General features: G+C 45.0%; 1 protein-coding gene and 2 long non-coding RNA genes across 3 annotated transcripts; 1 reads left to right on the top strand and 2 right to left on the bottom strand.

Moving 5' to 3' along the window:
• Window positions 1–33622: 33622 nt before the first annotated feature.
• Window positions 33623–35200, bottom strand: LOC140723944 (uncharacterized). Its single transcript, XR_012098011.1, has 2 exons — window positions 34426–35200; window positions 33623–34010 (listed from the first exon to the last, which is right to left on the bottom strand). It is a non-coding gene; the product is annotated as an uncharacterized lncRNA (long non-coding RNA).
• A 5923-nt stretch (window positions 35201–41123) lies between these two features.
• LOC140723946 (uncharacterized) lies at window positions 41124–42286 on the bottom strand. The gene is made up of 2 exons (XR_012098014.1): window positions 41955–42286; window positions 41124–41224 (listed from the first exon to the last, which is right to left on the bottom strand). It is a non-coding gene; the product is annotated as an uncharacterized lncRNA (long non-coding RNA).
• Window positions 42287–43937: 1651 nt separating this feature from the next.
• Window positions 43938–71752, top strand: LOC140723959 (zinc-binding protein A33-like). The gene is made up of 6 exons (XM_073038495.1): window positions 43938–43955; window positions 45427–45522; window positions 45933–46166; window positions 47391–47413; window positions 47501–47619; window positions 70949–71752. The coding sequence occupies exons 1-6, from the start codon at window positions 43938–43940 to the stop codon at window positions 71530–71532; spliced, it is 1074 nt and encodes a 357-aa protein (XP_072894596.1). The 3' UTR covers window positions 71533–71752.
• The last annotated feature ends 337 nt before the right edge of the window (window positions 71753–72089 follow it).

The following is a 72089-nucleotide window of genomic DNA, read 5'->3' as shown; positions in this document are numbered from 1 at the left end:
TGAAGTGGGAAGTTGAAGGAAGTTGAAGTGGGAAGTAAAGGAGGTGATAATGGGAACCAGTATGGAAGAGATGACTGGGTGATTGAACCAGAACCAGGTGGGGGAGGGGTGGAAAGCCTGTGGGTGAACTGTGTGTGTAGTGTTACGTATTCAGGCAACAATAAATATATGTGAGTTAGGCAAGGGTTTTTATAACAAATAACACGTTTATTAAACACTGAAAACAAACCCCCCAAAAGTAAACAAACACTAATGTAACCGGAAAACAGCTGCTGTGCGGCAGCTTAAACAGTTCTTAAAGCGATGCAGGGGATGAGTATTCCTTTGTCCCCTTTCCCACAACCCAATCACCCACAACCCCTCACTAGGACACGGGATGGAAATGCACAGATCCTTAAGCAACACAGGTCCTGATGAAGGGTTTCAGCCCAAGCCGTCGACTGTCTACTCTTATCCATAGATGCTTCCTGGCCTGCTGAGTTCCTCCAGCATTTTGTGTGTGTTAATCTACTTTAAATATACACAATTATTTGTCCTCCGCAGCTGCCTGCTGCAGATTCACTATTCTCTGGCGAAAGGAATTCCTCCTCGTCTCCGTTCTAAATGAGCATCCTCCAGTCGGAGGCTGTGCCATCTGGTCCTCGACCCACCCACATCCTCCAGACATCAACTCTCTCCAGACAGGAGACCAGGCAAGACCTTCATCAGGACCTGTGTAGCTTGGATTACCAGCATCCGCAGATTTTCATCCTCCAGTCGGAGGCTGTGCCATCTGGTCCTCGACCCACCCACATCCTCCAGACATCAACTCTCTCCAGACAGGAGACCAGGCAAGACCTTCATCAGGACCTGTGTAGCTTGGATTACCAGCATCCGCAGATTTTCATCCTCCAGTCGGAGGCTGTGCCATCTGGTCCTCGACCCAACCACATCCTCCAGACATCAACTCTCTCCAGACAGGAGACCAGGCAAGACCCTTCATCAGGACCTGTGTAGCTTGGATTACCAGCATCCGCAGATTTTCATCCTCCAGTCGGAGGCTGTGCCATCTGGTCCTCGACCCACCCACATCCTCCAGACATCAACTCTCTCCAGACAGGAGACCAGGCAAGACCTTCATCAGGACCTGTGTAGCTTGGATTACCAGCATCCGCAGATTTTCATCCTCCAGTCGGAGGCTGTGCCATCTGGTCCTCGACCCACCCACATCCTCCAGACATCAACTCTCTCCAGACAGGAGACCAGGCAAGACCTTCATCAGGACCTGTGTAGCTTGGATTACCAGCATCCGCAGATTTTCATCCTCCAGTCGGAGGCTGTGTCATCTGGTCCTCGACCCAACCACATCCTCCAGACATCAACTCTCTCCAGACAGGAGACAGGCAAGACCCTTCATCAGGACCTGTGTAGCTTGGATTACCAGCATCCGCAGATTTTCATCCTCCAGTCGGAGGCTGTGTCATCTGGTCCTCGACCCAACCACATCCTCCAGACATCAACTCTCTCCAGACAGGAGACCAGGCAAGACCCTTCATCAGGACCTGTGTAGATTGGATTACCAGCATCCGCAGATTTTCATCCTCCAGTCGGAGGCTGTGTCATCTGGTCCACCCACATCCTCCAGACATCAACTCTCTCCAGACAGGAGACCAGGCAAGACCCTTCATCAGGACCTGTGTAGCTTGGATTACCAGCATCCGCAGATTTTCATCCTCCAGTCGGAGGCTGTGTCATCTGGTCCACCCACATCCTCCAGACATCAACTCTCTCCAGACAGGAGACCAGGCAAGACCCTTCATCAGGACCTGTGTAGCTTGGATTACCAGCATCCGCAGATTTTCATCCTCCAGTCGGAGGCTGTGTCATCTGGTCCACCCACATCCTCCAGACATCAACTCTCTCCAGACAGGAGACCAGGCAAGACCCTTCATCAGGACCTGTGTAGATTGGATTACCAGCATCCGCTGATTTTCATCCTCCAGTGTGATCTTTAAAGCACAAGTTGATAGGTAAACTTCTTGATTAGTCAGAGTCTCAAAAGTTATGGGGAGGAGGTGGGAGAATAGGGTTGAGGGGGATAATAAATTAGGCATTCTTCTAAACTCCGGTGAGTACAGGCCCAGAACCAACAAACACTCCTCATATGTTAACTCTTTCATTCCCGGAATCATTCTTGTGAACCTCCTGGACCCTTTCCAATGCCAGCACATCTTTTCCGATATAAGGGACCCAAAACTGCTCACAATACTCTAAGTGTGGTCTGACCAATGCCTTATAAAACCTCAGCATTACATCCTTGCTCTTGTATTCTAATCCTCCCAAAATGAAAGCAAACATTGAGTTTTCCGATCTTACAACTGACACAAACTGCAAGTTAACCATGAGGGAATCCCGCACAAGGTCACCCAAGTCCCTTTGCACTTATGATTTTTGAATTTTCTCCCTGTTTACAAAATTGTCTATGCCTTTATTCCTTCTACCAAAGTGCATGCATGACTTCCCTACCCGATAATCCATCTATCACGTATTTGCCCATTTCCTGATCTGTCTCTGCCCTTCCCCAGATTCCGAGCTTCTGCAGCACTACTTGCCCCTTCACCTATCTTCATATCGTCTGCAAGCTTGGCCACAAAGGCAACAATTCTGTCATCCAAATCATCCTTTGTCTATCTTGGCTTTGTGTTCCTCGAAGAATTCCAACAGATTTGTCAGACAAGATTTCCCCTTAAGGGAAGGCATGCTGTCTTTGCCCTATTTTATCATGTGCCTCCATGTACCCGAAAGCTCGTCCTTAACACTGGACTCCAACATCTTCCCAAGCACACCACATCCAGACTAACTCACCTATAATATTCTTTCCCCAGCTGCTCTGCCTTCTTAAAGAGTGAAGTGACCTTTGCAATTTCCAGTCATCTTGAATGATATAGTGATTCTTGAAAGATCATTACTAATGCCCCCATATTCTCTTCAGCTAACTCTTTCCAAACACTGGGGTGTGGTCCACCTGGTCCAGGTACCTTCAGACCTTCGATCTTCCCACGCACTCTCTCCTTAGTATTAGCAACAGCACTCATTTCTCTCCCCTGACACTCTCACATTTCTGACGTACAGCTGTTATCATTCACAGTGAGGATTGACACACAATATTAAATAAGTACCTCTGCCATGTCCTTTGTCACATTTCTCCTCTCCAGTGTCATTTTCTAGGGTAGTGGTCACCAACCTTTAAAAGCCCAACATCTACTACCTCGGCCTCAGTAAAAGGCGAGATCGACTCCAAATTGATTAGTCACACGCATGCGCACTGGGGCAGAAAAGACCGGAAGTAAAATCCCGCAACCCGGAAGTAGAAATAATGCATAAGCACCAGGGGTACCCACTCTGTTTTGTACCGTGGACCGGTTTAATATTGAGAATATTCTTGCGGACCGGCCGACGGGGGTGGGGGGTGTTAAACACGACCTTCGCAACTCTTGGCACGAAGAGTAATATTGGACACGGCCTACCCTACCACACTGAAGTCTACTGGTTGAGCAGAGGTGTTGTGCTCAAACATTTTCTTTCAATGACGTGCGGAAATTTGACTATTCATCAATGAGAAAGGGAAGCCAGTGGCAGAGTTCGATGACCCAGACTGGCTTCACGATCTTGCATTTTTGGTGGATATAACAGAGCACTTAAATGTGTTTAATGTTAACATGCAAAGGCCCAAACAAACTTGTTACGGAATATTACAACAGCATTTGTGCCTTTCAAATTAAATTAAGCCTGTGGGAGATGCAACTATCCCGGAGCAACCCAGCTCATTTCCCGTCTTTGCAGTCTGTGTGTGTCGCTCATGGTAATAATGACAACATGGACAGCTATAAGGACAAAATATCACGGCTGGAAAGTAAGTTTCAGAATCATTTTCAAGTCTTCAGTCAGCTTGAGAAGGAATTCTCACTATTTTGCTCGGCGTTTGCCGTCACCGCAGCATCAGATGTGCCGGAGGAACTCCAAAAGGAACTAATTGAAATTCAGTGTAACTCGGCTTTGAAATATAAATTTGAGACTGTGAGTCTGGACTCATTCTATCAATACCTCGGACCAATGTACCCCAAGATGACAGACTTTGCCTCAAAGATCCTTTGCATCGTCGGGACAAGATATCTCTGTGAGCAGGCGTTTTCCATAATGAACATTAACAAATCCAAACTGCACTCGCAGCTGACACACAAACATCTAAATGACATTATGAAAATCGGAACTGCCCAGAAACTGGTGCCTGATGTTGACAGGCTGGTTAAGACCAACAGATGTCAGGTGTCTGGAAGCAGCAAGTGAAAAATGAGTGATACTGTTTGATGCTCTGCGACATGTAAGCAAAATGCATTATGAAATATTGAGTGTCACAATCTCAGCCAACGTAGCATCGTTTCTTCTCTCCCTCAGCACAACTTTCTTGTACAACTGTAAGTTAATACCAATCATAAAAATAGTGCTTGCTCGGCGATCTTCTTCATAAGAAACGGAATTTGTGAAGTGAAACACTTTGTAGTTATAGCAGAGACAGAACGGAGGCAACGAAAGCTGCGTTCGCATGCGCCCGACTGATCCGGCCCGCATGAAGCTGCATTTTGCCCAATCCGGCCCGTGACCTAAAATGACACCCCTGATCTACTACATCCCCTTTATCCTACTTGTAACTCCTCAAGGAATTCCAACGGGTTTGTCAGGCAAGATTTTCCCTTGAGGAAACCATACTGACTTTGTCCTATCTTGTCCTGTGTCACGAAGTATTCCATATGGGCATACTTAACAATTGACCCCAACATCTTCGAAACCACAGAGGTGAAGCTAAGTGGTCTATAATTTCCTTTCTGCTGCCTTCCTCCTTACTAAAAGAGTGCAGCGACAGTTGAAATTTTCAGGTCCTCTGACAAGATGCCAGAGACAAATGATTTTTGAAAGATCATTTCAAATGCCTCCAGAATGCCTATTGCTACCTCTTTCAGAACACTAGGGTGCAGTTCATCTGGTCCGAGTGACGTATGTACCTTTAGGGCTTTCAGCTTTTTGAGCACCTTCTCCCTTGTAACAGTAACTGCACTCACTTCCCTTCCCTCACACCCTTCAACACTTGGCACAGTGCTAGTGTCTTCCACGGTGAAGACTGGTGCAAAATATTTAGTTCATCTGCCATCTCTTTGTCCCCCGTTAATGTATATCCAGCCTCATTTTCTTGTGATCCTATTACCACTCTCATCTCTGTTATTTACCTACTTGGAAAAAAACAACTTCTACTATCCACTTTGATACTGTTTGCTAACTTGGTTTCAAATTTCATTCTTCTCCTCCCAATGATTATTTTATTTCCTCTCTGTAGGTATTTAAAGCTTCTGAATCCTCTGTCTTCCTACTAATTTTTGATTTGTTGTAGCCCCTCTTGTTTGCCTTTACAATAGCTTGTCTTCCCTTGTCTGCCACAGTTGTACTATTTTACCATTTGAGTATTTATTTATTTTTGGAATACATCGATCCTGCACCTTCCTCATTTTCCCAGAAACTGACACCATTTCTGCTCTGTTGTCATCATTGCCAGCATCTTCTTCCAGTTTGCTTTGGCCAACTCCTCTTTCAGACCATTGTAATTTCCTTTACTCCAGTGAAATACTACAACATCAGACTTTACTTTCTCCTATCAAATTTCAAGTTGAGCTCAGTCTTGTTGTGAGCACTGTCTCCTAAGGGTTATTTTACCTAATCACCTCTGGTTCAATACATAACAGCAGCAGGAGACAGGTAGGAGACAGGTGTAGCACTTGTCCCGCTTGCAGGTGTCAGTGCCAGGAGGGAGAGGAGCGAGTGGATAAAGGAGTGACGTAGACAGCGATTCTGAGTGGGCTGGGTGTAGGGAGAGATGTGTTTGGTGGTAGAATCCGGCTGGAGATGGTGAAAGATGTCAGGATAAGTTGGATATAGAGGCTCAATTTGCGGTAGGGTCGGACTTTGGAGATTCACTTGACGATGGGGTCAGTATCGAATTCAGGTTGATTTTACCTTGTAGATTTTAACAGCTTCTTTAATCGTCATGAAGCGGTGCTCTCTGTGTTCCCGCACATCTCTACGGACCAGACAGATCAGTGTCTTGTCCGTTTAACAAAACAGCTTCAATTCTTCCTCATGTTCCTCGCAGTGACGTTTACTTTCCTTCCCTTTCAGATTCAGGTTTTGATTTGGAGCTTTTGATCTCCTCCCTTTCCCAACACCGTATGATACAAGAGCGACAGAAGTTATGTCCACACTGCAGTGACACCGGATCGGTGAAGAAATCCAGACAGACGGGACAAATTTCCTCCTTGTTCCAACTCTCGGCCTGTCCTTTTGAAGCCATGTTAACTCCAGCACTTTCCTGATTCAGAATGCTTTCACTTTCGGGGAGCTGCTGATCCCCTGCACGCTGCAGTGTCGGGCACTGACCGTGGTTTTGCTGGATGTGTTCATTGGGGAAAAACATGGCTATTTCCGTATCAGGGTGGGATCAGAAAAATGTTTAACAGGTGGGAACAGTAAAGAAAACGTAGCCCTGGACTGCCTAATCTCGGCTGTGAAAAGAGGAGGGTTGGGCTTGTGAAAAAAAATCAGTGCAACAGAAGCATCAACTGAATCTCCAAAGGCCTCACCCCTGGGATCAGAAGGACCATCCCTGGGATCAGACGGACCACCCCTGGGATCAGAAGGACCATCCCTGGGATCAGAAGGACCATCCCCGGGATCAGAAGGACCACCCCTGGGATCAGAAGGACCATCCCCGTGATCAGAAGGACCACCCCTGGGATCAGACGGACCACCCCTGGGATCAGAAGGACCACCCCTGGGATCAGAAGGACCATCCCCGGGATCAGAACGACCATCCCCGGGATCGGAAGGACCATCCCCTGGAAGACAACTGAAGTCATGTGCTGAAAAAAGAAGCCACAGGGCCGATCAACCCAGGCCCTGGATTGGGGTCTCTGGCGAGCTGCTGTTGGCGACCCGTAGGCGTGATGGGCTAAAGAAGAAGCAGAACAGAAATGAAGCCGGAGAGAAGAGCCTGGTTCAGTCTGAGGCAGGACTGAAAGGGAGAAGTTCTGAAAAGAGAGGCCCAAGAGACTGCACATGCTGGAACCTGCAGTAAGAAACATCATCCTGGAAGAATTGTGGTGAGAAATGTACAGTCGCCCTTCCTGGTCGAGATCCTTCATCTGGAATGTCTCAACCCAAAATGTCTATTGTCCACTTCCCCCCACAGATCGCTGCAGTCGCTGCCTGACCCGTTGAGTTCCTCCAGCGTTTTTTTTTATTTTTCTCGGGAAATAAATAACGAGAACATGAAATAACTGCAGCGGCTGCTGATGGATCTGAGGTGCTCTCACCGCAAAGGCAAACTTGTGCTTTAGAAAATAAGAAACAGGAGGATGCATCGCCATTCGGAACATGCCTGACCTTTCACCTCAGCGCCACTTTCATGCAAAGTTCCCAACATCGCTGAGACACCAAATTTGCCTTTTCAATTCAGAAACCTTGTGGGGAAAATTCAAAAATATTTACCGCACTCTGGGTGAGAAACTTTCTCCTCATCTCTGTCCTGCTGAGCTGACCTCTGATTTTGAGTCTGGATCCCTGGTTCCAAACCACAACCCGGAAACATCATTCTTACCGCTATCCTGTCCATATAATCTCTCCAAGGACACCTCTTCATCTTCCTCTTCCCCCAAATCAATCTGGGAAACCTTCTCTTCATTCCCTTCATCCCACAGACTGACTCTCTGGGAGAGAGACCAGACCTGTACACAGTGTTCCATGTACGCTCTCACCAGGACCCCATATACCTTCAGAGGAGATCTTTATTTGTGTATTCAACCCTTTCTTCCCATTCAATGCTCTTCATTTAATATCAAACTCAAACAGCGAACAGACACAACACAGCCTCAGCCATGAATTTAAAGGGCAGGTGTTGCAACAGTTTGAGCTTCATACCGGGGGCCACGGAGCAAGCAGGGTGTCACAAAAGGAGGAATGTGGGAGTGTTGTATGTCTGAGCCCAGCTGTGTGTGTTTGTGAATCAGAATCAGGTTTAATATCAGCAGCATATGTGTGAAATTTGTTGTTTTGTGACAGCAGTACATTGCAATACATAGTAATAAAAAGTATAAATTACAACAACTATGTACAACATTATATTTAAAAAGTAGTGCAAAAGAGAGGGAAAATACTGAGCAACTGTTCATGGGCTCATTGTCCATTCAGAAATCTTATAGTAGAGGGAAAAAATGCTGTACCTGAAACAGTGAGTGGCTCTTTAGGACCCTGTACGTCCTCCTTGATGGTAGCAATGAGACGAAGGCATGTCCTGGGTCATGGGGGTCCTTAATGATGGATGCCACCTTTTTGTGGCATCATCTTTTGAATGTGTCCTGGATGCTGTGGAGTCCAGTGCCCATGAAGGAGCTGGCTGAGTTTACAACTTTCTGCAACATTTTCCAATCCTGTGCAGTGGCCTCTCCATACCGATATATCACCTTTCTCACTTTTCATTGTTTAAGGATGAGCACATTACACATGTGCTACATTTACTGAAATTATGCAGCGTATTAATTTAAAATAAAGGACCCAGTGCTTTCCCGGCGTAGATGACGTTTAAACTCTTCTCAGGCTTCCAACCAGGTACAGGTGTCTATTTCAATCAACATGCCAATACCAAACTCTGCATCTTCGTCAGGGACGATGCCTGGGCATGTCTAATCGGGGCGGCTGACGGAAATATATATACCACTGGAATAGACATGCACAGGCATCATCCCCGATGAAGATGGCAGAGTTTGTAATGGAAACATCGGTTAAAGTTGACACCTGTACCTGGCGGGAAGCAGGAGAAGAATTTATTATCCTGTTAATCAATCGTCATCAAAGTAAGTTCCTTTATCTTATTATGGAAGGGATAGATTTTTCAGAAGCGCTGACTTTTTTGCCTTACACTTCTTGCCATCGTTCTCAGCTCTTTGTTTAGTTTGCTGAGAATTTGTATGTTTGTTTGTACTCTAAGATAAACTAAAATTTTGGAATTAAGGTCACTCGTTATTTTTAACTCCCGGGAGAACTCTAAGGATCAGAAATTAAATAGTTTCCACAGGAGAAGAAATCAGTCATGATGGGATGGCAGGCAGACTGGAAGGGCCGAATGTTCTAATTTTGCTCCTTTATCTCATGGCCCTTCGGGCTATCAACACGTGCAGCCGCATTTGAGGCTCCACGACGATGGGAGACGATAAGATACAGGAGCAGGATTCGGCCATTCGGCTTGTGACGGGCAGCGCTCGATCAACACACTCCTTACACACGCAAATATTGTCTTGTCATTCTGTTGTCATTTGGCAGAATCTGTATGTTGTTTGTATACTGGATAATTATGTTTATTTTGTAACATTATTGTAACTAAATTGTGGGGTGCCTCATAGTCTAATTTAGGTGCAGTCTAGAATAAACTTTCTAGGTCAGGGGTGTCAAACTCATTTTAGGTCACAGGCCGGATTGAGAAAAATGCAACTTCATGCGGGCCGGATCAGTTGTGCACACGCTCGTGCTCCCACAGCTTTCGTTGCCTTCGTTTTTTCAACCTGCTCTCGTGACTCAGTCTCTGCTATATCTAAAATTGTTTCACTTTACGAATTTCGTTTTTTGTGAAGCAGATTGCCTAGCAAGCATTCTTTTTATGATTGGTATTAACTTACAGTCGTAGATGACAAGAAAGTAGGCAACGAGAAAGAAACGATGCTATTTCGGCTAAGATTGTTTTGGGAGCCATACCTTTTCTATTAATAAACCGTTTGAAATCAAGCATTAGCAAACACAAATGTAGACCTAATGTTGTCCCGTGCATCGATTTAATGTTCAATATTTCCTCTGTAACGCACAAATTGGAGTCCACTCCTCGGATGAAGATAGCCAGCTGTGCAGTGTCCATCATATCAGCACTTTCATCCACAGCAAGCGAGTATGCAATAAAGTCTTTGCTTCTTTCAATCAACTGTGTTCTTAAATCAGTGGCTATCTCACAAACGCGATCAGCAACCGTATTTCTACTCAGGCTTACATTAGCCAACATCTGCTTTTTGTCTGGACACACGACGTCACACACCTTCATCATGCAGCTCTTCAGAAACTCTCCCTCGGTAAAGGGCCGGGCTGATTTAGCCATCTCTGCTGCCACAATAAAACTAGCCTTTACAGCAGCCTCACTTTGTGTTTTGGCTTTTGTGAACATAGCCTGCTGTGACGCCAGACTTCTTTTCAACTCTTCTACCTTCTGGAGCTTCTGTTTCTTGTCCAGATGCTTGTGTTTCATTTCATAGTGTCGTAAACCTGGTACCTGAATAAACTTAGCATTAGCCATATAATACGCCATAGGCGCTTCGATTACTGGGGCCAGCTTTAATAGTAATTAGATATTATCTCGCGGGCCAAAGATAATTCCATCCGGCCCGCGGTCCTTGAGTTTGACATATATGTTCTAGGTAATCAAAGATGGTCTGTCCTGCTGCCAAATAAATGGGGCTGGTCGCTCTTGCAAAAATGTGAGAGGCTATTTCAGACGTTTTTCCATTGAAGTGCCGAAGGGGAAGGTGAGGTGGGGACATTCACTCAGGGGGTGAGAGTGTGGAACGGGCTGCCAGTGCAAGTGGTGGATGCGGCTTCGGTTTCCACATTTAAGAGTGATCTGCACAGGTAATGAGGGCTGGGATTTGGGGAGCGACGCATCCGGTCGTTGGGTCGAGGCAGCACGGTAGTTTGGCGTCTGATAGGTGGGATGAATGGCCTGTTTTTGGTTCTATAATTCTATGTTCACGGTCAGTAGCGACTCTTTAACGGTGTGTCCCACATTTCTCTCCCTCATGCTGCTTTGGCCAGGGTAAAGCGGGTAGGAATCAGTGACCAACGATTCGGTGTGATACGGCTATTTTTATTTGTTTGTATAAAATTTGTGTTTTTTTCATTTAAATATGGCTCGTGGCTCCTACATCACGATGGGAGGGTGTCTGCTGATGATCAGTCCTCCCCCCTGAGTGTGGCCAGTCTCACAGGTAACAACAATCGAGCTCATCATTCCAGAAGCTTCTGTCCACTGCGTCAACATACGGACACGGGCCCGGAAGAACCCTGAGGATCAGAAATCAAACAGAATGTGCACAGAAGAAGAAATCAGTCATGGTGGGATGGTAGGCAGACTCGATGGGCCTAATGTTCCCATTGTGATCCTTTCTATCATGGCCTTTCGCACTATCAACCTGTCAGCTGCTTTGAGGGAATCCTCCAACGTCCTCACATTCAGAAGTGTTGGAATCTGCCGAGGGAGATGGAGGGTTAATGTAGAACTGGCTCGTCTACGGTGAGGGATGTTTACAGCCTTTCCCCGACCACTTCAAGTTCAAGTTCCAGTTTGCCGTGATTCAGCCATACACCCGCATACTGGCTGAAACAAAACAATCCCTGGGTAAATTTCCTAATCTCCCTCTCGAAAACCTCCACGACTTTCCTATCAGGAGGAGACCAGAACTGACACAAAACTCTCAGTGTTGTCTAACTAGATAGATAGATAGATAGATAGATAGATAGATAGATAGATAGATAGATAGATAGATAGATAGATAGATAGATAGATAGAACTCAGTAAAAATATAATATGCATCTAAAATCACCCTCTCAAAAAGCATTAATAATAGCTTTTAAAAAGTTCTTAAGTAGTTTACTTAAATACATTGAGTCCTAACCCCGGCACTTTAACCTATCTTACTCCTGGCGGTTGAATTGTAAAGCCAAATGGCATTGGGGAGGATTGATCTCTTCATCCTGTCTGAGGAGCATTGCATCGATAGCAACCTGTCGCTGAAACTGCTTCTCTGTCTCTGGATGGTGCTATGTAGAGGATGTTCAGGGTTTTCCATAATTGACCGTAGCCTACTCAGCGCCCTTCGCTCTGCTACCGATGTTATACTCTCCAGTACTTTGCCCACGACAGAGCCCGCCTTCCTTACCAGCTTATTAAGACGTGAGGCGTCCCTCTTCTTAATGCTGCCTCCCCAACACGCCACCACAAAGAAGAGGGCGCTCTCCACAACTGACCTATAGAACATCTTCAACATCTCACTACAAACATTGAATGACGCCAACCTTCTAAGGAAGTACAGTCACATGGCCCTTGAGATTAATGTCCCGACTAATGAAGTCCAAAACTCCATACACATTCTTAAACATCTGACCAGCTACATTGTAAGGATGTGATGATGTGGGCAGCGGGAAGAATATCCCTCTAGGTTTGTCAACCTCCTCGTGGATACACGTCTTCATTATCCAGGTCCCCCAAGAGTCTTCATTGGGATCTTTCTCCTCATTAATCTCATTTTAATGTTTGAAGTTACCTGTATGTTCAGCTGGTGGGGTTATTACTGATGGACTGGGAGAGACAACACAGTGCCGCCCTGTCCTGAGGCTTTCTGAAGGAAATCTGCTGTTTGATCCTCAGACGGGCTCTGTTCAATGTTGGGATTCTGCCCAACCCCCAACAGTGCTCGGCATTGTTTTACCAAACCTGTCTGTCTGCTTCGGCTGCAAGTCCTTACTGTTGCTAGGATACCGGCCTGTGTGTTTGCTTAGTCTGCTTGAGGTATGTAACATAGAAACACAGAAAACCTACAGCTCCATGCAAGCGCTTCGGCCCACAAAGCTGTTCCGAACATGTCCCTACCTTAGAACAAACTAGGCTTACCCATAGCGCTCTATTTTTCTAAGCTACATATACCCATCCAGGAGTCTCTTAAAATACCCTATTGTTTCTGCCTCCACCACTGCCGCCAGCAGCCCATTCCAAGCACTCACCACAATCTGCGTAAACAAATTTACCCCTGACATCTCCTCTGTACCAACTTCCAAGCAGCTTAAAACTGTACCCTCTCGTGCTAGCCATTTCAGCCCTGGGGAAAAAGCCTTGACTAACCCCACGATCAATGACTCTCATTATCTTGTTACCTGCCCCGTAACTGGGTGTCTAACCAGCAGAGAAAGAAGAATTCGTTGGAGTCTGGTGGTAACAAACTAAAGGTGTTTATTAATAAAAATAAGCAAAGACCATATCAATAATGCAAATATACATATAAAACAAGTTAGCAGTAACAAACCTAAAAGTGTAGGAATAATAATAATCAATAATAAACAAGCTCTATCGATGTCTAGGGGTAAATAAATTGTCATTGAAAAGTATAAAGTTCAGTTCAGTTCACGAGTGCTGATGTAATTATGGTTGTTGTATTGTAATCGTTGGAGAGAGAGAGAGAGCGAGCGAGAGAGAGCGAGCGAGCGAGATGTAACAGCTACAGTCAGGCAAACCTTCCTTTGCTTTCTTAAACCATCGTATCGGTGTGGTCATTCAGTTATGACCTCTCCGTATTTCTGCTAGACCGTTCTTCTGTGGTGGACTCGTCACTCTGGCATGAGTGGACACACACACACAAGCCCCCACCAGCCCTGCTGTAACACTGTGAGCTTTACTGACCGATCTCCTGGTTCGGTCTCCGAAGCCCCCACCTTTCTTGTGGATTCCAACTCCAGACCTGTCTTTTATCCCTACGCACGGGGACTCAGCTATCCATCATTCCTGAATGACTGTGTCCATCAAATAAGGCCACTCCTTCAGTCCGCTGAGGAATGTTTATGAGCAAACTATTGTCCTTGCAGTGAAACAGTAAATAATTCAAAAAGGAGTCACAATACGGTTAATCAGCAATTTCCCCCTCTCTCTTACCTGTCGCCGATGTTCTTGCTTGTTTTTCCATCTCTCTTTCTCATGGTCAGCATAGCAACAGTAATAGTTCGTGTTTCTCAGGGGGGGATGGTTAACTCTTCACCCCATTGTCCATCAGGTCTGTTCATCACCCATAACAATCTTGTACACCTCCATCAGGTCACCTCTCATCCTCCGTCGCTCCAAGGAGGAAAGGCCGTGTTCACTCAACCCTATTCTCATATGCAAAGCTCCCTTTGCATAAGGCATGCTCCCTTTTTAAAGGAAAACGAGAGAATCTGCAGATGCTGGAAGTCCAAGCAACACACACAAAATGCTGGAGGAACTCATCAGGCCAGGCAGCATCTATGGAAAAGAGTGCAGTCGACGTTTTGGGACTTCATTGGTGGATTAACTCCAGTAGCACATTCAGTAACAGAAAGAGAAACAAGGATTGACCCAACATTGTCGGAAGTCTATGAAATCACCATGCAAGGATGGCCAGCTCATAGGCAGCCCTATGTTTCCAGCGCTCTCAGTGAGATGAGACCAACTGTTGGTAAGTCAAAGAACGCTGATGTGCCTCGTGCCGTGTTTCCCTCTAAACTGTGCACCAGGGTGTTAGAAACTCTGCACGAAAGACAGCTGGATACAGTGAAGATGAAGAGTCTCGTCCGTAGTTACGTGTGTTGGCCAGGAATAGGAGATAGATTGCAGACTTGGGCAAAAGCTGTTTGGGATGCCACGAAGTTCAAAATGCACCCCTACAGGCACGTTACGCCTGTGGGAATGGCCGTCTTCATTGTGGATAGATGTGCATATTGACTTTGCTGGGCTTTTCATGGATTCCATGTTTCTGGCTGCTGTGGATGCTTATTCAAAGTGGCAGAAGGTCATACCAGTGAACTCGATCACTCTGCTCTTTCTCCACTCTGACAACTTCCTTCTCCACAAGTTGCTGATGGTGAACAAATTATGTGTGACAATGGACCAGAATAGACGTCAGGGGAGTTTAGACTATTCATGCAGGAAAATGGCATCAGATATTTCAAATCAGCTCTCTACCACACAGAAATGAATGGGTTAGTTGAAAGTTTTATCCAAACCTTCAAGCATTCGAACAAAACTATGGACAAGGAGGACATTTCTCTGAAACACAAGGTGAACAGCTTTTTTCTTTTTGGTGCATTGGAACTCAGTCCATGCGACGACAAATCAAACACCTGCAATGATGTTCATGAACAGGAGTCTGAGATCTTGCCGAGACATCCTGAAACCGGATCTATGGAGGAAGAGCAGTTGAGCCGGTTTCCAGCAGATCGGCACGGAACTTCGAGATTGGAGAAAAAGTCCTGGCAGTTGATCACCGAGAGGACCAGTGGATGCTGGAGACCCTGTATGGAGACGGCACGAGGACCAGATATTGGATGCTCAGCTGAAGAACAAATCTGGGTCAATTGCATCCAACAAGACGGACACACTACAGACACTAGACTTACCTCACAATGACGATCCTGTCACTAACAGTAATTTGACACCGGCAACCGAGAGTGTCGGTGATTACAGAAAGACTTAACGAAGTAACAGACTAGGTCCTGTTGGCTGAATAAAATACTGATGCCCAGGTCTAACAGCAAAGCCAGTTCTCTATGACAACAAGTGATACACACTATAATATCATCAATGAAGTTCCTGAAACATGGGTGTCGTCACTGCTCCAATCCATGTCTCTACTTCTAGAACTTGCCAGCAGTTTCCCTTCACGTTAGCATTTTTTCTTTAAACACTCCAGCACAGACCAGGGCATTTAGCCGGTCTAGACCTTGCCGAGCTATTACTCTGCCTGCTCCCACCGATCTGTACTGAACTCTCCCACACATGTAGTCATCCAAAACTCTAGTCAATGTTGAACTTCTGCTGGCAGCTCGTTCCACACACCCACCACACTCTCAGTGAGAATGTTCCCTTAAAATTTTCACCTTTCGCCCTTAACCGATCATCTCCGCATGTAGTTCGCCCAAGCTAACTGGAAAATTTTATCCACCCTATCTATACCCTCGTAAACTATACACACCTATCAAATCACCTCTCCTTCTTCGAACTGAAATTAACCCATTCAATTTTTCCCTATAACCAAGAGCTTCTGGTGTCAGTAACATCTTTGTAAACATCGTATTGAATTCCTTGAGGGTGTGACAAAGTGTACTGATGAAGTTAGAGCAGTGGATGTGGTGTATATGGATATTAACAAGGCATCAGTTCCTCATGGTAAGCTCATTCAGAGTCAGGAGGCACGGGATGTGTGGATACGGAATTGTCTTCTCCATAGAAGGTAGAGGGTGGTTCAGATAGAGGGGATTCTGCCTGGAGGTCAGTGACATGTGGTGTTCTGCAGGGATCCGCGCTGGGATGTGTGGATACCGAATTGTCTTCTCTATAGAAGGTAGAGGGTGGGTGCAGATAGAGGGTATTCTGCCTGGAGGTCAGTGACATGTGGTGTTCTGCAGGGATCTGCGCTAGACTGTGCAGATACAGAATTGTCTTCTCCATTGAAGGTAGAGTGTGGTTGCAGATAGAGAGTATTCTGCCTGGAGGTGGTGCTCTGCAGGGATTTTCTCTTTCCTATTTATATAACAGTGTAATACACACAAAATGCTAGAGGAACTCATCAGATCAGGCAGCATGTCTGGAGATGAATAATGAGTTACTGGTTCAGGTCGGGACCCTTCTTGCAGAGTAGAAAGGAAAGGGGCAGAAGGGAGAATAAGGGCGGTGTGGGAGTGGAAGGAGTTCAAGGGGGCAGGTGATAGATGAGGGGAAAGGTGAGTGGTTGGGGGAAAGGATGTGAAGTTGGAAACTGGGAGGTGATACGGAGAAGAGATAAACAGCTGAAGAAGGAACCTGATGGAAGAGGAGTGTGGACCATGGGAAAATGATAAGGAGGAGAGGTACCAGATAAAGTTGCTGGAGATGTGGTGAGATGAGAGGGGAGCCAACATGGAGAATGGGGGGGGGGGGTGAGAAATTCTTGGAAGTTGGGAAATCAATGTTCATGCTGTAAGGTCGGTAGGCAGCCAGGGTATGATGTTACTCCTCCAACCTGAGAGTAATCTCATTGTGGCGGTAGGAAAGGCTATGGACAGGCATGTTGGAATGGGAATGGAAGAGGAATTACAATGAGCAGCCAACAGGAGATGCTTTTCATAAGATCATAAGACGTAGGAGAAGAATTAGGCCATTCAACCCATCGAGTCTGTTCCACTATCACTGCATGGCTGACTCCAGATCCCAAACAACTCCATATCTTTTCGCCATATGCTTTGACGTCCAGAGCAGACAGGAAACTGTCAACTTCCACTTTAAATCTACCCACGGACTTGACCTCCAGCACATTCCACAGATCCATTATTCTCTGGCTAAAAAATCCCCTCAGTTTTGAGGCTCTGTCATGTAGTTCAACACAGGAAAAATTCTTTCAACATCGACCTTATTTAGTTTTTCAAACACTCGGTAGTTTTCAATGACCGCCCCCCCCCCCTCCCCCCGCATTCACCTAAATTCCAGGGAGTACAGGCCCAAATGCCAAACGCTCCTCATACGTGTAACTTCTTTGTTCCCGGAATTATCCTCGTGAACACGGAATCACCCGGAAAGAAGAAAAGTAGTTCCTTCTAGTGGTCAGATCTGGTCACTGCAGAGGGGACGGAGAACAGTTGGTCAAACTCACAAGCGAAGTGTTACCTCATCTGGGGGCATTGTTTAGGACCTAGAATATTGGTATGTGAGGAGGTGAATGGGCAGGTGTAGCAATTGTTGAGACGCAACGTAGATTATAAGCAGACACTGGACAAACTTGTATTCTCTGGAGCTGTGGAGGTTGAAGGAAGATTTAACAAATGTTTGTAAGATTACAGAGTCACAGACAGAATAGACAATTGGTTTTGTTGTCCCAAGATTGAAATATCACAGACTGGGCGGCAAGCATTTAGCTGAGATGGTTTAAGTTGAAAGGAGGTGTGCGGGGCAATTTTTTGTTGACACACTGTGGTGGGTGCACGAAATGTCCTTCCAGGAGTGATACTGGAGGCAAATATGGCAGGCGGGATCAAGAGGCTCTTAAATAGGTAGATGAATGTGCAGGGAATGGACAATTGGGGACATTATATAGGCAGATAGCAAAGTTGGCTGATTGCATCTGTTCTTTTGAAACCGTGATCATGATTCAAACGCTTTTAGCAATAAATCAAGCCAAAAATCCTTTCTTAGCAGTTCTAGGTAAATTTATTATCAAATCACATACTTCATGGAGAATCAATTTCTTGTTGCTGCTTATACTGTATGAAAAAAACACAACCAAATTTATTAAAACTACACAAGACGAAGATAGAGAAACAACTGATGTGCAGTGAAACTAAAGGGTGCAAATAAAACAAAAATGACGATAACATTGAGTTGTAGAGGCTGTCATTTGAGGAATCAGTTGAGATTTGATGGTGATGTGCAAAGGGAGTTAGGATTAAATGTCTGAAAGTCTAAAATTGTAAATGTCACTCCATGCTTCAAGAAGGGAAGGAGTGAGTAGCTGAGCTCAGAGGTTGGGAAGATGTCGGAGTCGATTAGGAAGGATGAGGGTTCGGGGTACTTGGAGCCAAATAAGAAAATAGGCCGGAGTCTGCAGAGTTCCCTGAAGAGAAACCCTTGCCTGACGAATCAGTTTGACTTCGTTGAGGACTTTAAAAAGCATGACAGGAAAAGTGGTCGGTATTGTGCACTTGGATTCTCAGAACCTTTGACAAGGTGAGGCTGCTAAAGAAAATAAGAGTGAAGGGTATTTCAGGAATGATAGTAGCATGGATAAAGCATTGGCTGATTGGCAGCAGACAGAGAGTGGGAATAACAGAAACTTTTCTGACGCTGACTGGGGTAATACTCATAGTCTGGTAGCACCAGCTGGACTGCTTCCTGATCTCACACGGCTAATCCACTCCCGAGGACACACTCGAGTGCAAAAGGTAATTGACAGATTTTTCCAGTGGAGGTGAAATCCATAGTTCATGATGCAAGTCCGACTGACAGCCGAGAGATGTATGAAACAGTAAACAGACCTGGATCACCGGGGAAGCTACCTCAACCAAACTCTGCTGCCCACCTGATGCATTTTTACATCTGCAAGTGGATGACGTCACTTCACCAACGAGCCAAGGATATTTATATCTATCAGCAGTGGACACATTTACAGGATGGGTAGAAGCCATCCCAGCAAGGAAACCTACTGTCACACACACAATCAGAACCCCCATTCAGGAATATATTCCTCGATGGGATGGCCGTGGTCCATTGACTTTAAACCAAAGACACATCTCACTGGAAATGTTTGTCAATAATTATGTTGAATGATGAATATTGACTGGCTTTTCACTGTCCACATCCGCCAACGTGATCAAGACAAGTTGATGGAATAAATGGGCATCATCAAACAACGGCTGACCAACTCTCACAAGGAAGACGTACCATGGCCCCCGTTTGATGAAATGGAGCATCAGGGCAGCCCCAACAATGAGAACGAAATGTAGGCAATTAGAAGTGGTGACGGGACGACCTCTGTCACTACAGGAAGCTCTCGATCTCAGAGAGGCTGATTGACATGTTATGTCAGATAGTTTAGTAGACAATTTTGCAAAACTGACAGATCTGTTCAGTCTGATTCTCAGCCGGTTTCTGCTGCTTGAAGTGGTCCAATAGCAGGAGGACATACCTTGATTCATGGCGACTGGGTCCTGGTCAGGAAACCGCATAAGGAATCCCTGGAAGCTCGGTGGGAAGGTCCTTACCAAGTACGGTTGATTAGCCATTCAGCAGTTCAGGTAGAAGTTAAAAGTATGTGGATAGACGCCAGCCACTGCAAGCGAGCTGAAATGACTCCGGATGATGATGCCTGGGCATGTCCATTGGACCAGATTTGCCCCTGCATCATCCCCGATGAAGCCGGCAGAGTTCTCATCGAATACCGGTTAAAATCGATATCTGTACTTGGCTGGCAGCCCGGGAAGAGTTCATTAGCCTATTTATAAATTAATTCATTAGTATATTTTAAATAGTCTTTTTATCTTATTATCAAAATAATAGACTTAAGAAGCACCATCTTTTATGTCTTTGCCTTACAGGTCTTAGAAATAGCATTGTTTCTCAGCTCTGTATATGGTTTCCTTAGTATTTCTGAGCTCGTCATCTAAGACAAGCTAATATCTTTGAATTAAGGTCACACATTATGTCTGACTCCCTATAGGACAGTGGGATGAGAAATTGAAGAGAGATCCAACAGGAGAAGAAATCAATCTTGACGGAACGGCAGGACAGATTCGATGGGCCAAACGGCCTAATGCTTTGTAACATGGTCTTTTGTCTAACAACTTCACCAGCTACTTTGAGGGATCTCTGACCATAGACCATAATATATAGGAGCAGGATTTGGCCACTCGGTTTGTGACCAGCGCAAGATTAATCTGGATAGGTACATGGATAAGAGGGGTACCGGGTCCATGGGTCTAGGCAGCATGATAGTTCGGCACCAGTTAGATGGGCCGAATGGTCTGTTTCAGTTCTATGATTCTATGTTCACCAGGGTCAGCAGCGGCTCTCTGACAGTGGATCCCGCATTTCTGCCCTCTCACGGTGATTTTCCCCAGGTAAAGCGGATATGAACCAGTAACCGACAGGCAGCAGCCATTCAGATATATTTTTTATTTGTTTTTTACTTTGTGTTTTTATCTTTTAAACATGTTGAGTGGCTCCTACATCACGATGGTAGGATGTCTGCGGATGATCAGCCTTCCACCCTGAGTGTGGCCAGTCTCACAGGTAACAACAATCCAGCTCATCATTCCAGAAGATTTTATCCACAGCGTAACCATCGGGGCCCGGTTTTGTACAGAATCCTCAAATGTCTTCACATTCAGGAGTGTAGGAATCTGCCGCGGGAGAAGGAGGGTTAATGTAGAGCTGGCTGGTTTACAGTGAGGGATGTTTAAATTCCAGCAGCCTTTCCCCAACCGTTTCAAGTTCAAGTTCCAGCTTGTCGTGATTCAGCCGTACACCAGCACACAGCGAAAACTAAACATGCCCTGGTAAATTTCCTATGCCTCTCGAAAGACATCCAGGTCTTTCCTATCAGGAGGAGTCGAGACCCGACACAAAATTCTCAGTGATGTCTAACTAGAATTTTGGAGAGCTGCAACGTGGTTCTTGAGATAAATGCCACGACTGATGGCCAACACACCATACGCATTCTGAAACACACCACCAGCTTCATGGTAAGGATGTGACGATGCAGCAGCGGGGAAATATCCCCCTTGTTTGTGACCTCCTGGTGGATAAACCGTATCCCTTCACCCTGCCGCTTTGAATAGGCTCACGTCTTCATTGTCCAGGCACCGCACATGTCTTTATTGGAATCTTCCACCTCGTTAAACCCGTTTTAATGTTTAAAGTTACGTGTATGTTCAGTATGGGGTTATTACTCGCGGACTGGGAGAGCCCCCACGGTTACACACTGTCAGGGAAATCTGCTTTTCGCCCCTCAGACGGGCTCTGTGTAAGCATGATTCTGTGCCTCCCCTCCCCCCCGGAGTGTTCTGCCCCACCTCCCCCTCCCGGAGTGTTCTGCCCAACCCCCAACAGTCCTCGGCATTGTTTTACCAAACCTGTTTGTCTGCTTCGGCTGCAAGTCCTGACTGTTGCTGGGATACCGGTCTGTGTGTTTGTTTATTCCGCTCAAGGTATGTAAAGGGTTCGGGTTTAGAAATACAATTGGATCAGGTGTTGGTGAGGCGGAATCTTAATATTGATTTTGTTTCAGGACCCCCTGTGTCAGAAAGTGAACGGTGCATTAAACACGCTCCAACAGAGATTCATTCTTTACAAAGAAAAAAAAGTAAAACAATCTGCTCCAGATTCGTTGGACGTTTAGAAGAATGTTTTCCGATTTTACCGAGCGGTACAAAATCCCACTGGGACGTGAGTGTGAGTAGATTCAGGGGCAGAATAGACACAGTGTGGTGAACTACATATACCTGTCTGGACACGCCCCCCTGCTGACTGCTCCTGTGGCTCCTCCCACAGACCCCGGTAATAAGGCGATTGAGGCCTGAGCCCGGCCCTCAGTCTCCTGGATGTAGTATGGTGGTCAATTACTGCTTGTTCTTTCTTCCAGTCAATAAAAGCCAATATCTCGCTTCATGTCTTGGAGAGTTATTGATGGTGCATCACACAATGGAAGACAAATAAAGACTTCTCCTTATCTCTTCCCCTGAGGTCAATCTCACATGACGGTATCTGTGGTTTTCATAGCATGGTCCTGTTATGGCCCAATGGCAGCATCCTGGGCTGACTCCCAGAAGCTTACAGAGTTCCCAAGACTGTAATCCCTGTTTCCAAGTCTGCCTCTGACATTCCCAGGTTTTTGACCTATGATGATCCCGGGAAATTTCCCAGGACTATTCCAACGATCGTCACAAAACTGAACCTGAGGAACTCTTCTGACTGAATTCGCATTCATAAAGGGGATGAGTGGAAGACAGCTTTTAATACCCCGGCAGGTCAGAATGAATATTTATGACTAACTATTGCAGATGTGAGGTGTTGTAGTCCTGGACGACATCATGTCATGTTTACTAAAGCAATCTAGTGAAGAGAAAGTGTAGAGAAAGGGGTGGATACAGCCCAGTCCATCACAGACAAACCCGTCCACACCATTCTATACATTCCCATGGAACACTGACAAAAGACGCCCACTATTCAGGACATGCCCTCTTCTCGTCACTACATCTGGGAGAGGGATACTGGACCCTTATGGTCCGACGCCACCAGGCTCAGGATCAGTTGTTCCCCTACAACCATCAGGCTCCTGAACCACTGTGGCAAACTTAAATCACCAACAAATAACTCGTTCCACAACCTACAGACTCACATTCAAGGAGTTTACAACTCAATTTCATCGTCATATTTATTTTTATTTGCAAATTTATTTCTATGTATGTTGGTTGTTTCTTCATCTTTGACTCTCACTGCATAGAGTTTATTAAATTCTGTTGTGCTTATTTTCTTCTCAGCAGCTACAAGAAATGGAATCTGCCCATGAGGTATGTGGTAATGTATGTGGGTTTTGATAATAACTTTGCTTGGAACTGTCAAGAAAGTATCGTAGGTTTGATTTATTGCTATGAGGGTGTGGATGGTGATGAAGATTTCACAAGAACTGATATAATCAGCTGGATTTGCTGTATCCAGTCCCAGGGTGGAACAACATTCCGATCAACATCGAACACTGAACAATGAAGTCCAGAAACATATCAATAAAGTATCATTTAATGCCCCACTAAACTAATGCCATCGGCTGATATAATATCCTCACTTGTCCATTCCCTGCTCATTCAAACACCTATTTAAAAGGGACTTTATCGCCTCTGTCATACTTGCCTCGAGTATCAGCCCTGGAAGGGCATTTCATGTACCCACCAAAATATGTGAACAAAAACTTGCCCGGCATATTTCCATTCAGATTAACTCCCCTCAGTGTAAATGCATGCCTGCTAGTCTGTGATATTTCAGTCCTGGGACAACTACGCCAGTTGTCTATTCTATAACTCTGTGATCGTACAAAGATTTGTTAAATCTCCCTTCAGCCTCCACAACTCCAGAGAAAACAACATGTTTGGCCAAACTCTGCTTATAATCAACGTCAGATCTCAGCAAGTGCTACAAATGCCTATTCACCTACTCACATACCAATATTCAAGGTCAGAAACAGTACCCCCCAGGAGAGGCGACCCTTCACCTGTGAGATTGATGGGGACAGGGACTCTTTCCAGTCTCCTCTGCAGTGACCAGACCTGATACCTACTGGGGGAAATTTTGTTCAGTAACTTTGCTATATTCACCATGGCCTATGATTCCGGGTTCACGGGGATGATTAAGGGATATACATATGAGGAGTGTTTGGCAGCTGGAATTTAGAAGAATTCAGGGTATCTCACTGAAACGTACCGAATGTTGAAACGTGGTGGATGCGGAGAGATGTTTCCTGTGGTGGGGGTATCCCGAACTAAAGGGCTGAGCTTCAAAATTGAGGGGAGACCGTTTAGAACAGAGGGAAGGAAGATTTGTTTCTTTTTAGTCAAAGTAACATCTGTGGAATGTGGTGGAGATCAAGTCCATGGGTACATTTCAAGCGGAAATTGATATTTCCAGACTAGTCAGGACCTCGAAGGATATGACAAGCAAGCAGGCGTATTTTAGTTGATTGGGATTTGGGATCAGCCATGAAGGACTGGCGGAGCAGCCTCGATGGACTGAATGGCCTAACGCTGCTCCTATGTCATGCGGTCTGATGGACAGCATCTCCTGTTGGCTACCCATTGTAATTCCACACCCCATTCCCATTACAACATGCCTGTCCATGGCCGACCCTTCTGCCACGATGACCCTACTCCCCGGTTGGAGGAGTAACATCATACTCCGGCTGCCTACATTACAGCATGAATATTGATTTCCCCAACTTACAGAAAATTCTCCCCTCCTCCAGTTTGGCTTTCCTTTTGCCTCCTGTCTTCTCCTCACATCTTCAGCACCTTCCTCAGATACCTCTCCTCCTTACGGTTCTGCAATTGTCTGCACTCCTCTCCTCTCAGATTCCTTCTTCAGATGTTTATCTCTTCTCCCTATCACCTCCCATCTTCTTACTTCATTTCTCTTCCTTCACCCACTTATCTATTACCTGTCTGCTTGTATTCCTTCCCCTCCCAAACCATTCTCATTCTCCCTTCTGCCTCCTTCCTTTCCAGTCCGCAAGAAGGGTCTCGACCTGAACCGTAGATTTATTATTCATCTCCATAGATGCTGCCTGATCTGATGAGTTCCTTCAGCATTTTGTGTGCATTTGACTGTTATAAAATCGCAAAGAACAATTGTTCTGCTCAGATCCCTGCAGAACACCACATGACCCTGACCTCTAGGCAAAATACCCTCTATATGCACCTACCATCTGCCTTCTATAAGTTAATTCTGGGAGACAAGCTAATTCTGTATCCACACAGCCTTGTCTCTCTGTATCCCATGCCTCCTGACTCTCTGAATACACCCATCCACTGCTCTAACTTCAATACACTTTGTCACATCCTCAAAAAATTCAATATTAGAGATGATAGATTAAGGGTGAAATGTGAAAAATTTAAAGGAACTTTTTCAGTGGGAGTGTGGTGTGTGTGGAATGTGCTGCCAGCAGAAGATCAATTTCATCATTGATGAGAGGTTTGGATGACTACATGTATAGCAAGGGTATGGGCCAGTACAGGTCCGTGGCCCCCAGTATGAAGCTCAAACTGTTGCAACACCTGCCCTTTAAATTCATGGCTGAGGCTGTGTTGTGTCTGTTCACTGTTTGAGTTCGATATTAAATGAAGAGCATTGAATGGGAAGGAAGGTTTGAATAGAAGAATAAAGATCTCCTCTGAAGGTATATGGGGTCCTGGTGAGAGCGTACATGGAACACTGTGCGCAGGTCTGGTCTCCCACCCGGAGTCAGCCTGTGGGATGAAGGGAATGAAGAGATTTCCCAGATTGATTTAGGAGGTGAGGTACTGTCCTCGGAGAGATTATACTGACCGGGCCTGTCTCAAAATTAGAGAAATAAAAGGTCGTCTAACTGAGACAGACACAGTTTCACAGCATATTGACAGGGTAGAGGCAGGAATGATGTTTCCTTTGGCTGTGGTGAGGAATGGGGGTCACAGAATCCGAGTTCACCTCAGCAGAACTGAGATGAGGAGAAATTTCCTCACCCAGAGGGCAGCGAATCTTTGGAATTTTCTCTACAAGGTTTCTAAATTCGAAGGACAAATTTTGGGGCTCTGCGATGCTGGGAACGTTGCGCGAAAGTGGCGCTGAGGTCAAAGATCAGGCATGTTCTGAGTGAAAGGCAGAACAGACGCAAAGGGACGAATGGCCTGCTCCTGTTTCCTTTTTCTAAAGTCCGAGTTTACCTTTGCGCCTGGTTCTCCCTTGACCTTCAGCCTGTCCTTTTGCACAGGGGAGCGCTCACAGCACCGGAGTTCCATCGGCAGCCGCTGCGGGCCAGCTCCCGTATCCCAGCAGCAGGAGACAGGACTGGGAGGAAACTCCGGACAATAGGCCCCGATCCACGGCGGGGAAAGACCGGGCTCCCTCTGTGTGGCTGAAACATCTCACGGAATCTCCGCCCGTCTCTTCACCTCCACCATCGGAAGGATTCAAAACTCCGGCCGCTGTTGCAGCCTTTACCCGGGGAGCTGCTCCCAATCTCGGGTCTCTCACCGGGTCCACTCGTTCCCGATTCCAAACTTCGGTCCGCCCAGCGTCCCGCCCACTGACACTCCTCAGCCAATGGAGGCAAGATTCTCCCAGCGGTGGTCTCTGATTGGCTGTGGGTGTGTCTGAGGACGGGCTGCTACCGGGAGTTGGAGCTGTCAGTCACAGTTTGCTCTCAGAATCAAAGCAAGTTCCCCGAGGCTCAAAGTTCAAAGTAAATTTTATTATCAGAGTACATATAAGTCACCACATACAACTCCTACAAACATACAGAGCAAAGCTACAGAACGGTAACTATATCTGGATCACTGAAAGATCAACCAGAGTGCAGAAGACAACAAACTTCGCCAATGCAAATAAACAACGAGAACATGAAATAACCGCAGCGGCTGCCGATAGATGTCCGGTGCACTCAGCGCTCCCTGTTCAATCTGACAGGACAAGAAACAGTGAGGCGCAAAGGTAAACTCGTGTTTCAGAAAATCAGAAATAGAGAAGGCGTGGCCATTCGGCCCCTTGCGCCTCTTCTGCCCTTCACTCAGAACATGCTTGACTTTTGACCTCAGCACCACTTCCCTGCAACTTTCCATCAACGCTGAGCCCCAGGATATGTCTGTTCAATTTAGAAACCTTGTGGAGATAATTGCAATGATTCACTGCACTCTGGGTGAGGAAATTTCTCCTCATCTCAGTCCTGCTCAGTTGTCCTCGGATTTAGAGTCTGTGAGCGCTGGTTCCACACCTTATGTGAAACATCATTCCAGCCTTTCCGCTGTAAATATCCTGTGAGATTGTATTTCTCTAATTCTGACACAGGAATGTGATCTGTCTCAGTCAAACCACCTCTTATTTCACTCATTTTGAGACAGTCCCAGTACGATGATTTGTTGTGGGAGCATCTCTATGGACAGCAGGTGAGTGCAGTTATCCTGTGTTGTTCCACAGCCTGATGGCTGAGGGGTAGTAATTGTTCCTGACCCTGGAGGGGCGAGTCCAGAGGCTCTCGTACCTTCTACCTGATTACAGCAGTGAGAAAAGAGCCTGCCTGTGTGGTGAGCCTGATCACAGCCGCCTGTATCACCGTCCCCTCTGGCCTGCCCTATCCGGGACCAAAGGGATTGTGGAGCGTAAATGTGGTACTCTGTCGAGTATCACTGTGATCCGTCCCCTCTGGCCTGCCCTATCCGGGACCAAAGGGATTGTTGAGAGTAAATGTGGTACTCTGTCGAGTATCACTGTGATCTGTCCCCTCTGGCCTGCCCTATCCGGGACCAAAGGGATTGTGGAGAGTAAATGTTGTACTCTATCGAGTATCACTGTGATCCGTCCCCTCTGGCCAGCCCTATCCGGGACCAAAGGGATTGTGGAGAGTAAATGTGGTACTCTGTCCAGTATCACTGTGATCCGTCCCCTCTGGCCTGTCCTATCCGGGACCAAAGTGATTGTGGAGAGTAAATGTGGTACTCTATCGAGTATCACTGTGATCCGTCCACTCTGGCCTGCCCTATCCTGGACCAAAGGGATTGTGGAGAGTAAATGTGGTACTCTTGTCGATTATTAGTGTGATCTGTCCCCTCTGGCCTGCCCTACCCGGGACCAAAGGGATTGTGGAGAGTAAATGTGGTACTCTGTCGAGTATCACTGTGATCCGACCCCTCTGCCCTGCCCTATCCGGGACCAAAGGGATTGTGGAGAGTAAATGTGGTACTCTGTCGAGTATCACTGTGATCCGTCCCCTCTGGCATGCCCTATCCGGGACCAAAGTGATTGTGGAGAGTAAATGTGGTACTCTGTCGAGTATCACTGTGATCCGTCCCCTCTGTCCTGACCTATCCTGGACCAAAGGGATTGTGGAGAGTAAATGCGGTACTCTTGTCGATTATTACTGTGATCCGTCCCCTCTGGCCTGCCCTATCTATGACCAAAGGGACTGTGGAGAGTAAATGTTTTACTCTGTCGATTATCACCGTGATCGGTCCCCTCTGGCCTGCCCTATCCGGGACCAAAGGGATTGTGGAGAGTAAATGTGGTACTCTGTCGATTATCACCGTGATCCGTCCCCTTTGGCCTGCCCTATCCAGGACCAAAGGGATTGTGGACAGTAAATGTGGTACTCTGTCGGGTATCACTGTGATCCGTCCCCTCTGGCCTGCCCTATCCGGGACCAAAGGGATTGTGGAGATTAAATGTGGTACTCTGTCGAGTATCACTGTGATCCGTCCCCTCTGGCCTGCCCTATCCGGGAACAAAGGGATTGTGGAGAGTAAATGTGGTACTCTGTCGAGTATCACTGTGATTCGTCCCCTCTGGCCTGCCCTATGCGGGACCAATGGGATTGTGGAGAGTAAATTTGTTACTCTGTCGAGTATTACTGTGATCTGGGCTCTCTTCCTGCCTCTTATTATTCTTGTCTGTGATTGCAGTGCGAATCTCTGGCCCAATGTACCCTCTTTCTACAAACCCCGTTTCTGTCTTTAGCCAAGTGTCCTCTTCATCTGCACCGTCCGCACGATCTTGCCACCCGTTTTGGGTTCTTCGTCGGGACCCGAACTCCATCTCCTCACTACCGGTTCTCTGTGCACACTCCCGCTTTTCCGCAGTCCTTTTAAAGAGTCAATAGCGCTCCATATTCATCAGAATTTATTTCACCCGGGGCCAGGTCTGACACAGCGAATTGAGATTAGTTAACTTAAAGGAGTGGGCAGGCTTGGGTCTGAGACAGTTTAGAAAAGTCTGCGCTGCCAGCTGGACATACTGATCTGTCCAGGGGTTTGCCGGCATTGGACTCTCACGTATCCTTAAAATGGATAAAGTACGCAAGGGATTCTCCTTTTTTCTGTAGTTATCGGGTAAATTCACCAAAATCCGCATGCAGTCGGGCTGTCATTCAAATGGGTTCCCTTACCTCAGCGACCCACCGTGCCATGGCTTGTATTACATCAGCCCCTCTGGTGGCTCCCGGTCACCTTCGGGTATCTGCCTGGGAAAGGGGAACCCACTCCCTGTCCCTGCCCGAGAGGTTCCATATATAACCCTGAGGAGTGGCACAAGTCCCTGGGCAAGGTCTGGAATGGGAAACCCACTCCCTGTCCCTGTCCGAGAGGTTCCATGTATAACCCTGAGGAGTGGCACAAGTCCCCGGGCAGGGTCTGGAAAGGGGAACCCACTCCATGTCCCTGTCCGAGAGGTTCCATATATAACCCTGAGGAGTGGCACAAGTCCCCGGGCAGGGTCTGGAAAGGGGAACCCACTCCATGTCCCTGTCCGAGAGGTTCCATATATAACCCTGAGGAGTGGCACAAGTCCCCAGTCAGGGTCTGGAAAGGGGAACCCACTCCCTGTCCCTGCCCGAGGGGTTCCATGTATAACCCTGAGGAGTGGCACAAGTCCCCGGGCAGGGTCTGGAAAGGGGAACCCACTCCCTGTCCCTGTCCGAGAGGTTCCATATATAACCCTGAGGAGTGGCACGTCCCCAGTCAGGGTCTGGAAAGGGGAACCTACCCCGTCCCGGTCCGAGAGGTTCCATATATAACCCTGAGGAGTGGCACGTCCCCGGGCAGGGTCTGGAAAGGGGAACCCACTCACTGTCCCTGCCTGAGAGGTTCCATATATAGCCCTGAGGAGTAGAACAAGTCCCCCGGCAGGGTCTGGAAAGGGGAACCCACTCCCTGTCCCTGTCCGAGAGGTTCCATATATAACCCTGAGGAGTGGCACAAGTCCCCGGGCAGGGTCTGGAAAGGGGAACGCACTCCCTCTCCCTGTCCGAGAGGTTCCGTATATAACCCTGAGGAGTGGCACAAGTCCCCGGGCAGGGTCTGGAAAGGGGAACCCACTCCCTGTCCCTGTCTGAGAGGTTCCATATATAACCCTGAGGAGTGGCACAAGTCCCCGGGCAGGGTCTGGAAAGGGGAACCCACTCCCTGTCCGTGTCCGAGAGGTTCCATATATAACCCTGAGGAGTGGCACAAGTCCCTGGGCAGGGTCTGGAAAGGGGAACGCACTCCCTCTCCCTGTCCGAGAGGTTCCGTATATAACCCTGAGGAGTGGCACAAGTCCCCGGGCAGTGTCTGGAAAGGGGAACCCACTCCCTGTCCCTGTCTGAGAGGTTCCATATATAACCCTGAGGTGTGGCACAAGTCCCCGGGCAGTGTCTGGAAAGGGGAACCCACTCCCTGTCCCTGTCTGAGAGGTTCCATATATAACCCTGAGGAGTGGCACAAGACTTCGGGCAGGGTCTGGAAAGGGGAACCCACTCCCTGTCCCTGTCCGAGAGGTTCCATATATAACCCTGAGGAGTGCAGGCAAGTCCCCGGGCATGGTCTGGAAAGGGGAACCATCTACCTGTCCCTGTCCGAGGGGTTTCATATATAAACCTGAGGAGTGGCACGTCCCCGGGCAGGGCCTGGAAATGTGAACCCACTCCCTTTTTCAATAAATTCCGGTAAAGCCCCTGGTCCGGACGGTTATACTGTTGAATGTTTAAAATCCTTTTCTTCTATACTCGCTCCTTGGCTTTGTAAAATTTTTAAAGATGCGTTAACTGTAGTAAATAAGCACAATCTTTTTATGATGCCTCCATTTCTCCATTTCTTTAAAAAGATAAAGACCCCACTGAATGTGCATCCTATCGGCCAATATCCTTGCTGAATACGGATTCTATGATTTTTACCGAAATTTTGGCCACTAGTTTAGAAAATGTATTGCCTCAAATTATCTCTGAAGATCAGACTGGATTTATTAAAACCTGTTATTCATCTTTTAACATTAGAAAATTAATTAATATAATTAATAATTCTTCATCTAAAATACCAGAATGTCATTTCCTTAGATGCTGAAAAAGCGTTCGATAGAGTTGAATGGCTATATTTATTTAATACGTTGCAGAATTTTTATATTAGGTGGGTAAGGGACTTATAAGTTATCATTATATGCTGACGATTTGTTACTATACATATCTGACCGTGGGTAAGGGACTTATAAGTTGTCATTATATGCTGATGATTTGTTACTATACATATCTGACCCTGAGAGATCTATTCCTGCTATTTCATCCTTGCTTGCTCAGTTTAGTAGCTTTTCTGGCTACAAGCTGGATTTTAATAAGAGTGAATTATTTCCATTAAATATGCAAGTTCCAATTTATAAACAGTTACCATTTAAAGTTGTCACAGATCATTTTACTTATTTGGGTATTAAAATTACCAAGAAACATAAGGGTTTATTTAAAGTTAATTTTTTACCTTTAATTGAACAAATCAAGCAACTTGTTACCAGGTGGTCCCCATTATCTCTGTCATTGGTTGGTCGAATTAATGCTATCAAGATGATAGTATTACCTAAATTTTTATATTTATTCCAAGCATTACCAATTTTTATTCCTAAATCTTTTTTTGATATTATTGATACAAAATATACTCGTATGTGTGGCAGAATAAAAATCCTAGATTAAGTAAAAAATATTTACAGAAGCCTAAGAAGGAAGGTAGTTTGCTTTGCCAAACCTGAGATTTTACTATTGGACAGTTAATATTCAATATTTAATATTTTGGACACAAGAATCGGTCATAGTACCTTGCCCACAATGGGTAAATTTGGAGTGTAAATCTGTACAAGACTTCTCATTGTTTTCTATTTTAGGATCTTCGCTTCCTTTTGCTTAATCTAAACCGAATAATCAAATAACTAATCCTATAGTTAAACATACATTATATCTAACTTCTTTTTCCAGCCCTCTTTTATGGACCAAGCCTTTGTGTTATGGAAAACAAAAGGTATAACATGTTTTCGTCATCTATTTTTAGATAACAGTTTTATGTCCTTTGAACAGCTATCCAACATAAAACTCATTTTTTTAGATACTTGCAAGTTAGAAATTTCTTGAATGTTAGTATTTTCTGAAATTATGTCCAATGGACATTACAGAAAAAATTCTAGCTCTGAATCCTTGCCAGAAGGGTTAAGTAGCCATCATTTATCATATGATCATGAAAATACAGCCAGGAGTATCAGAAATAATTAAGAAGGAATGGGGAAAAGAACTTCTCTGTCTTATACCCACAGAGCAGTGGGAGAAAATTTTACAATTAGTCAATTCTTCTTCTATTTGTGCTGAACATGCCTAATACAATTTAAGGTTGTTCATAGGGCTCACATGTCCAAGGATAAACTCGCTCGATTTTATTCTTATGTTAATCCAACCAGTGACAGTTGTCATTCTGAAGTCGCTTCATTGAACCACATGTTCTGGTCCTGCTCCTGTTTGCAAAATTATTGGAAAGATCTTTTTGGTATTATTTCAACAGTTCTGAATATCAAATTTCAACCGCATCCTATTACTGCAATTTCCGGTTTACCAATGGAGGATGATAGTCGTTTATCCCCCCTCAGCCCGGCGGATGATTGCATTTGTTACATTAATGGCTAGAAGATCTATCCTATTGAATTGGAAAGAAATTAATCCTCCAACTATATTTCAGTGGTTTTCTCAAACTATTTCTTGTTTGAGTTTAGAAAAAATTACAAGTGTTGTCTTTGTCCCTTCAGTTAAATTTGAAGAAACTTGGAGACCATTTATTCAACATTTTCATATGAGCTAAACTGACTTTTCCTAAACATTACTTTTATTGTCCTTAATTATTTGGATGGAGGTGCTGAGTTATTGACGCTACTGTGTATAATTGATACAATGCAATGGCCCATGTCGGTTAGGATTTTTTTCATTTTTTTGGGGGGAGGGTTTCTTATTTTCTCCATTTTTTGTAACCACTATGAGTTTGGGACGTTATTATCATCTATTTATATTTATACCTTAACCTATTAATTATGTACTCTCAAGCTCTTTGTATTCATGTTTCATTTATGTTTGTTTAAAATCAATAAAAAGATTTTAAAAAGGACTATTCTGAGGAAAGGGTGGAATAGGCGCAAAGGGCCGAGTGGCCAGGCCTGCTCCTGTTACTTATTTTCTAAAGCACGAGTTTACCTTTGCGCCTGGTTCTCCCTTGACCTTCAGCCTGTCCTTTTGCACAGGGGAGCGCTCACAGCACCGGAGTTCCATCGGCAGCCGCTGCGGGCCAGCTCCCGTATCCCAGCAGCAGGAGACAGGACTGGGAGGAAACTCCGGACAATAGGCCCCGATCCACGGCGGGGAAAGACCGGGCACCCTCTGTGTGGCTGAAACATCTCACGGAATCTCCGCCCGTCTCTTCACCTCCGCCATCGGAAGGGTTCAAAGCTCCGGCCGCTGTTGCAGCCTTTACCCGGGGAGCTGCTCCCAATCTCGGGTCTCTCACCGGGTCCACTCGTTCCCGATTCAAAACTTCGGTCCGCCCAGCGTCCCGCCCACTGACACTCCTCAGCCAATGGAGGCAAGAGTCTCCCAGTGGTGTTCTCTGATTGGCTGTGAGTGTATCCGAGGGCGGGCTGCTGCCGGGAGCTGGAGATGTCAGTCACTGTTTGTTCTCAGAATCAAAGCAAGTTCCCCGAGGCTCAAAGTTCAAAGTAAATTTTATTATCATTTTAAATTTTTTAAATTTTTATTAAACACAAACAAAAACAGAAACACTAAACATATGCTAAAAAAAGCCAGGGAGTCACACAAAAGCAGCAACAAATATATAACTATTAACTTCAAATATACAAATAAACGAAGAAATCCGCTCTAAATATTCTTGGACAGAAGGAACTGTATCTAAGAGGAGTCACAAAACAGGAACATTTACAGAGATAACCCAAAACTTTGACAGATTTGTACAGTCTTTACAGCCTTCTGGCGATGGGAAGTTTTCAGAGGATAAACATATAGTTTGAAGTCTGACATCAAAATATAAATGAAGGTTTCTTATTGCTGTGATTGCATTTCTGGATATAAAATTTGCTGTAAATTAACAAAAGATTTATGATAAAGAAATGATCCCTATGATATTTGGTGTTATTAGTAAACCCAAATAAGATGTTTTGAAAACAAAAAGTAAAATCCACATTAATATATTGATCTATAAATTGACCAACATCAAACTAAAATGTTTTAACATATTCACAATCCCAAAACAGATGAAATAAATTCTCTGGATATAAACCACAAAAAGAACAGTTAGTTTCAATATCAGAATTAACCCTTGTCAAATAAACACTGTTTGGATAATATCTATGTCTAATTTTAAATAAGCCCCAAATACTCCTCCACCACAGATTCCCCAAGCGACTATTCCAAAAACTAACAGACTACATATAAGTCGCCACATACAACTCCTACAAACATACAGAGCAAAGCTACAGAACGGTAACTATACCTGGATCACTGAAAGATCAGTCAGAGTGCAGAAGACAACAAACTTCGCCAATGCAAATAAACAACGAGAACATGAAATAACCGCAGCGGCTGCCGATAGATGTCCGGTGCTCTCAGCTCCCCCCTGTTCAATCTGACAGGACAAGAAACAGTGAGGCGCAAAGGTAAACTCGTGTTTCAGAAAATAAGAAATAGAGAAGGCGTGGCCATTCGGCCCCTTGCGCCTCTTCTGCCCTTCACTCAGAACATGCTTGACCTTTGACTTCAGCACCACTTTCCTGCAACTTTCAATCACCGCTGAGCCCCAGGATATGTCTATTCAATTTAGAAACCTTGTAGAGATAATTGCAATTATTCACTGCACTTTGGGTGAGGAAATTTCTGCTCATCTCAGTCCTGCTGAGTTGTCCTCGGATTTTGAGTCCGTGAGCGCTGGTTCCACGCCTTATGGGAAACATCATTCCAGCCCTTCCGCTGTAAATATCCTGTGAGATTGTATTTCTCTAATTCTGAGACAGGAATGTGATCTCTCTCAGTCAAACCACCTCTTATTTCACTCATTTTGAGACAGTCCCAGTACGATGATTTGTTGTGGGAGCATCTTTATGGACAGCAAGTGAGTGCAGTTGTCCTGTGTTGTCCACAGCCTGATGGTTGAGGGGTAGTAACTGTTCCTGACCCTGGTGCGGCGAGTCCTGAGGCTCTCGTACCTTCTACCTGATTGCAGCAGTGAGAAAAGAGCCTGCCTGTGTGGTGAGACTGATCACAGCCGCCTGTATCACCGTCCCCTCTGGCCTGACCTATCCGGGACCAAAGGGATTGTGGAGAGTAAATGTGATACTCTGTCGAGTATCACTGTGATCCGTCCCCTCTGGCCTGCCCTATCCGGGACCAAAAGGATTGTGGAGAGTAAATGTGGTACTCTGTCGAGTATCACTGTGGTCCGTCCCCTCTGGTCTGCCCTATCCGGGACCAAAAGGATTGTGGAGAGTAAATGTGGTACTCTGTCGAGTATCACTGTGATCCGTCCCCTCTGGCCTGCCCTATCCGGGACCAAAGGGATTGTGGAGAGTAAATGTGGTACTCTGTCGAGTATCACTGTGATCCGTCCCCTCTGGCCTGCCCTCTCCGGGACCAAAGGGATTGTGGAGAGTAAATGTGGAACTAAGTCGAGTATCACTGTGATCCGTCCCCTCTGGCCTGCCCTATCCGGGACCAAAGGGATTGTGGAGAGTAAATCTGTTACTCTGTCGAGTATCACTGTGGTCCGTCCCCTCTGGCCTACCTATCCGGTACCAAAGGAATTGTGGAGAGTAAATGTGGTACTCTGTCGAGTATCACAGTGATCCGTCCCCTCTGGCCTGCCCTATCCGCGACCAAAGGGATTGTGGAGAGTAAATGTGGTACTCTGTCGAGTATCAGTGTGATCCGTCCCCTCTGGCCTGCCCTATCCGGGACCAAAGGGATTGTGGAGAGTAAATGTGGTACTCTATCGATTATCACTGTGATCCGGGCTCTCTTCCTGTCCCTTATTATTCTTGTCTGTGATTGCAGAGCGACAATCACTGCCCAATGTCCCCTCTTTCTACAAACCCCGTCTCTGTCCTTAGCCAAGTGTCCTCTTCATCTGCATCGTCTGCACGAACCTGCCACCCGTTCTGGGTTTTTCGTCGGGACCCGAACTCCATCTCCTCACTACCGGTTCTCTGTGCACACTCTCGCTTTCCCCCAGTCCCTTTAAAGAGTCAATAGCGCTCCCTATTGATCAGAATTGATGTCACCCTGGGGCCAGGTCTGACACAGCGAATTGAGATTAGTTAACTTAAAGGAGTGGGCAGGCTTGGGTCTGAGACAGTTTAGAAAAGTCTGCACTGCCAGCTGGACATACTGATCTGTCCAGAGGTTTGCCGGCATTGGACTCTCACGTATCCTTAAAACGAGCTATAAAGTACGCAAGGGATTCTCCTTTTTTCTGTTGTTATCGGGTAAATTCACCAAAATCCGCATGCAGTCGGGCTGTCATTCCAATGGGTTCCCTTACCTCAGCGACCCACTGTGCCATGGCTTGTATTACATCAGCCCCTCTGGTGGCTCCCGGTCACCTTCGGGCATCTGCCTGGGAAAGGGGAACCCACTCCCTGTCCCTGCCCGAGAGGTTCCATATATAACCCTGAGGCGTGCCACAAGTCCCCGGGGAGGGTCTGGAAAGGGGAACCCACTCCCTGTCCCTGTTCGAGAGGTTCCATATATAACCCTGAGGAGTGGCACAAGTCCTCGGGCAGGGTCTGGAAAGGGGAACACAATCCCTGTCCCTGCCTGAGAGGTTCCATATATAACCCTGAGGAGTGGGACAAGTCCCCGGGCAGGGTCTGGAAAGGGGAACACAATCCCTGTCCCTGCCTGAGAGGTTCCATATATAACCCTGAGGAGAGGCACAAGTCCCCGGACAGGGTCTGGAAAGGGGAACACACTCCCTGTCTCTGTCCGAGAGGTTCCATATATAACCCTGAGGAGTGCAGACAAGTCCCCGGACAGGGTCTGGAACGGGGAACCCACTTCCTGTCCCTGTCCGAGAGGTTCCATATATAACCCTGAGGAGAGGCACAAGTCCCCGGACATGGTCTGGAAAGGGGAACACACTCCCTGTCTCTGTCCGAGAGGTTCCATATATAACCCTGAGGAGTGGCACAAGTCCCCGGGCAGGGTCTGGAAAGGGGAACCCACTCCCTGTCCCTGTCCGAGAGGTTCCATATATTACCCTGAGGCGTGGCACAAGACACCGGGCAGGGTCTGGAAAGGGGAACCCACTTCCTGTCCCTGCCCGAGAGGTTCCATATATAACCCTGAGGAGTGGCACAAGTCCCCGGGCAGGGTCTGGAAAGGGGAACCCACTCCCTGTCCCTGCCCGAGAGGTTCCATATATTACCCTGAGGCGTGCCACCAGTCCCCGGGCAGGGTCTGGAAAGGGGAACCCACTCCCTGTCCCTATCCGAGAGCTTCCATATATAACCCTGAGGAGTGCAGGCAAGTCCCCGGGCAGGGTCTGGAAAGGGGAACCCACTCCCTGTCCCTATCCGAGAGCTTCCATATATAACCCTGAGGAGTGCAGGCAAGTCCCCGGGCAGGGTCTGGAAAGGGGAACCCACTCCCTGTTCCTTGCCGAGAGGTTCCATATATAACCCTGAGGAGTGGCACAAGTCCCCGGGCAGGGTCTGGAAAGGGGAACCCACTCCCTGTCCCTGTCTGAGAGGTTCCATATATAACCCTGAGGAGTGGCACAAGTCCCGGGCAGGGTCTGGAAAGGGGAACCCACTCCCTGTCCCTGTCCGAGAGGTTCCATATATAACCCTGAGGAGTGGCACAAGTCCCCGGGCAGGGTCTGGAAAGGGGAACCCACTTCCTGTCTCTGCCCGAGAGGTTCCATATATAACCCTGAGGAGTGGCACGTCCCCGAGCAGGGTCTGGAAAGGGGAACCCTCTCCCTGTCCGAGAGGTTCCATATATAACCTTGAGGAGTGGCACAAGTCCCCAGGCAGGGTCTGGAAAGGGGAACACACTTCCTGTCCCTGCCCGAGAGGTTGCATATATAACCCTGAGGAGTGGCACAAGTCCCCGAGCAGGGTCTGGAAAGGGGAACCCACTCCCTGTCCGAGAGGTTCCATATATAACCCTGAGGAGTGGTACAAGTCCCCGGGCAGGATCTGGAAAGGGGAACCCTCTCCCTGTCCGAGAGGTTCCATATATAACCCTGAGCAGTGGCACAAGTCCCCGGGCAGGGTCTGGAAAGGGGAACCCACTTCCTGTCTCTGCCCGAGAGGTTCCATATATAACCCTGAGGAGTGGCACGTCCCCGAGCAGGGTCTGGAAAGGGGAACCCTCTCCCTGTCCGAGAGGTTCCATATATAACCCTGAGGAGTTGCACAAGTCCCCGGGCAGGGTCTGGAAAGGGGAACCCTCTCCCTGTCCGAGAGGTTCCATATATAACCCTGAAGAGTGGTACAAGTCCCCGGGCAGGGTCTGGAAAGGGAAACCCACTCCCTGTCCCTGTCCGAGAGGTTCCATATATAACCCTGAGGAGTGGCACGTCCCCGAGCAGGGTCTGGAAAGGGGAACCCTCTCCCTGTCCGAGAGGTTCCATATATAACCCTGAGGAGTGGCACAAGTCCCCGGGCAGCGTCTGGAAAGGGGAACCCACTCCCTGTCCCTGTCCAGAGGTTCCATATATAACCCTGAGGAGTGGCACGTCCCCGAGTAGGGTCTGGAAAGGGGAACCCTCTCCCTGTCCGAGAGGTTCCATATATAACCCTGAGGAGTGGCACAAGTCCCCGGGCAGGGTCTGGAAAGGGGAACCCTCTCCCTGTTCCTGTCCCAGAGGTTCACTATATAACCCTGAGGAGTGGCACAAGTCCCCGGGCAGGGTCTGGAAAGGGGAACCCACTCCCTGTCCCTGTCCGAGAGGTTCCATATATAACCCTGAGGAGTGGCACAAGTCCCCGGGCAGGGTCTGGAAAGGGGAACCCACTCCCTGTCCCTGTCCGAGAGGTTCCATATATAACCCTGAGGAGTGGCACAAGTCCCCGGGCAGGGTCTGGAAAGGGGAACCCACTCCCTGTCCCTGTCCGAGAGGTTCCATATATAACCCTGAGGAGTGGCACAAGTCCCCGGGCAGGGTCTGGAAAGGGGAACCCACTCCCTGTCCCTGTCCGAGAGGTTCCATATATAACCCGGAGGAGTGGCACGTCCCCGGGCAGGGTCTGGAAAGGGGAACCCACTTCCTTTTTCAATGAATTCAGGTAAAGCCCCTGGTCCGGACAGTTATACTGCTGAATATTTTAAACCCTTTTCTTCTATACTCGCTCCTTGGCTTTGTAAAATTTTTAAAGATGCGTTAACTGTAGGTAAATAACCACAATTTTATGATGCCTCCATTTCTCCAATTCTTAAAAAAAGATAAAGACCCCACTGAATGTGCATCCTATCGGCCAATGTCCTTGCTGAATACGGATTCTAAGATTTTTACCAAAATTTTGGCCACTATATTAGAAAATGTATTACCTCAAATTATTTCTGAAGATCAGACCGGATTTATTAAAAACTGTTATTCATCTTTTAACATTCGAAAATTAATTAATATAATTTATACTTCTTCATCTAAAATACCAGAATGTCATTTCCTTGGATGCTGAAAAAGTGTTCAATAGATTTCAATGGCTATATTTATTTAATACGTTGCAGAATTTTAATTTTAGCTTAAAATTTATATCATGGATTAAATTAATGTATTATAAACCTTTGGCTTCGGTTCTTACCAATAATCAAAGATCTCCTTTTTTTCAGTTGTCCCGTGGTACGAGGCAAGGCTGCCCTTTAAGTCCTCTATTATTTGACATTGCTTTGGAACCTTTAGCCGTTGCCATTCGTGAATCACTTAATATTTTTGGTATTACCCATGGGTAAGGGACTTATGAGTTATCATTATATGCTGATGATTTGTTACTATACATATCTGACCCTGAGAGATCTATTCCTGCTATTTCATCCTTGCTTGCTCAGTTTAGTAGCTTTTCTGGCTACAAACTGAATTTTAATAAGAGTGAATTATTTCCATTAAATATGCAAGTTCCAATTTATAAACACATACCATTTAAAGTTGTCACAGATCATTTTACTTATTTGGGTATTAAAATTACCAAGAAACATAAGGGTTTATTTAAAGTTAATTTTTTACCTTTAATTGAACAAATGAAGCAACTTGTTACCAGGTGGTCCCCATTATCTCTGTCATTGGTTGGTCGAATTAATACTATCAAGATGATAGTATTACCCAAATTTTTATATTTATTCCAAGCATTACCAATTTTTATTCCTAAATATTTTTTTGATATTATTGACTCCAAAATATCCTCGTATGTGTGGCAGAATAAAAATCCTAGATTAAGTAAAAAATATTTACAGAAGCCTAAGAAGGAAGGTGGTTTTGCTTTGCCAAACCTGAGATTTCACTATTGGGCAGTTAATATTCAATATTTAATATTTTGGACACAAGAATCGGTCATAGTACCTTGCCCACAATGGGTAAATTTGGAGTGTAATTCTGTACAAGTCTTCTCATTGTTTTCTATTTTAGGATCTTCGCTTCCTTTTGCTTTATCTAAACCGAATAAACAAATAACTAATCCTATAGTTAAACATACATTAAGAATATGGTTTCAGTTTCGTAAATTCTTTGGCTTGAATAATCAAGCCCTATTATATCTAACTTCTTTTTCCAGCCCTCTTTTATGGACCAAGCCTTTGTGTTTTGGAAAACGAAAGGTATAACATGTTTTCGTGATCTATTTTTAGATAACAGTTTTATGTCCTTTGAACAGCTGCCCAGCCTAAAAACCATTTTTTTTAGATACTTGCAAGTTAGAAATTTCTTGAATGTTAGTATTTTCTGAAATTATGTCCAATGGACATTACGGAAAAAATTCTATCTCTGAATCCTTGCCAGAAGGGTTAAGTAGCCATCATTTATCATATGATCATGAAAATACAGCCAGGAGTATCAGAAATAATTAAGAAGGAATGGGAAAAAGAACTTCACTGTCTTATAGCCACAGAGCAGTGGGAGAAAATTTTACAATTAGTCCATTCTTCTTCTATTTGTGCTAAACATGCCTAATACAATTTAAGGTTGTACATAGGGCTCACATGTCCAAGGATAAACTCGTTCGATTTTATTCTTATGTTAATCCAACCAGTGACAGATGTCATTCTGAAGTCGCTTCATTGACCCACATGTTCTGGTCTTGCCCCTGTTTGCAAAATTATTGGAAACATATTTTTGGTATTATTTCAACAGTTCTGAATATCAAATTGCAACCGCATCCTATTACTGCAATTTTCGGTTTACCGATGGTGGATAATCCACCCCCCCCCCCCGACCAGCCCGGCGGATGATTACATTTGTTACATTAATGGCTAGAAGATCTATCCTATTGAATTGGAAAGAAATTAACCCTCCAACTATATTTCAGTGGTTTTCTCAAACTATTTCTTGCTCGAGTTTAGAAAAAATTACAAGTGTTGTCTTTGACCCTTCAGTTAAATATGAAGAAACTTGGAGACCATTTATTCAACATTTTCATATAAGCTAAACTGACTTTTCCTAAACCTTACTTTTATTGTCCTTAATTATTTGGATGGACGTGCGGAGTTATTGACGGTACTGTGTATAATTGATATAATGCAATGGCACTTGTCTGTTAGGTATTTTTTCTTTTTTTTTGGGGGGGGGTTCTTATTTTCTCCATTTTTTGTAACCACTATGAGTTTGGGAGGTTATTATCATGTATTTGTATTTATACCTTAACCTATTAATTATGTACTCTCAAGCTCGTTGTATTCATGTTCCATTTGTGTTTGTTTATAATCAATAAAAAGATTTAAAAAGAAAGGACTATTCTGAGGAAAGGGTGGAATAGGCGCAACGGGCCGAGTGGCCAGGCATGCTCCTGTTACTTATTTTCTGAAGCACGAGTTTACCTTTGCGCCTTGTTCTCCCTTGGTTTTCAGCCGTTCGGATTGCACAGGGGAGCGGTGAGAGCTCCGGAGATCCATCGGCAGCCGCTGCGGGGCAGCTCCCGTCTCCCAGCAGGAAGGGACGGGTCTGGGAGACAACTCCAGACAACAGGCCCCGATCCTCGGCGGGGAGAGGCCGGGCGCCCTCCGTGTAGCTGAAACATCTCACGGAATCTCCGCCGGTCTCTTCAGCTCTGCCTTCGAAAGGATTCACGACCCGCCGGTGGTGCAGCCGAAACCCGAGGCGCAGCTCCCGGTCTCCGGGCTCACTCGGTCCCTGTTCCAAACACAGGCCCGGCCGGGCGCTCAGCGTCCCGCCCACTGACACCCCTCAGCCAATGGGAGCATCCTTCTCCCAGCGGTGATCGCTGATTGGCTGTGTGTGTGTGATGACGGGCTGCTGCTGGGAGCTGGAGATGTCAATCACAGTTTGTTCTCAGAATTAAAGGAAGTTCCCCGAAACTCAAATTGCAAAATAAATTTTATTATCAGAGTCCAGTTAAGTCACCACATACAACCCCGGGAAGCATTTCCCTGCGGACATACTTAGAACAAGTATAGAATAGTAACCATAACAGAAGCAGGCAGTGAAAGATCAGCCAGAGTGCTGAAGGTAACAAACTGTGCAAATGCAAAAAAGCGATAAATAACAAGAGCATGAAATGACCGCAGCGGCTGCTGATGGATCTCCGGAGCTCTCACCGCTCCCCTGTGCAATCCGACAGGCTGAAGGCCAAGGGAGAACAAGGCGCAAAGGTCAACTCGTGATTTAGAAAATAAGAAACAGTAGCAGGCGTTGTCATTCGGCCCGTTGCGCTGTTCTGCCCCTCACTCAGAACATGGCTGATCTTTGACCTCAGCGCCACTTTCCTGCAACGTTCCGAACATCGCCGAGCCCCTAAATATGTCGTCAGTGATCCCTGGTTCCACAGCCCAGCCAGGAGAAACATCATTCCTGCCCCTACCCTGTAAATACCCTGTGAGACTGCGTCTGTCTCAATCAGGAAGCTTCTCCATGTGAACCTTGTGTTAATGAAATTGGTGACAGTTCTTTCAGAACAGCAGCTTTGACCACAAGAACACCAGACAGTGGTCAGCACGGAATGTCCTGCAGTTACTGTAGGAGAAGGACTGGATGGACACAGTGGAGTGGTTCCCTGAGCAGACAGTCCAGACCATCTGGCAGAATGCCCCATCACCAGATCTCACCAACAGGCAGCAAGACCTCGCCTGTCTGGCGGCGAGAGGGCCCCTCCCAGTCTGATCCTTGCTGCATGCCCGGAGATCACTCCCACAGCACGCTGCCCCGAGATTACTGCAGTGGAGACGAGAGGGCCCCTCCCAGTCTGATCCTTGCTGCATGCCCGGAGATCACTCCCACAGCGCGCTGCCCCGAGATTACTGCCGTGGAGACGAGAGGGCCCCTCCCAGTCTGATCCTTGCTGCATGCCCGGAGATCACTCCCACAGCGCGCTGCCCCGAGATTACTGCAGTGGAGACGAGACGGTCACTCGCCTCTTTGCGGACTGTGGGCTGGCGAAGATCTGTGTAGAAAGAGGCAAGGGCCTGTGTCACAGCAGCTGCGTGACAGAAGGCTCACTGATCCTCGGGCTGTTCCCAGGACGCACAGGAAAACGGACAGCGAGTGCTGCTGGAAGATCATCAACTTGGGGAAAGAGGCTCGAAACTTGTTGCCCTGCCATCACATCGAGATGTCCGGAGAGCAGGGGTTCCCAACCTTGGGTCCACGGTTACTGGTATTGGTCTTTGGCATTAAAAAAAATATTTGGGAACCCCTGTCATACAGGAATGCTGCCAACTGGCACATTCCAGACTACAGGGACACCATTGGAACTACAGGGATCCTCTACACTGGACAGGGAGTGGCCGGGTTGGCTGAGGAAGCCTCACAGTTATTGTAGTGGTGAATCACCCCAGGGGGGACACATGGCTTCTCCTTTCAGCGCAGGACTTCAATCGTCTTCCAGGGGAAGGTCCTTCCGACCGCAGGGATGAGGCCTTTGGAGATTCAGCTGACGTTTTTGTCGCTCTAGGTTTTTACGGGATGGGGTTGCTAGCCATACGGCCAACACTCCTCCGCTCGTAGCCAGCTTAGACAGTCCATTGGGCGTTTTCTTATCTGTTGCCTGTTTAATGTGTTTTTGATCCCACACTAAACATAGAAATGGCCAGAATTTCCACTGAACACATCCAGCAAAACCAAGTTCATTCCCCGAGTCTGCAGCGCGCGTAGTGGCCAATCGCGGTACTGCAGGGAATCAGCAGCTCCCGGAACGCGAAAGCATTCTGAATCAGGAAGTGCTGGGAGTTAACATGGCTTCGAAAGGATCGGTCGAGAGTTTGAGCGAGGAGGCAATTTGTCCCGTCTGCCTGGATTTCTTCATCGATCCGGTATCACTGGAGTGCGGACACAACTTCTGTCGCTCTTGTATCACACGGTGTTGGGAAAGGGAGGAGAGAAACTCCTGCCCGGAATGTAGAGAGGTGTTTGCTGACCGCACCCTCAGGGCCAGTCGGGCCTTAGCAAATCTGGCTGAAAAAGCTCGAAATCTAAACCTGAATCCGAAAGGGAAGGAAAGTAAACGTCACTGCGAGGAACATGAGGAAGAACTGAAGCTGTTTTGTGAAACGGACAAGACACTGATCTGTCTGATCTGTGCAGCTGCGCAGGAACACAGAGAGCACCGCTTCAAGCCGATTAAAGAAGCTGTTAAAATCTACACGGTAAAACTAACATTAATTAAATACTTAACACATTTCCTTTGCCCTAGATACCATTACACGAGCCTCCATAACTAACACATCATTCTCTGCAACTTCCGCCGTCTCCAACGGGATTCTAGCATCTCTCCGTCCCACAGCCCACCTCCGCACCCCGCAACTCACCGGTCTCTATACGGATCGCGGTCCACGTCCTGTATCGCCCTGATCCACTCGCTCCTCCCCACTGATCTCCCTCCTGGCACCGACACCTGCAAGCGGGACAAGTGCTACACTTGACTCCTAACCTCCTCCCTCCTCACCATTCAGGGCCGCAAACAGCCCAGTTCCTCCCGTTTCTTCCATGGTCGATTGTCCTCTCGTATTAGATTCCTTCTCCTCCAGCCCTTTGCCGCTTCCACCTGTCTCCTCTCAGCTTCTCACTTCATCACCCTCCCCCACGTTCCCCCTCACGTTGTCTCACCCGTCACCTGTCAGCTGGTTCTCATCCCCAACCTTTTTATTCTGGCTTCTGTCCCATTCCTTCCCAGTCCTAATGAAGGGTCTCATCCCGAAACACCGACTGTTTATTTCCCCTGAATAGATGCTGCCTGACTCACTGAGTTCCTCCGGCATTTTGTGTGATGATCGAGTTAGATCACCTGTTTCTTTTGATGCATCTTTGTTTCAATTTCCTTCACTCTCTGACTTCCAGGATCAGCTAAAATCTTCCTTAGATTCTCTCACAAAAAAGAAATCAGACTTCCAGGAAAAGGAGCAGCAACAGAAAGAGAAGATTTCCGGAGTTCGGGTGAGGCTTCCTGAGCGGAATTTCTGATATTACTGTCGAGTTTTGCTCCATTTAATGCAGAATAGCCGAGTATCGCAGCTCCAGTGACCTGGGTTCGATCCTGACCTCTGCTGCTGTCTGTGTGGAGTTTGCATGCTCTCCCTGTGACCATGACAGATTCAGACATATTGCAAGGAGATGCCAGATGAATGGTTAATTACCGTTAACCCTGTAAAGGTGGGGAGGGTGTGTGTGAATCAGATGGGAGTTTATGGGTCAATAAGTGAGAATAGGTTTCAGGAAAACGTGAGGGAATGGTGTTGACGGGAATGCTCTCAGAAGTAGCATGGACTCCAATAGACCGAACTTAACGACAAAAGGAAACAGAGCACAGCAATGCAGTATATTAATCTTCACCTTTCCTTCGACAGGAACAGTCACACAGCCTTCAGTCCCAGATCACATCCCAGTTTGCTGAACTGCGCCAGATTATCACTGAGAAAGAGCAGAGCTTACTCAGGGATCTCAGGGAAGAAGAGAAGAGGATTCTCAGCCTAATGGAGAAAAATCTTCTAGCTGTTCAAGAGAATATAAGGATTATTCAGGAGGAAATCACTAAGTTGAAGGAACAGATGGATCAAAAAGACAATATGATATTTCTCAAGGTGAGGGATTACATTTCAATTTGTTTCTGTTAAAGGGCACTAAATGATCAGTGGTATGTTTGAAATAAACACAGCACAGCGGCCAATTCTAACAAATCAATTGTCGCTCTGGTGACCTCACACAGAAGGCAGTGAAGACCAAGTCTCTGGATGCTTTCAAGAGAGAGTTAGATAGAGCTCTTATAGATAGCGGGGTCAAGGGATATGAGGAGAGGGTAGGTACGGGGTACTGATTGTATATGATCAGCCATGATCACAGTGAATGGCGGTGCTGGCTAGAAGAGCCGAATGGCCTACTCCTGCACCTATTGTCTATTGTCCCAAAATTGGGCTTCCACAACTTTTGTACATCCCAGGACAGAATGCAAATCTCTCTGAAATTATTTACTCTGATCATAACAGAGAGCTGCTGACTGTTTCCTTAATTACCGCATTAAATATCCTCTAAAACTCCCATTAACACCCAGTTCCAGTCACAGGCTGTGAGTGTGTCTGGTGCGGTGGGTGTGAGGGTCTCTCTGTCAATTAGTGAGAACAAAGATTGTGGCCCACACACCAGACTTATCCTCCATATCCGGTTTCCATCAAATGGGAATCTTTCACTGTCTCTTTATTTTTTGGATACATTTCACATGGGATTATATCCCATTCTCTATCATAAACAGGCCATTAGGTCCATCTTCTATCAATTTCCCTGCTTCACAAACCTGCCACCTACTCACCGCACCCAGCAACAGTGCCCCGAACTCTCTGGTCCCTCACGTGTTTATCCAGCCTCCCCATTACAGTCAGTCGCTGCTGTTCCATTTCAGCCACTCCTGTGGCACTGAGTTCCACATCCTCTTCACTAAATTGCTTGTGGAATTTATTAAAATCCATCTGGAATTACATCACCTCACAAGTCTCCCCATAAATAGAGGTACTTCCTCCACCCGCACACAATCACATACATCACTGATCTTAAATTCCTCCATCCTATCACACTGACGTCATATCCAGATGAAAATGCACAGCCTGTCCTGTCTTCCCTGTAAGTTTCATCCTCTCAGAAATGGTCTGACATTCAGAAACTTTCCCTGTAATTTACCCCGTGGTTCTGTACTGTCCGTGTGTGTGAGTGACTGTGGGATTGGGAATTTTCAACACCTTGTAATGATTTGGATGAAATTCAGGATGTGGACAGTAAGTCCAAGTCTAATCAGATTTGTGTTTTATTTATTTCAGGAGGAAGCTCATCGGAACAGGAGGTAGGACATGCACTTTACTGAAACCCTTAATGGATTTGTAAAATAGTACAGAATAGCAATTTATAACCAGCAGTTTAATATTTACAGGATTAATGACGATGTTCAGCAATTGGCAGTGACAGATGAGACCCTACCGGTTGAAAAATTCGATCACCCCTATTTGTTGAACACAGTGCTGAGTGAAACGCTTGATGCTATTAATCGAGGTAAAACTTATATAATGTTTCATTTCTCCTTGTTTATGAAGCTCAATTTAGTTCCAATTTGATGCAAAGATTGTCTGTAATACTGGGCTGAAGGGGAACTGAAGTTTATTCCACATCAAACCCACCGACTGGGAGGCATCACTGTCACATGGTCAGCTGGAGATGTCAGACCCCTGGACACACCAGCACAGGGTCACAACACAACCAATACACGGGACTGGCAGATGAACCACTGTGTCCCGATCCCAGGCACACTGCACTAACACACCAGGACATGAGTTAGGATCTACCAGAGGAACTGGGAATTTAATACTGATGATAATATTGTAGGGAATAAAAGCAGGTATCAATGTGGTGAGCGGGATTGTCAGGAAAATACACAAGTCCTTCATGTGCCCTGTGAGTGCAGACTCTGACTGACACAGGTCTTCCCCCTTCCGGATCAGCATCTCTCACTGTTGTTAGAGGCAGAAGAGGGGAGTGGTCATGATCGGGGACTGAATCATCAGGGGAACAGGCAGGATAATCTATTGATGTGAACGGGACACCCGAATGGTATGTTGCCTCTTAGGTGCCAGGGTCAGGGATGCCTCAAATCGTGTCCGCAGCATTTTAGAGAGGGAGGGAAAAGAGCCAGATATCCTGGTGCATTTTGGGACAATGACATTGGAAGTAAAAGCAAAGAGGTCCTGAAAATAGAATCTGGAGAGCTTGGTAGAAAGCTCAGAAGCAGCACCCCCAGGGTTGTAATTTCTGGATTGCTGCCTGTGCCACGTGCTGGTGAGGGTAGAAACAGGATAATTTGACAGATAAACATGGCTGAGAAGATGATGCTGGGGACAGGGATTCAGGTTCTTGGATCATTGGGATGGCCTCTGGTGGAGGAATGACCTGCTCAAAAGGGATGGGTCGCACCTGGACCCAGGGGAGAACAATATTCTTACAGAGAGGTTTGATAGAGCTGTTGGGGAGGGTTTAAACTAATTTGGTGTGGTGGGGGGTTGGAAGTGGAGTGAAGGGACTCTGGATAGGACTGATGATAAAAATACAAAGATAGCGTGCAGTCAGACTGTCAGATAGGGCGGACAGATGCGAGGACACAATTGCAGCCAGCAGGGTGAGTATCAGTGCATTAGTGATGCAGAATTAAAAAGGGGAGCAGATACAGTACACAAAGTGTTATATCTCAATGCATGGAGTATGAGAAATAAGGTGGATGATCTTGTTGCACTATTACCGATTGTCAGGTATGATGTTGTGGCCATCACGGAAACGTGGCTGAAGGATGGTTGTAGTTGGGAGCTGAATGTTCAAGGTTACACAATGTATCGGAGGAAGGAAGGAAGGCTGATGGGGTGGTGTGGCTCAGCTGGTAAATCAGCAGCAAGATGTGACATAGGATTGGAAGATGTTGAATCCTTGTGGGTTGAGGTAAGGAACTGCAAAAGTAAAAATGACACTGACAGCAGTCATATACAGGTCTCCCAACAGTCAGTGGGTTGAGGCCCACAGATTAGAACTGGAAATAGAAAAGGCTGATGAAAAGGACAATGTTATGATAATCATGGGAGATTTCAACATGCAGGGCAATTGGGAAAATCAGGTTGGTAAAGGATCTCAAGAGAGTGAGTTTGTTGAATGCAATGTGATGGCTTTCTAGAGCAGTTTGTCGTTGAGCCTACTCGGGGAACAGCTCTACTGGATTGGGTGTTATGTATTGAACCAGAGATGAGTAGTTAAAAGAAACCTTAGGAAGCAGTGCTCACACGTCACTGAGTTCAACATGGAATCTAATAAGGAGACAGTGAAGTCTGACATTGTAGTATTTCAGAGGAGTAAAAGAAATTACAGTGGTCTGAGAGAGGAGTTGGCCAAAGCAAATTGGAAGGAGATGCTGGCAGGGATGAGAGCAGAGCAGAAATGGTGTCAGTTTCTGGGCAAATGAGGAAGGTGAAGGATAGATGTATTCCAAAAATAAATAAATACTCAAATGGCAAAATAGTAAAACCGTGGCTGACAAGGGAAGACAAGTTAATGTAAAGGCAACAGAGAGGGCATACAACTAAACAAAAATTAGTAGGAAGACAGAGGATTGGGAAGCTTTTAAATATCTACAGAGAGGAACTGAAAGAATGATTGGGATGAAAAAAATAAACAAGAAATTGATTTGAATTCAATTGACTATTACTTACATCCTTCATACACATGAGGATTAAAAATCTTTATGTTACATCTCCGTCTAAATGTGCAATGTGCAATTTATAGTAATTTATGATGAATTATATGTAATTATATGTACAACAGGCTGGTCAATATAACATAGAAATACAATTGTGTCAGCATGAGTTAATCAGTCTGATGGCCTGGCTGAAGAAGCTGTCCCGGAGCCTGTTGCTCCTGGCTTTTAATCTGTGGTTCAGAATCCAATGTTAGCATTCAATTCAAGAGCAGGGATGTGATTCTGAGGCTTTATAAGGCACTGGTGAAGCCTCACCTTGAGTATTGTGAACAGTTTTGGGCTCCTCATCTAAGAAAAGATGTGCTGGCATTGCAGAACGTTCATTTCATAAGGATGATTCCAGGAATGAAAGGGTTATCATACAAGGAACGTTTGATAGCTCTGTGTCTGTACTCGCTGGAATTTAGAAAGATGAGGGGGAATCTCATTGAAACCTTTCGAATGTTGAAAGTCCTAGACAGAGTAGATGTGGAAAGGATGTTTCCCATGGTGGTGGAGTTTAGGACAAGAGGGCACAGCCTCAAGATAGAGGGGGTTCTATTTAAAACAGATGCAGAGAAATTTGTGCCAGCGGCTGGTGAATTTGTGGAACTTGTTGTGTGTATTTAAGGCAGAGCTTGATAGGTTCTAGATTGGACACAGTATCAAAGGTTACGGGGAGAAGACCAGGGAGTGGGGCTGAGGAAGGAATATAAGGATCAGCCATGATTGAATGGCAGAGCAGACTCGATAGGCAAATGGCCTAACTCTGCTCCTATGTCTTATGGTGATCAGACCACTACATTGAAGCATTGTGAGAATGAGCTCGGACACACCAACAAGCATTGACATGGGTCAAGATTTCATCTCGGGAGAAGCACACACAGCATAACCGGCCTGGCAAAGCTCCCTCACACACATACACAGGAAGGATTGGCAGATTGTAGTCAGAGCCTCAGCAATGTACGTTGTTATTTCCCTCAGTAACCTGGAAACCAATCTCTTCAGAGACAGTCATTTATTCATTTAAACAACTCAATCACGTGTGACACATTGTCAACATACACCAGACATGTGACGACACACTGTAACATACAAATTCTTCAATGTGCACACTGTCCTTCAATGTGTATACACACCACACGGATATTTACCACAATCAACACACACACACACACACACACACACACACACACACACACACACACACACACACACACACACACACACACACACACACACACACACACGCACACACACACACGCACACACACACACGCACACGGATATACTATCAGAATGTGACACATGTCCACAGAAACAGGCACAAATTCCCATTTAGGATTGAAATCTGCCGTTCTTACCCAGTCTGTCTGTTCTGTGGCACTGAGCTGCCCTCTGATGTGACGTCACATCAACACTTCACAGACAGACTCTGGGGTGAGATTCCTCAGGAGGATGATCTGGGAGGGTTTGATGGATGTTGAACTCACGGCCCACTTCATCAATCTGCAAGACTAAGATGTCTTCTTGAGCATGGCCCATTTGTGTGTGTTTGCTCCCCCCCCCCCATCCCTCTAACCATTTCCCATCTGTGTACCTGCCCAAATTTATTTTAAAATATTTTATTTTTACCTGTTTCTACAGCGTCTGAGGGCAAATTCCATTTACCAACCTCCCTCTCTATGAGAATGTTACCCGATAGACCACTCAGAAAAATTTCCCGTCTCACTTTCAATCTGAGGCCTCTGGTTCTGTACTCCCATTTCTTGGAAAAAGAAACGTTATTTAAGCTCCTTATGAATTATTTACCTCGATAAGGGGTCATACCTGAACATCCTACACTACAGCTGAATAGCCCAAGCTTATCCACTCTCTGCTTTTAACCCAAGCCCCCCAGTCCTGGTAACATCCTCCTGAAGCCTCCTGTCCAGTGTAATGACATCCTCCCCATATTCGGGAACCGGAAATGCAGACAATGCTCCAAGTGTGGTCTATCATCGACATCAAAGGCCTTGCTGAATTTCATGTGGACAGTGTGGAATAGGCTGATGAATACAGGACTGAAGGTGTTTTTTAGATTGGGACAAGAAGGGCGGCATGGGAGCTAAATTCTGAAGGAAGGCAGTTCTGTAAAAAACTTCGCGTACAAGAACGGCGAGACTGCGCAGGACAGTGCCGAGAGTTTAAAAAGATGACCACCCTATACAGCGGGCAGCGGAGTGGGTGGCAGCAGAGTGTAGGGCTTTGGCTCAACGGGCTTAGGCGGTAACGGGAAGAGGCGAGAGCGAGGCACCGACTCTTTTTCTCCCCTTGGCAAATCGGCCTGGACGGACGGGGGAACAGCAGGGCACATTAGCTGATGGTTTAAAAAGTTTGTGTGTTTGGCGAAGTAAGTGGGTGAGTAGACCTATCTTTCTTTGTTTCATTCCTGTAGAATTAGGTAGCATGTCTGCAGGGTTAGTGCTTTGTTCAGGGTGTTAGATGTGGGAATCCTGGGAGACCCCCAGCCTCCCTGATAGCCACATCTGCACCAGGTGAACCGAGATGCAGCTCCTCGGAGACCGTGTTAGGGATCTGGAGCTGCAGCTTGATGACCTACTGCTTATTAGAGAAAATGAAGAGGTGATAGACAGGAGCTACAGGGAGGTAGTCATCCCTAGGCTACAGGGGTCAGAAAACTGGGTGACTGTCAGGAGAGGGAAGGGAAATTCCCGGATAGTGGAGAGCACCCCTGTGGCTGCCCCCCTCAGCAACAAGTATATCGTTTCGGATGCTGTTGAGGGGGATGACCTGGGAGGTCAGCGGGAGACGCTCATGGAGTGAGTACTGTTTCAGATCCGCTCCATAACCTTTACTTTTTCTAACCTTTGATCACCCTTATTCAACTTATTGTTACCTACACCAAAAGATTTTTGCTACTTTCTCGGACTTATCGTTAAGATTTTATTGTGAATTTTTGAAGATATGCAAACAGAAATGGCTCTTAGATCCAAAGGACAAGAACCGGGGCATAACCCGAACGGCAATGGAAAGAAGCAAGCTCAACCGCAACACACTGAGTTAACTTATGAACTGCTTATGGAGGTTTTGGATAGAAAATTTGATGAACAACATCAGGCTTTTCAACAAGATATAAAGGCTTTTCAAGATTATATGGTTAAGACGGATTCAGTAATTAACCAGCAGCAAGTGCTTATCGCGTCTTTGCAAGAAGAAGCTCGGAAACGAGATTTGACAATTGAAAAATTGCAACAGGATTTAATTTCGACCATTAAACTGGTGGAGACACTTAAAGCCAAGAGTGTCGATTTGGAGAATCGGTCCAGAAGACAGAACCTACGCATACTTGGTCTCCCAGACGGCATAGAAAAAGGCGATCCTTCGAAATACTTTGCTCAATTTTTAAAAGATGCGTTTCCGTCGGTTTTTCTAGAGAACCCCCCGGTACTTGACCGAGCACATAGAATTTGGAGTCGTTCACCGAGTGTGTCAGATAAACCCCCGGTGGTAATCGTCAGATTTCACTATGTTCACGACAAAGAACAACTCATTCGTGAAGCTGGAAGGGCTGGGATGATTAAATTTCATGATTACTATTTTCGCTTGGTGGAAGATTTTAGTCCAGAAATTATGAAGAAAAGGCTTCTCTTTAAACCTCTGATGTCTGAATGTTATGAGAAAAATCTAAAACCTGCGCTCTTATACCCGGCGAAGCTCAGGATCTCCCCCCCGAACGCTCCGCGCAGAGTATTTCTTTCCACTTTCGAGGCGAAAAAGTATTTGGAGGAGAACTTCCCTACTGATATAGTCACTACTCTCCAATAAATGAGTGATTCTGATCGTGAAAGATGGTTTTTGTTTCCTTAAACCAGGGTTAGTCTCTGGTTATTGGTGTAGGTTTATCCTATACTTCATATTTAAGTTAAAGTGTGCTTTCGTTATATTAATCGCTTTGTCTTATACACTTTAACTACTATACTATATTTTTGACTATTATTTTTGACCCCTTGAAGGTATATTTCTAACCTTTCGAAGGGAATTTTTTTTTATTATTAAGATAGTGGTTTTTTGCAAAATATTCTTGGTTTTGTTTAAGATGGCGTTATTGTTTCTCTTTTCGTCTTCTTCCTATAATGCATCGCTTATCATAGTTTAAATACTTCTTGATTTGTTTGGGTTATAACCCGATTTATAAACTTTTAGTGATTATATTCTTTTTTTTACAACTAAGCATATTAAGAAGCGTAGTTTTTAGTATTGCGATCATAATTCTTAAAGTTGGGGTGTTTTTTTTTATATATCCTTTAAACTCAGAGTGGTCTGCCGCTGATATGGGGGTAGAGTTAGTCTCATTTTTTCCTTTTTCTAGCCATATTTTGGCTTTTTTTCTTTTTCGTGAGGGGGTGGGGGTTGGTCTGTTTTCCTTTTTAATTTTTCTCTTACCAATTTGTTTTAGTTTTTTTACTTGGTCTGTTCTTGAACTACAAATATGTCTACGATGTCGTCACTTCCGGGTCCGCTCTTTATTTTTGTTCCTCTTCCGGGTGCATGAGTTTATAACATGGTTAACCCTTTCTATACCAAAGGGATGACTTTAGAAACATGGCTCAAACCATTAACTTTGTGTCTTGGAATACTAATGGTTTAAACCATCCGATTAAACGAAAGAAGATTTTCAAAGTATTCCAAAGACTTAATGCTCATATCATTTTTGTACAAGAAACTCATGTGAGGAAGGAGGACAAATATCGTTTTTTTAGGTCTTGGCGGGGTCAACAGTATCATTCGAATTCGAATGCCAAAGTTAAGGGAGTTTCAATTTTTATTGACTCCTCTTTTGCATTTGTTCAACATGATATCCTTTCGGATCCGAATGGTAGATTTTTGTTAATTACGGGTTTACTCGGTAATAAAAAGGTTGCTATGGTTAATGTTTATGCTCCAAATGTGGATTGTCCTGACTTTTTTAAGTCCTTATTTACTTATTTACCTAATTTAAATGAATATAAGTTAATAATGGGTGGTGACTTTAATTGTTGTCTAAATCCTTTGATGGACAAATCTATATCTATCCAGACTTTACCCAATAAGTCGGCCACTTGTTGACTGATAATGGAGTTTTTGATATTTGGAGATTTCGTCATCCTAATGACAAAGAGTTTTCTTTTTTCTCACATGTTTATCACTCCTATTCGAGAATTGATTATTTTTTTATTGACTCTTCTTTTATTCCATCGGTAATTGGTTGTAATTATGATATTATAGCTATTTCCGACCATGCTCCATTAAAACTTTCTATTAATTTTACGGATACAGCTTTAAGTGCTAGACAATGGCGATTTGACTCTACCTTATTGCAAGAGCCGGACTTTATTAAATTTATGAAGGAGCAGATCGATTTCTTCTTTTCAACTAATTCCACGGATGATATCTCTTGCGGAATACTTTGGGACACCTTTAAAGCGTATATACGTGGACAGATTATCTCTTATTCTGCTGGTCTGAGAAAACGCCTTAAGAAGGAAACTCTTTTATTGGTTGATAAAATTAAAGAGATTGACAAGAAATGTTCGACAACTCCCAGCAGGGAGCTTTACAAACAAAGGGTTGAACTTCAAATGGAACATAGTTTATTACTTACATCTCCGATTGAAAATCAATTAATGAAAACCAGATCTGATTTCTATATACATAGTGATAAATCGGGAAAACTGTTAGCTAGTCAGCTGAAGAATGTTTCAGTTAAACGTCAAATCACTAAGGTTCGTCAGCAGAATGGGGATTTGACAGTTAACCATGATGAGATAAATAAGTCTTTTCAAGACTTTTATACCTCCCTGTATCAATCTGAATTCCCTCAGGATCATAATACCATGTGTGATTTTCTCGGGAAATTGAATTTTCCAAAACTATCATCTGATGATCTTTCAGTACTAGATACTCCGTTTACGGATGCGAAAATTAAAGGGGTTATTTCCTCAATGAATTCTGGGAAAGCACCAGGTCCAGATGGGTACACAGTAGAATTTTTTAAATGTTTTTCTGCTACTCTCTCTCCTTGGCTATGCAAGGTTTTTGAAGAAGCAATTAGATTGGGGAATTTGCCACAATCTTTTTATAGAGCTTCCATTTCCTTAATACTGAAGAAAGATAAAGACCCTACTGATTGTGCATCTTATAGACCAATATCTCTATTGAATGTGGATTCTAAGATTTTTTCCAAGTTACTGGCTTCCAGGCTGGAGAAGGTATTACGCCAAATTATTTCGGAAGATCAAACCGGTTTTATTAAAAATCGCTATTCTTTTTTCAATGTTAGGAGATTACTTAATATTGTTTATACTCCTTCACATAACACTTCAGAATGTGTTATTTCATTAGATGCGGAGAAAGCATTTGATAGTGTTGAATGGCCTTACTTATTTTATGTGCTGGAGAAGTTTAATTTCAGTCCGACCTTTATTTCTTGGATTAAACTGATTTATCAAACTCCAGTAGCCTCGGTGTTTACTAATAATCAAAGATCTCCATTTTTTCGTTTATTTCGGGGCACTAGACAAGGTTGTCCTCTTAGTCCATTACTATTTAACATCGCTTTAGAACCTTTGGCAATTGCCATCAGAGAATCACAGGATATTTTGGGTATTAATCGTGGAACAGATATTCATAAGGTATCTTTGTACGCAGATGATTTATTATTATTCATCTCTAACCCTGAGAAATCTATTCCAGCAGTCTTATCATTGTTGCTCAATTTAGTGAGGTTTCTGGGTATAAGTTAAATCTTAATAAGAGTGAATTGTTTCCTTTGAATAGACAGGTCCCAAGCTATGGTATTTTACCTTTTAAATTAGTTAATGACTCTTTTACTTACTTCGGGATTAAAATTACAAAAAACCATAAAGAATTATTTAGGTTTAATTTTCTACCCTTAATTGATCAGATTAAAGGCTTATTTACTAAGTGGTCACCATTATCTTTATCTCTGATAGGTAGGATTAATGCTATTAAGATGGTTATTTTACCTAAATTATTACCTAAATAATTTATTCCAAAATCCTTTTTTACTAATGTTGATTCAAAAATTTCCTCATATATATGGCAGAATAAAAATCCCAGGTTAGGTAAAATATACTTACAGAAGACAAAGAAGGATGGTGGGTTGGCATTACCCAATTTCAGATTTTATTATTGGGCAGTTAATATTAGATATTTGATATGTTGGTTGAAAGAATGGGATGGTCCTTTTTGCCCTCATTGGGTGAGGTTGGAAACTAAATCGGTATCTGGCTATGCTCTGGGTTCTATTTTAGGGACATCTCTCCCTTTTGCTCTTTCTAAATTGCCGAATCGAATTGACAACCCGATAGTTAAATATACCTTATGTATATGGTTTCAATTTTGGAAATTTTTCGGGTTGACTCAATTCGTGTTAAATAGTCCTATTGTATCTAATTGTTTTTTCCACCCCTCAATTATAGATCAAGCTTTTTTGGCTTGGAAAACTAAGGGATTATTAAGATTTTCTGACTTATTTTTGGACAACTGTTTTATGTCTTTTGAGCAATTATCCAATAAATATAATTTGCCTAGATTTCATTTTTTCAGATACTTACAGGTTAGGCAGTTTTTAAGTACGGTACTTCCTACGTTCCCAAATTTTGTGTCTTCAGATATTTTGGAGAGTTTGTTTGAATTAAACCCTTTTCAAAAAGGGCTTTAATCAAAACTTTATAATATAATTATGAAGATACGTTCAGCGCCCTTTGATAAGACCAAAAATGATTGGGAAAGAGAGCTTAATCTTATTATTCCTATTGAGAATTGGGATAGAATTCTTCAATTAGTTAATACATCATCTATATGTGCCAAACATTCATTAATACAATTTAAGGTCGTACATAGGGCCCATATGTCCAAGGATAAATTAGCTCATTTTTATTCTTATATAAACCCTATTTGTGACAGATGTCAATTAGAAATCGCGTCTTGGTAACTCATATGTTTTGGTCATGTCCACTTTTGAAAAAATATTGGAAAGATATTTTTGATATTATCTCGGCGGTACTGAATATCGATTTACAACCCCATCCTATTACCGCAATTTTTGGTTTACCGATGATGGACTCACTCCTTCCGCCTGTCGAATGATTGCTTTTCTCACTTTGATGGCTAGAAGATCTATATTGTTGAATTGGAAGGAAATTAATCCTCCCACGGTATTTCATTGGCTTTCTCAAACTATGTTATGTCTAAATTTAGAAAATTTAGAAGTGCTGTATTTGATACTTCTATTAAATTTGAAAAGATATGGAGACCATTTATTCAATATTTTCATATGATGTAATATGGCCCTATGCCAAGCTTATTGTTTTTTTCAGCTTTAATCGTATGTATGTTGAGAGGATCGGAGTTGACGACATTGATGTTTATGTATGCTTGTGAGATACTATAAACAGCCCTTTTTTTTCTCTTTTCTTTTAGTTCTTTTTTAGTTTTTTTTTCTTTCTTTGCTTTTTTTCTTAGATATTAGATTAGTAGATTAGTTAACTTTTCATATATAGATTTTTTTTCTCTTTTTTTATATTATATATTATGAAATATCTAGATTTACCTTGTTCATATATATACTATATGGTTTATGTTTTGGGAAAACTTATTTATATTGTATTCATTGCTTATGTATTCCTTCATGTGTAATGGGAGTTTGTATGTTTGTAATCCCTTATTAATATTTTAATTGTATTCTGTTCATAATATTTTTAATACTAATAAAAAGATTGAAAGAGAGAGGGGGATGACCTGACAGGGGACGGCCACGGTGACCGGGTCTCTGGCACTGAGCCTGGCGCTGTTGTGCAGGAGGGAAGGAGGGAGAAGAGGAATGCGGTAGTCATAGGGGATTCCATAGTCAGGGGAACAGACAGGAGATTCTGTGAGCCTGGTAGAGATACCCGCATGGTGTGCTGCCTCCCAGGTGCCAGGGTACGGGATGTCTCGGATTGGGTCCAGAATATTCTGAAGGGAGAGGGCGAGCAGCCAGCTGTCTTGGTACTTGCTGGTACCAATGACATAGAGAGGAAAGGGAGGACGTCCTGAAGAGAGATTTCCGGGAGTTAGGAATGAAGCTGAGAAGCAGGACCTCCTGGGTAGTAATCTCAGGATTACTGCCTGTGCCACGTGCTAGCGAGGGCAAGAATAGTAGGATCAGGCTGATGAATGCGTGGCTGAGAGACTGGTGCAGGGGGCATGGCTTCAGATTCTTGGATCATTGGTATCTCTTCAGGGGGAAGTATTACCTGTTCAAACAGGACGGGTTACACCTGAACCATAGCGGGAATGTTTAATAGAGCTGTTAGGGAGGGTTTAAACTAATTTGGCAGGGGGATAGTAAACCGGAATGATAGAGTAGAGGAGGGGGGAAACAGAAATAAATCTAAGATAGTGAGCAGTAAAGATGTCAGGAAGGACAGGCAGGTGATGGGGCAAATTTGCAGCCACTGGGATGAGTTGCAGTGCAATCAAAACAAAAAGTACCAAATACTGGACTTAAGGTGTTATTCTTAAATACACACAGCATAAGGAATAAGGTGGATGATCTTGTCGTGCAGCTACAGATTGGCAGGTATAATTTTGTGGCCATCACTGAGACGTGGCTAAAGGATGCATGTCTCTGAGAGCTGAACATCCAAGGATACACGGTGTATCGGAAGGATAGGCAGGTAGGCAGAGGGGGTGGCGTGGCTTTATTGGTAAGAAATGAGATTAAATCATTAGAAAGAGGTGACATAGGATCGGAAGAATCTTTCTGGGTTGAGCTAAGAAATCGCAGGGATAAAAGGACCCTGATGGCAGTTATCTACAGGCCTCCTAACAGCTGCAGTGAGGTGGACTACAAATTCCAACAGGAAATAGAAAAGGTTTGCCAGAAGGGCAGTGTTATGATAATTGTGGGGGGATTTTAACATGCGAGTGGATTGGGAAAATCAGGTCGACAGTGGATCTCAACAGAGAGAATCTGTGGAATGTCTACGAGATGGCTTTTCAGAACAGCTTGTTGTTGAGCCCACTAGGGGATCAGAGGTACTGGATTGGATATTGTGTAATGACCCAGAGGTGATTAGAGAGATTGAGGTGAAGGATCCGTTAGGAGCCAGTGATCGTAACATGATTGAGTTCACTGTGAAGTTTGAGAAAGAGAAGCCGAAATCCGATGTGTCGGTATTGCAGTGGAGTAAAGGAAATTACAGTGGCACGAGAGAGGTACTGGCCAAATTTGACTGGAAAGGGACACTAGCGGGAGGACAGCAGAGCAGCAGTGGCTGGAGTTTATGCGAGAAGTGAGGAATGTGCAAGACAGATATATTCCAAAAAAGAAGAAATTTTCGAATGGAAAAAGGATGCGACCGTGGCTGACAAGAGAAGTCAAAGCCAAAGTAAAAGCAAAGGAGAGGGTATTCAAGGAAGCAAAAATTAGTGGGAAAACAGAGGATTGGGAAGTTTTTAAAAGCTTACAAAAGGAAACTAAGAAGGCGATTAAGAGGGAAAAGATGAACTATGAAAGGAAGCTAGCAAATAACATCAAAGAAGATACTAAAAGCTTTTTCAAGTATATAAAGAGTTAAAAAACAGGTGAGAGTGGATATAGGACCGATAGAAAATGATGCTGGAGAAATTTTAATGGGAGATAAGAAGATGGCTGAGGAACTGAACGAGTATTTGCATCAGTCCTCACTGAGGAAGATATCAGCAGTATACCGGACACTCAAGGGTGTCAGGGAAGAGAAGTGTGCGCAGTAACAATTACGACAGAGAAAGTACTCAGGAAGCTGAATAGTCTAAGGGTAGATAAATCTCCAGGACCAGATGGAATGCACCCTTGTGTTTTGAAGGAAGTAGCTGTGGATATTGCGGAGGCATTAGCAATGATCTTTCAAAAGTCAATAGACCCTGGCATGGTTCCGGAGGAGTGGAAGATTGTAAATGCCACTCTGGTATTTAAGAAGGGGGCAAGGAAGCAAAAAGTAAATTATAGACCCGTTAGCTTGACATCGGTGTTTGGGAAGTTGTTGGAGTCAATTGTCAAGGATGAGGTTACCGAGTATCTGGAGGCATGTGACAAGATAGGCCAAACTCAGCATGGTTTCCTTAAAGGAAAATCCTGCCTGACAAACCCATTGAAAGTTTTTGAGGTAATTACAAGTAGGCTAGACAAGGGAGATGCAGTGGATGTTGTGTATTTGGATTTTCGGAAGGCCTTTGACAAGGTGCCGGACATGAGGCCGCTAAACAAGATAAGAACCCATGGAATTACTGGAAATTTACATATGTGGATAGAGCGTTGGCTGATTGGCCAGGGATTCCATTCTGGTTGGCTGCCAGTTACCAGTGGTGTTCCACAGGGGTCCGTGTTGGGGCCACATCTTTTTACATTGTATATCAACGATTTGGATTATGGAATAGATGGCTTTGTGGCTAAGTTTGCTGATGATACAAAGATCGGTGGAGGGGACGGTAGTGCTGAGGAAACAGAGAGTCTGCAGAGAGACTTGGATAGATTGGGAGAATGGTCAAAAAAGTGACAAATGAAATACAATGTCGAAAAGTGTATGGTCATGCACGTTGGTAGAAGAAATAAACGAGCAGCCTATTATTTAAATGGAGAGAGAATTCAAAGTTCTGAGATGCAATGGGACTTGGGAGTGCTCGTGCAGGATACCCTTAAGGTTAACCTCCAGGTTGAGTTGGTGGTGAAGAAGGCGAATGCAATGTTGGCATTCATTTCTAGAGGACTAGAGTATAGGAGCAGGGATGTGATGTTGAGGCTCTATAAGGAACTGGTAAGACCTCACTTGGAATACTGTGTGCAGTTTTGGGCTCGTTATTTAAGAAAGGATGTTCTGACATTGGAGAGGGTTCAGAGAAGATTCACTGGAATGATTCCTGGAATGAGAGGGTTAACATATGTGGAACATTTGACCGCTCTTGGACTGTACTCCGTGGAGTTTAGAAGAATGAGGGGGAACCTCACAGAAACATGTCGAATGTTAAAAGGCAAAGTTGTTTCCCATGGTGGGGGAGTCTAGTACAAGAGAGCATGACTTAAAGATTGAAGGGCGCCCATTCAGAAGGGAGATGCGAAGATTTTTTTTTAGCCAGAGGGTGGTGAATCTGTGAATTTCTTGTGGCAGTGCAAGCCAAGTCATTGGGTGTATTTAAGACAGATTGCTAGGTATGTGAGTAGCCAGGGCATCAAAGGTCATGGTGAGAAGGTGGGGGAGTAGGAATAAATGGGAGAATGGATCAGTTCATGATTAAATGGCGGAGCAGATTCAAACGACCGAATGGCCGGCTTCTGCTGCTTTGTCTTATGGTCTTATTTGAATGCACCAGTATACGTAATAAGGATCTTGTAGCACAGGTAGAGTTTGACAGGTACAAACTTAGGCAGGTACGACTTTGGTCAAAGGAATAAAGGCAGAGACAATTCTGTAAACAGGGCGAAATTCAAAAATCGGAGGTGCAAAGGGACATGGGTGTCCTTGTGCAGGATTCCCTGAAGGTTAACTTGCAGTTTGTGTCAGTGGTAAGATTGGCAAACTCAATGTTTGCTTTCATTTCGAGAGGATTAGAGTACAAGAGCAAGGATGTAATTCTGAGGTTTTAATAAGGCATTGCTCAGACCACACTTGGAGTATTGTGAGCAGTTTTGGGTCCCTTCTATCGGAAAACATGTATTGGCATTGGAGGGGGTCCTTAAGATTCACAAGAATAATTCCGGGAATGAAAGAGTTAATATATGAGGAGTGTTTGATGGTTCTGGGCCTGTACTCACCGGAGTTTAGAAGAATGGCTGATTTATTATCCCTCTCAACCCTATTCTCCTGCTTCCTCCCCATAACTTTTGAGACCCTGACTAATCAAGAAGTTTACTTATTAACTTCGCTTTAAAAATCAAACAAGAGCACAGCCTCCAACTATAGGGATGTCCATTTAGGACAGAGATGAGGAGGAATTCCTTTATCCACAGGATAGTGAATCTGCCACAGGCAGCTGTGGAGGCCAAATAATTGAGTATATTTAAAGCAGAGTAACACACACAAATTGTTTGGGGGGGGGACGTCACGTGATGACGTGGGATCGAGACGCGGATATCCAGCTCTCCTGTAAAAAAAAACTAATAAATTAATGTTTAAGTGAAGAAAAGTTAGTAAATATTTCCTAAAAACTACGTCTAAGCTACTCAGGATTTTCCTTAGAGATGCCTCCTAAACAGACAAAGAAGAAAACTATTACTTTGAAGATAGTACAAGTTGAGCCGGCCACCATGAAGAAGCCTCGGACTCAAGTGCATCTCAATCCGGCGATACAAAACAGAAATCGCCCGCAGCATCAATAGTCTCCAAGAAGGAACAGCAGGAACTACGCGTGCGCGCAGGAAAGGGCATGCGCAAACATGAGCACTTTGAACTACAAATCCCAGCTACCACTGGAAGCGGAAGTGACAATTAACCCGCGGTTGATTCGGATTCTCTGGAACATACAGATGAAGATGAGGAGGTAAAAGAAGAACAACAGGAAGAGATTGGAGGTGGAAGATATTCTGGACACATAAGAGTTCCTTCTTTGGTGCAAATAATGCATGAATTAAAAAATTAAAAATAATACAAGAAGATATTAAAAATACAAAGACTATGTTTGATAAAGTGGTGAAAAAACAGGAGAAAATGGACAAGAAAGTAAAAAACCTGGAAGAAATAACGGGAGACACTATTGAGAGAGTGAAGAAAATGGAAGATAATACTCTTGCCTGGACATCAGAAAGAAAACGACAGTTGGAAAAAACAGACGTGCTTGAAAATTTTAGTGGACGAAATAAAATTAAAATTGTTGGTCTTAAAGAAGGAATAGAGGGAGAGGATCCAATAAATTTTTTGAAAAATGGATCCCGGAAAATTTGGAAATGGAAGAGGGAACCCAGTTGATTAAAATCGAAAGGGTCCACAGAGCTTTAAGATCAAAACCCACGACCAATCTTGATAAAATGCTTAAGATATCAAGATAAAGAAAAGATCCTGAAGGCAGCTGCCCAATATGCCAGAAAGAAAAATGAGCCATTGATGATAGAAGGGAAAGCAGTTCTTTTCTATCCTGATATAAGTTATGACCTTTTGAAGAGAAAGAAGAAATTTAAGCCAGCGAAAAATGTTTTATGGGAAAAGGGTTAGAAATTTATATTGCGCCACCCAGCAACACTGATAATTTTTTTGGATGACGGAAACAGAAGATTTTTTACTGATCATCGGGATGCAGAGGAGTTTGCACAAGAACTCCCAAATATACGCTAGTCACAGTGAAGATTTAAAAATGAAACAGATTAAAGATGAAGACAGGGACACTGAAGTGAGTTGATGGACATTAAGGACAGAAGAATATTTAAATATACTTTTAATTATATGATACAGGTAAAAATTTGAGAAATATTAATCGAGAGTAGTGATATTATTTTTTCTTATATATACTTTTTCATGTTACGGGGGAGCTGGGGGAACTTTGGATCCATCGCTATGGGATTCACGTGTGTAATCATGGCGTTTGCCATGACCGGCACAACGGAGGGGGGTAATGTTGTGTTTTTTTTATTCACAAAATTAGCAGGGGTTTTATTTTTCTTTTATCTTTCTTTCTTTCCCTGGATGATCGGAGGGGAGACACATAGCAACATGGAGAATATTAAAATAATTCCCCAAGGTACTATGAGAGTTGAAATATTATGTATTATTATAGACTGGAGTAACCACGTTAAAAATAATGACTAATTTACTGATTTTTTAAAGTTTTAATGTTAATGGGCTTAATGGACTGGTGAAAAGAAAAAGAATTTTAACATACATTAAGAAAATGAAAATAGATATAGCTTTTATACAAGAAACACATTTAACAGAGATAGAACATCAGAAATTAAAGAGAGATTGGGTCGGAAATGTTATAGCAGCTTCATTTAATTCAAAAGCGAGGGGAGTTGCAATTTTGGTCAACAAAACTTTACCAATTAAAATACAAAATGTATTAATTGATTCTGCGGGAAGATCTTTTCAGAACTGTGGACTCTTATGAATATTTATGCACCAAATGAAAATGATGTAAAATTTATACAGGAGGCTTTTTTGAATTTGGCTGACGCACACGATAAAATATTAATAGGTGGAGAATTTAACTTTTGTCTGGACCCAGTTTTAGTTAGGTCAACAAAGGTTGTTACAAAACCAAAAGTAGCAAAATTAACCTTATCATTGATGAAAGATTTAAATTTGATTGATAAATGGAGAAGAATTAACCCAAGAGAAAGAGATTATTCATTTTATTCAAATAGACATAAAACTTATTCAAGGATAGATTTTTTCTTACTATCAGCGAATATTCAAGACAGAGTGAAAAATATGGAATATAAAGCAAGAATATTGTCAGATCATTCCCTCTTGATAATGACAATGATAATGATGGATAAGGAGGAATCGATTTACAGATAGAGATTTAATTCAATATTATTAAAACGTCAAGATTTTTGTGATTTTATGAAAAAACAGATTCAAGTTTTTTTAGATACAAACTCACATTCAGTTGATGATAATTTTATATTATGGGAAGCGATGAAGGCATATTTGAGAGGCCAGTTATACTTCTAAAATTAAGAAGGAATATATGGTAGAAATAGATCAATTGGAAAAAGAGATAACAAAATTAGAAAAAGAATCTCAAAGATATATGACAGAAGAAAAACAAAGACAACTTGTTAATAAGAAACTACAATATAATACACTTCAGACATACCAAACAGAAAAAAGCAATTATGAGAACTAAACAGAGATATTATGAACTAGGTGAAAGATCACACAAGATTCTTGCTTGGCAGTTAAAAACAGACCAGGCTTCCGAAACAATAAATGCAATTAGAACAAGTGTAATTAAAATTATTTATAAACCTTTATAAACTTTTAAAATTTTTTATTCTGAATTGTATCAATCAGAATCACAAAATGATATTGTTGAGATAGAAAGGTTTTTAACACAAATAACTCTCCCAAAATTGAATTTGGAAGAACAGAAGGGATTAGATGCGCCTTTTACATTAAAAGAGGTCGAAGAAGCTCTAGGATCACTTCAGAGTAATAAATCTCCAGGAGAAGATGGTTTTCCGCCTGAATTTTACAAAAAGTTTAAAGATTTATTAATTCCTTTTATGGAGCTAATACACCAAGCGGAAAGATCGCATAAACTTCCAGAATCTTTTTCGACAGCTATTTTAATAGTAGTGCCAAAAAAAGACAGAGATCTTTTAAAACCAACATCATATAGACCTATTTCTTTGTTGAACATGGATTATAAAATAATAGCAAAGATTTTATCTAACAGATTATCTAAATACTTACCAAAATTAATACACATGGACCAAACAAGATTTATTAAAAATAGACAATCGGCAGATAATGTAACTCGGTTACTTAGCATAATTCATTTGGCACAAAAGAGGGAAGAAATGAGTGTAGCAGTTTCTTTGGATGCAGAAAAAGCATTTGATAGATTGGAATGGGATTTTTTATCTAAGGTATTGGAAAAATATGGATTAGGAGTATCTTTTATAAAATGGATTAAAACCTTAAATACTAACCCCAAAGCTAAAGTGGTGACAAATGGCCAAATTTCAACATAATTTCAGTTAACAAGGTCAACTAGTCAAGGTTGTCCATTATCACCTGCTTTACTTGTGTTGGCGATAGAACCATTAGCTGAATTAATTAGAACTGACTCAGATATTGCGGGTTTCAGAGTTAATCTGGAGGAATATAAGATTAGCTTATTTGCTGATGATGTTCTGATTTATCTAACTAACCAATTACATTCGTTGCGTAAATTATCTTCTGGATTTGAAGAATATGGGAAAATATCAGGGTACAAAATAAATTGGGATAAAAGTGGAATTCTACCACTTACGAAAGGAGATTATAGTCAATGTCGATTAATAACTCTATTTAGATGGCCAATAAATGGTATAAAGTATTTAGGTATAAGAGTTGATAATGATATAAAGAATTTATATAAATTAAATTATTTGCCATTATTGAAAAAAATTCAAGAGGATCTTGATAAATGGATGATGTTACCAATAACATTAGTAGGTAGAGCCAATGCTGTAAAAATGAATATATTCCCTAGATTACAATATTTATTCCAAACATTACCAATACAATTATCACAGAAATTTTTTCAAGAGTTATATAAATGTGTGAGGAAATTCCTTTGGAAAGGTAAGATGTCAAGAATATCATTGGAAAAATTGACATGGAAATTTGACCTAGGAGGATTACAATGACCAAATTTTAAGAATTATTACAAAGCAAATCAACTTAGATTTATTGCATCTTTTCTTGATGAAGATAAACCAGCATGGATTAGAATAGAATTAGACAAAATAGGAAAAATATACCAGAAGATTTTATATATAAATGGGAATCTAAATGGATACGGGAAAAGAAAGAAACTCCTATACTAAAACATTTAATTGATTTATGGAATAAGATAAATGTTGATGATGAGATAAAGAAATCTTTATTAGCAAAGAGACCTTGAATTCAAAATAAACTTATCCCTTTTACAATGGATAATCAACTTTCATATAACTGGTTTCACAAAGGGATTAGATATATAGGAGACTGTTTTGAAGGAGGTATATTAATGTCATTTGACCAATTAAAGAATAAATATAAAATATCAAATAACACTCTTTTCTGTTATTTCCAATTAAGGACTTATTTAAGAGGTAAACTGGGTCAAACAATGTTATTGTTGAAACCTAATGAAATAGTAACTTTATTTCATAAAGGAAAAATTTAAAAACATATTTCTGGTATGTATAATTTGATTCAAAAACTGGCAATTAAAAAAGGAATTCATAAGTTAAGACAAAAATGGGAAACTGATTTGAATATTAAAATTGATGAAACAAGTTGGTCAAGATTATGTCTTGCCAGTATGACAAATGCAATAAATGTTCGACAATATAACTTTTTACATCAAATATATATTACACCACAAAAAATAAATAGATTAAACTCAAATTTATCTGATCAATGTTTTCGATGTAATCAAGAAATTGGTAATTTTTTACACTCTGCTTGGTCTTGTTCTAAAATTCAACCTTTTTGGACAAATTTAAGAGTTTTACTGGAACAAATTATTGGAATACAACTTCCACACAATGCAATATTGTTTTTACTAGGCGATATTGAAGGGATAAAATCCAAATCCAAATTGAATAAACATCAGAAAGAATTCATAAAAATTGCATTTGCAGTAGCCAAAAAGGCTATTGCAGTTACTTGGAAATCGGATTCATATTTAAGAATGAAATTTTTAGCTGCATTCCACTTGAAAAAAATACTTATAAATTAAGAGATAAATATGAAATATTTCTGAAAATTTGGCGCCCTTATTTACAAAAAATAGGATTAAATATATAGGTGCTCTGAAGATAAAATTACTGGTTATCTGGGGAAAGAAATAAATATACATATTAAAGCTATTATGAACTCCATGGAGCATGTGGGGATCTTCCGATATCCAGGCATTCTTTCTTTCTTTCTTTATTTTTTCTTCTTTTTTCTATCGGGATGTTGGGGGGAGGGGGAACGGTTTTTTTTTCTTTCTGTAACCTATTTGAAAATTAAAGTAACACACACAAATTGTTGGGGGAACAGCAGGCCGGGAAGTTTCTATGGAAAAGAGTAAACAGTCCACGGTTCAGACTGAAACACTTCATCAAGACCTGTGTTGCTTAAGGGTTCCTGCAAATTCATCCCCTGTCCAAATGAGGGAGGGGCTGCGGGGGATGGGGTTGTGGGAAAGGGGACAAAGTCATCCTCATCTCCCATCTTTGCCCCCTCCAGCTTCTCATTACCTCTACACACACAGTTCACCCACGGGCTTTCCACCCCTCCCCCTCCTGGTTCAATCTGCCATTCATCTCTCCCGTACTGGTTCCCATTATCAGCTCCTTTACTGTCTCAAACCATCACACTGCCCCACTTCACACTCACAAATGAAAGTGAACATTGTATGAAGGGCCTGTTCCTGTGCTGTACTGCTCTATGTTCTCTGTTCCCAGTTTCGAAGAATGAGAGATCTCATGGAAAGACAAAATTCTTTCAGGGGTAAACAGGCAGGAGTGAGGGAGGATGTTTCCCCTGTCTGAGGAGTCAAGGGCCAGGGGTCTCTCTGCTCTCCGTCCAGCGGAAAACCCCCGATCCCCGGGGCCCCGCTGCCCGAGTCTCCCCCCGATCCCCGGGGCCGCGCTGCCCGAGTCTCCCCCCGATCCCCGGAGCCGCGCTGCCCGAGTCTCCCCCCGATCCCCGGGGCCGCGCTGCCCGAGTCTCCCCCCGATCCCCGGGGCCTCGCAGCCGAGTCTCCCCCCGATCCCCGGGGCCGGGCTGCCCGAGTCTCCCCCCGATCCCCGGGGCCTCGCAGCCGAGTCTCCCCCCGATCCCCGGGGCCGCGCTGTCCGAGTCTCCCCCCGATCCCCGGGGCCGCGCTGCCCGAGTCTCCCCCCGATCCCCGGGGCCGCGCTGCCCGAGTCTCCCCCCGATCCCCGGGGCCGCGCTGCCCGAGTCTCCCCCCGATCCCCGGGGCCGCGCTGCCCGAGTCTCCCCCCGATCCCAGGGGCCGCGCCTCCCGAGTCTCCCCCCGATCCCCGGGGCCGCGCTGCCCGAATCTCCCCCCGATCCCCGGGGCCGCGCCGCCCGAGTCTCCCCCCGATCCCAGGGGCCGCGCCGCCCGAGTCTCCCCCCGATCCCCGGGGCCGCGCTGCCCGAGTCTCCCCCCGATCCCCAGGGCCGCGCCGCCCGAGTCTCCCCCCGATCCCCGGGGCCGCGCTGCCCGAGTCTCCCCCCGATCCCCGGGGCCGCGCTGCCCGAGTCTCCCCCCCGATCCCCGGGGCCGCGCTGCCCGAGTCTCCCCCCGATCCCCGGGGCCGCGCTGTCCGAGTCTCCCCCCGATCCCCGGGGCCGCGCTGCCCGAGTCTCCCCCCGATCCCCGGGACCGCGCCGTCCGAGTCTCCCCCCGATCCCCGGGGCCGCGCTGCCCGAGTCTCCCCCCGATCCCCGGGGCCGCGCTGTCCGAGTCTCCCCCCGATCCCCGGGGCCCCCGCTGCCCGAGTCTCCCCCCGATCCCCGGGGCCGCGCTGTCCGAGTCTCCCCCCGATCCCCGGGGCCGCGCTGCCCGAGTCTCCCCCCGATCCCCGGGACCGCGCTGTCCGAGTCTCCCCCCGATCCCCGGGACCGCGCTGCCCGAGTCTCCCCCCCCCCCCCCGATCCCCGGGGCCGCGCTGTCCGAGTCTCCCCCCCCCCCGATCCCCGGGGCCGCGCTGCCCGAGTCTCCCCCCGATCCCCGGGGCCCCGCTGCCCGAGTCTCCCCCCGATCATCGGGGCCGCGCTGCCCGAGTCTCCCCCCATCCCCGGGACCGCGCTGCCCGAGTCTCCCCCCGATCCCCGGGGCCCCGCTGCCCGAGTCTCCCCCCCCCCCCCGATCCCCGGGGCCGCGCTGTCCGAGTCTCCTCCCGATCCCCGGGGCCGCGCTTGCCCGAGTCTCCCCCCCCCCCCCGATCCCCGGGGCCGCGCTGCCCGAGTCTCCCCCCCCCCCCCCGATCCCCGGGGCCGCGCTGTCCGAGTCTCCTCCCGATCCCAGGGGCCGCGCTTGCCCGAGTCTCCCCCCGATCTCCGGGGCCGCGCTGTCCGAGTCTCCTCCCGATCCCCGGGGCCGCGCTGCCCGAGTCTCCCCCCATCCCCGGGGCCGCGCTGCCCGAGTCTCCCCCCGATCCCCGGGGCCGCGCTGTCCGAGTCTCCCCCCGATCCCCGGGGCCGCGCTGTCCGAGTCTCCCCCCGATCCCCGGGGCCGCGCTGCCCGAGTCTCCCCCCGATCCCCGGGGCCCCGCTGCCCGAGTCTCCCCCCGATCCCCGGGGCCGCGCTGTCCGAGTCTCCCCCCGATCCCCGGGGCCGCGCTGCCCGAGTCTCCCCCCGATCCCCGGGGACTCTCTAATTCTCTGCTTCTCCCCCCAGTCTCTGTCATCCTGGATGTGGAAACGGCGAATCCGGAGCTCGAGGTGTCTGAGGATCGGAAGAGTGTGAGATGGACCCGGACACGGACCCTGATCCGGATATATACCGGGACCCGGAGGAAACTCCTTGACACCGGGAAGAGATTCACATCCTGGGCTTGTGTGCTGGGATCGGAGGGATTCACATCGGGGAGACATTACTGGGAGGTGGAGGTGACGGGGAATCGGTTCTGGTGGCTGGGAGTCGCCGCAGAGTCTGTGGAGAGGAAGGGACGGGTCAGTCTGAGTCCGGAGACCGGATTCTGGATCATCAGGCGGGTTGGTGACGTATTACATCGGGATTGTGACGTGGACCGTGATCTCCCCTCCCCCGAGTCCCGTCTCCCTGCCGGTCCCATCCCCGGGAGGGTGGGAGTTTATCTCAGTTACGAGTCCGGGACAGTTTCATTTTACAACGCGGAGACCAAGTCCCATCTCCACACCTTCACTGGGAATAAATTCACGGGGATACTTTATCCTTTCTTCCGGACTGGGGATGAAAACCAGTGGCTGAGAATCTGCTCCGGTTCCGCACCGGGTCTGTAAACGGGTCGGGTCCCGGGACCGGCGTCAGGAGTAAAGTCCCTGTAAATATAAATGTGCGGAGAGTGCAGCTAAATACGCGGCTAAGGAGATGGTGCAGGAGGGAGGGCTTCATGTTTCTGGACAATTGGGCTTTGTTCCCGGGAAGGTGGAGCCTGTTCCGACGGGACGGTTTGCCCCTGAACTGGAGGGGGACTAACATCCTTGCGGGTAGATTTGCTAGTGCTGCTCGGGGGGTGGGAGGGGGTGTTAAAAAGATTTGCAGAGGGAGGGGAACCAGAGTGTTAGAGCAGATAGTGAGGTGGAGGAGGATAAAGGTCATACGAGGACTGCATGTATAGACAGAAATCAAAGGTTTGTACATTAGGTTGTAAATTAATTTTCAGAGCTTTAGAAATTGTAGAAAATAAAGATTTCCAAAAAGATTTTGATGAAGAACATGACCAGAGCATATGTGAAAAAGTGGCTACTTCAGTTTTACACCTATCGCAATAATTGTCTATGTTAGAAAATATGTTGGATAGTCTCTCCTTTGTTAAATAGTAACAGTGAACAATTTT

The sequence above is a fragment of the Hemitrygon akajei genome, unplaced genomic scaffold, assembly GCF_048418815.1.
Source record: "Hemitrygon akajei unplaced genomic scaffold, sHemAka1.3 Scf000149, whole genome shotgun sequence".
Taxonomy (NCBI): domain Eukaryota; kingdom Metazoa; phylum Chordata; class Chondrichthyes; order Myliobatiformes; family Dasyatidae; genus Hemitrygon; species Hemitrygon akajei.
Note: the sequence above shows the minus strand (reverse complement) of the source record. Positions and strands in the feature narration are given on the sequence as shown.

Coding starts and splice junctions, on each gene's coding strand:
- LOC140723959 (XM_073038495.1), top strand. Junction 45,523..45,932: donor AGAAGATTTCCGGAGTTCGG/GTGAGGCTTCCT, acceptor TTCCTTCGACAG/GAACAGTCACACAGCCTTCA. Junction 47,414..47,500: donor GAAGCTCATCGGAACAGGAG/GTAGGACATGCA, acceptor TAATATTTACAG/GATTAATGACGATGTTCAGC.